The following is a 72,089-nucleotide window of genomic DNA, read 5'->3' on the forward strand; positions in this document are numbered from 1 at the left end:
ATCATACATTATTCATTCGGGGCAAGGGTCAATCTTTCTTAGCTCTCCTTGTATATGTTGACGACATCATCATAGCAGGACCGTCATCCACCCTCATTCAAGATCTCAAATCCGATATTCAACGCCGATTTAAACTTAAAGATCTCGGTGATCTTAAATATTTTCTTGGACTTGAAATCGCAAGATCATCTAAAGGAATTTTCCTATCCCAACGACATTATACACTCCAATTACTTGAAGATTCAGGTTTGCTAGCTTGCAAACCAGCAAAAGTACCCATGACAACACATGTTTCACTCACTTCTCTTGATGGAGAACCACTTACAGACATTACACAATATCGCCGTCTCATCGGACGTCTCCTATACTTAACGTTGTCCAGACCAGACATTGTGTTCGCTGTACACAAGCTCAGTCAGTTTGTGTCTAAGCCACGAACCACTCACTTACATGCAGCCCATCAAGTTCTGAGGTACCTCAAAGCTAATCCCGGTCAAGGGATAGCCTTTCCGGCAGCCTCTGTCATACAATTAAGGGCATTTTCAGATGCTGATTGGGCAAATTGCCCTGATACAAGAAAATCAACCACAGGCTTCTGTGTTTTCCTTGGTGAAGCATTAATCTCATGGAAATCTAAAAAGCAAGTGACGATTTCCAGGATAGTGCCGCGCGGTCCAACCTCTGGGTCACTGCATCCACTACAAGACAGACGTGGACCTAAAATGTCCCGGACCACCGAAGCCCTCCCGACCCGTCGGCCACTGTGTACTCTCGGTGTCCATGCGTCCACAAGACAGGGCTGAGCGGCCCCAAGATATAGCTTATCTCGAAAGAGATACAGCTCAACAGCAAAGGCTATCTCGAAGGAGATACGGCTCAACATGAAATGCAACGTGCAGTAATAAACGTGACATAATAGCATGCATCATATGACATATATCAATGCACCACATAATCATGCAACACATATATGAATGTATACTCAACCAGGATATCTCGGATAGTACTTTCGTACCTCTATCACAGCAATCCTAATCCACTGGAACAACCAGACAACAGGTCTAATCCAAGCCTATTCATCAAGTGAAAACCATCACTAAACTTATCTACCAGACTTAACTAGATAATCCTGAGATAAATACTGATAAAATTCCAAACCTTCGTCCGTCGCTAGCCCGCTGATGCCGCTAGCTCCCAACTAGAGCACAGCTCTGCTACAAGACCAGCAGCTCCCCGCTAGTGCCCAAATCTCGGAACACGACTAGAACCTGTCAGAAACGACTGAAATGCTATGGGATTCTCTGAATTGGCGAGTCAAAATGAGGAAATCCGACCACTATTTATAGGCCATGTTCGGATCCTCCGAACACCACTTCGGAACGTCCGAACGCTACGTGTCCACTGGCTCTTGACAGCTCATGATCGGATCCTCCGATCATACACTTCGGACCGTCCGAACATGCACGTGTCCAGCTGCTCTTGACACCTCATGATCGGATCCACCGAACCTACACTTCGGAACGTCCGAAGTACTTTGAGGCCTCGATCTCAGTCGTTCAAGAAATCTGGTTCGTCTTCTTCTGGATCTAGATCTCGATCTAGCGGTGTTTTCCGCTTTGGTAAGAAGAAGGAGTCTTGTGCGCATTGTGGGAAGAACCATCCATCGGAGCAATGCCGAGTAGCCGCAGGAGCTTGTTATCAGTGCGGAGAGATGGGGCATATTAAGAAGAATTGTCCTCAGTTGCGAGGTGGAGCAGGATCTGGTTCTGGATCTCAGGCGACTGTTCAGCAGAGGAGGCAGGGTCAGGCAGTGGGTAGTTCGAATCTTCGACCTCGTGCCCAAGGTCAAGTTTTTGCGTTGAACCAGGATCAGGCTGCAGACGAGACCGAGAGAGTCATAGCAGGTACTTTTTGTTTATGCGGTATTCCTGCTTTTGTTCTTATAGATACCGGAGCATCTCATTCATTCATTTCTGCACGATTCGTTAAACGTCATAAGTTACCGTATGTTTCTCTAGACGTCATTCTTTCTGTTTCTACCCCGATGGGTCATTCGGTTTTAGCCAAGCGTCTAGTAATGGGTTGTCCTTTAGATTTTGAGGGTAACGAGTTGACTGCGAATCTTATGATTCTAGAGATGGAAGATTTTGATTGTATTTTGGGTATAGACATTTTGACTACCTACCGAGCTACTGTGGATTGTTACCAGAAGCTTGTTCAGTTTCGTACGACTGAGAGCTCTAGTTGGTTTTTCTATGGTGAGGGAGCGCGACCTCCGATGCCAGTAGTATCTGCTCTGAAAGCCTGTCGTGCTTTAGAGGCGGGCGGGGAAGGCTACCTCATCTATGCAATTGATACGTCCACAGGTAGTGTTGGTATAGAGGATATTCCAGTGGTTTGTGAATTTCCTGATGTATTTCCAGAAGAGATTCCTGGTTTTCCTCCGGTTAGAGAGGTGGAGTTTGGCATTGAGTTAATGCCAGGGACTGCACCGATTTCTCGTGCCCCCTATCGTCTGGCTCCGTCAGAGATGAGAGAGCTGAAGCAGCAATTGCAGGATCTTCTTGATAAGGGTTATATTCGCCCGAGTGTTTCGCCTTGGGGAGCTCCAGTCTTGTTTGTCAAGAAGAAGGATGGATCGATGCGGTTGTGCATTGATTATCGCCAGCTGAATCGGGTGACGATCAAAAACAAGTACCCATTACCCCGTATTGATGACTTGTTCGATCAGCTTCAGGGTACTTCTGTTTACTCCAAGATCGACTTGCGATCAGGTTATCATCAGATGAGAGTCAGAGATGATGATATTTCCAAGACTGCATTTCGTACTCGTTATGGGCATTACGAGTTTCTAGTTATGCCATTCGGATTGACGAATGCGCCAGCAGTGTTCATGAATCTGATGAACCGAGTCTTCCGAGATTTTCTGGATCAGTTTGTGGTGGTTTTCATTGACGATATCTTGATCTATTCTCATAGTGTGGAAGAGCATGTCCGGCACTTGAGGATTGTGTTGCAGATTCTTCGCGAGAAGCAATTGTATGCTAAGCTGAGTAAGTGCGAGTTCTGGATTGATCGTGTAGTATTCCTTGGTCATGTGATTTCCAAGGAAGGAATTTCTGTGGATCCCAGCAAGATTGAGGCAGTGCTAAATTGGTCACGACCTACGACGGTGGCTGAGATCCGTAGTTTTCTAGGTCTAGCAGGGTATTATCGTCGCTTCATCGTGAATTTCTCCCAGGTAGCTAGACCTTTGACGCAACTTACTCGGAAGGATGTTCCATTTGAGTGGTCATCTGAGTGCGAAGATAGTTTCAGAGAGCTTCGTCGACTTCTGACTTCTGCACCTGTTTTGGCGTTACCGTCAGGATCTGATGGTTTCAGTGTTTACACCGATGCCTCTTCTCAAGGCTTAGGGTGTGTGTTGACGCAAAACGGTCATGTGATTGCTTATGCTTCCAGACAGCTGAAATCTCACGAGGAGAAGTATCCTACTCATGATCTAGAGTTGGCAGCTATTGTGTTCGCGCTGAAGATTTGGCGTCATTACTTGTACGGGGTTCAGTTTGAAATCTTTACTGATCATAAGAGTCTGAAATATCTGTTCACTCAGGCTGAGTTGAACATGAGGCAACGTCGTTGGATGGATTTGCTGAAAGATTATGACTGCGAGATCAAGTACCATCCAGGATCTGCAAATCTCACAGCTGATGCTCTTAGTCGCAAAGTGAGAGTTTCTGCACTTCAGATCAGTGCTATGATTAGTACTATTCAGGATTGTTGTTCGTTGGGATTTAATTTCAAACATCGGAAAGGTATGGAGAGCATTCGTGTTGCTACCATTTTATCTGAGCCAGCCTTGTTCGCTCGGATTCGAGATGCTCAGATGTCTGATCTCAAGACTCAGAGATTAGCTCGGTTAGCGGGTGGAGATAGCGGTTTCCATTATCAGTCTAATGGTCTTCTGTGTTTGTCTAATCGAGTTGTAGTACCAGAAGATGATAATTTGAGGGAGGAGATCTTATCTCATGCTCATCGAAGTAAGTTGAGTATTCATCCAGGAAGTAATAAGATGTATAAAGACTTGAGGACACGATTTTGGTGGAAAGGGATGAAGCGCAGTGTTTATCAGTTTGTTTCCAAGTGTCTTGTTTGTCAACAGGTTAAGGCAGAGCACCGTCGACCTGGAGGATTATTGTTGAATCTACCTATTCCTGAATGGAAGTGGGAGCATATCGCGATGGATTTCATTACTCACTTGCCATTATCGTCGAGGAATAGTGACGCTATTTGGGTAGTGGTGGATCGACTCACCAAGTCTGCTCATTTTCTGTAAGATAAACAAAACCGAGGACGTGAGCGATAAGAACGCCCAGTACAAAAGTATGAGTATACAGACCTATATGAAATGCACATGCTATGATCATGATACCGGGGTAGTCAAGAAACAGGAATCACAAAAGGATCTCAACAATGCTCAGTCTAGAGGCGCCAAGTGGATAGTGCCGCGCGGTCCAACCTCTGGGTCACTGCATCCACTACAAGACAGACGTGGACCTAAAATGTCCCGGACCACCGAAGCCCTCCCGACCCGTCGGCCACTGTGTACTCTCGGTGTCCATGCGTCCACAAGACAGGGCTGAGCGGCCCCAAGATATAGCTTATCTCGAAAGAGATACAGCTCAACAGCAAAGGCTATCTCGAAGGAGATACGGCTCAACATGAAATGCAACGTGCAGTAATAAACGTGACATAATAGCATGCATCATATGACATATATCAATGCACCACATAATCATGCAACACATATATGAATGTATACTCAACCAGGATATCTCGGATAGTACTTTCGTACCTCTATCACAGCAATCCTAATCCACTGGAACAACCAGACAACAGGTCTAATCCAAGCCTATTCATCAAGTGAAAACCATCACTAAACTTATCTACCAGACTTAACTAGATAATCCTGAGATAAATACTGATAAAATTCCAAACCTTCGTCCGTCGCTAGCCCGCTGATGCCGCTAGCTCCCAACTAGAGCACAGCTCTGCTACAAGACCAGCAGCTCCCCGCTAGTGCCCAAATCTCGGAACACGACTAGAACCTGTCAGAAACGACTGAAATGCTATGGGATTCTCTGAATTGGCGAGTCAAAATGAGGAAATCCGACCACTATTTATAGGCCATGTTCGGATCCTCCGAACACCACTTCGGAACGTCCGAACGCTACGTGTCCACTGGCTCTTGACAGCTCATGATCGGATCCTCCGATCATACACTTCGGACCGTCCGAACATGCACGTGTCCAGCTGCTCTTGACACCTCATGATCGGATCCACCGAACCTACACTTCGGAACGTCCGAACTCCCACGTGTCGATCAACTCTTGACACCTAATGATCGGATCCACCGAACTCACTTCGGACCTTCCGAACTCTTCGGTGCTTCCGAACCATCTTCGGACCTTCCGATCATGATTAATCACCATTAATCCGTTAATTACCCAATTCGGCATTCGGGCTACTACATTCTCCCCCCCTTAAAAGATTTCGTCCTCGAAATCAGGCTTAGAGAATGAACAAAACGAAATAACAACATCGCTATTATATCTCAATTGTTGTTGAATACAACTGATATCTCGATTACAATTGAAAAACACAAACATATACAAAGCAAAACTCAAAAGAGCTCTGGATGTTCTGAACGCATACGACTCTCTAACTCCCAAGTGGCTTCTTCAGTGCCTCTGCGCTGCCACTGTACTAAGACAAGAGGAATGATCTTATTCCGCAACACCTTGTCTTTGCGATCGAGAATCTGAACTGGTCGCTCCACGTAAGACAAATCTGATTCAAGTTGAACTTCAGAGGGATGCAAGATGTGAGACTCATCTGCTACGTATCGTCTCAACAAAGATACGTGGAACACATCATGAATACCGGACAAATACGGAGGTAATGCTAACCTGTAAGCTAAATCTCCCACACATTCTAGAATCTCAAAAGGACCAATGAATCTCGGAGATAGCTTACCCTTGAGACCAAATCTCAAAATCCTGCGAAAAGGCGAAACTCGGAGAAACACTTTCTCACCTGGCTGAAAACAAAGAGGTCGCCGCTTGGTGTTCGCATAACTAGCCTGTCGATCCTGGGCAATCTTAATCCTCTTCTTGATTACTGCAACTTTATCAATAGCCTGCTGGACTAACTCCGGTCCCTCAACATGTCGTTCACCAACTTCGTCCCAGAATAAAGGAGTACGACAACGTCGCCCATACAACGCCTCAAATGGTGCCATACCAATACTACGATGGTAGCTGTTGTTGTACGCGAACTCAATCAAAGGCAAATGATCCTGCCAAGCGGTTCCGAAATCCATAACACAGGCTCGCAACATATCCTCAAGCGTACGGATAGTCCTCTCTGACTGACCGTCAGTCTCCGGATGATAAGCAGTACTCAGACTCAGTGTAGTACCCAAAACTGACTGGAAACTACCCCAAAACCGTGAGGTAAAACGAGGATCTCTGTCACTGACAATACTGACAGGCACTCCATGCAAACGTACAATCTCCTGAATGTACAATCGAGCCATACGATCGAAAGTGAAATCCCGGTTATAAGACAGAAAATGAGCAGACTTGGTGAGTCGATCCACCACTACCCAAATAGCGTCACTATTCCTCGACGATAATGGCAAGTGAGTAATGAAATCCATCGCGATATGCTCCCACTTCCATTCAGGAATAGGTAGATTCAACAATAATCCTCCAGGTCGACGGTGCTCTGCCTTAACCTGTTGACAAACAAGACACTTGGAAACAATTGTATGCTAAGCTGAGTAAGTGCGAGTTCTGGATTGATCGTGTAGTATTCCTTGGTCATGTGATTTCCAAGGAAGGAATTTCTGTGGATCCCAGCAAGATTGAGGCAGTGCTAAATTGGTCACGACCTACGACGGTGGCTGAGATCCGTAGTTTTCTAGGTCTAGCAGGGTATTATCGTCGCTTCATCGTGAATTTCTCCCAGGTAGCTAGACCTTTGACGCAACTTACTCGGAAGGATGTTCCATTTGAGTGGTCATCTGAGTGCGAAGATAGTTTCAGAGAGCTTCGTCGACTTCTGACTTCTGCACCTGTTTTGGCGTTACCGTCAGGATCTGATGGTTTCAGTGTTTACACCGATGCCTCTTCTCAAGGCTTAGGGTGTGTGTTGACGCAAAACGGTCATGTGATTGCTTATGCTTCCAGACAGCTGAAATCTCACGAGGAGAAGTATCCTACTCATGATCTAGAGTTGGCAGCTATTGTGTTCGCGCTGAAGATTTGGCGTCATTACTTGTACGGGGTTAAGTTTGAAATCTTTACTGATCATAAGAGTCTGAAATATCTGTTCACTCAGGCTGAGTTGAACATGAGGCAACGTCGTTGGATGGATTTGCTGAAAGATTATGACTGCGAGATCAAGTACCATCCAGGATCTGCAAATCTCACAGCTGATGCTCTTAGTCGCAAAGTGAGAGTTTCTGCACTTCAGATCAGTGCTATGATTAGTACTATTCAGGATTGTTGTTCGTTGGGATTTAATTTCAAACATCGGAAAGGTATGGAGAGCATTCGTGTTGCTACCATTTTATCTGAGCCAGCCTTGTTCGCTCGGATTCGAGATGCTCAGATGTCTGATCTCAAGACTCAGAGATTAGCTCGGTTAGCGGGTGGAGATAGCGGTTTCCATTATCAGTCTAATGGTCTTCTGTGTTTGTCTAATCGAGTTGTAGTACCAGAAGATGATAATTTGAGGGAGGAGATCTTATCTCATGCTCATCGAAGTAAGTTGAGTATTCATCCAGGAAGTAATAAGATGTATAAAGACTTGAGGACACGATTTTGGTGGAAAGGGATGAAGCGCAGTGTTTATCAGTTTGTTTCCAAGTGTCTTGTTTGTCAACAGGTTAAGGCAGAGCACCGTCGACCTGGAGGATTATTGTTGAATCTACCTATTCCTGAATGGAAGTGGGAGCATATCGCGATGGATTTCATTACTCACTTGCCATTATCGTCGAGGAATAGTGACGCTATTTGGGTAGTGGTGGATCGACTCACCAAGTCTGCTCATTTTCTGTCTTATAACCGGGATTTCACTTTCGATCGTATGGCTCGATTGTACATTCAGGAGATTGTACGTTTGCATGGAGTGCCTGTCAGTATTGTCAGTGACAGAGATCCTCGTTTTACCTCACGGTTTTGGGGTAGTTTCCAGTCAGTTTTGGGTACTACACTGAGTCTGAGTACTGCTTATCATCCGGAGACTGACGGTCAGTCAGAGAGGACTATCCGTACGCTTGAGGATATGTTGCGAGCCCGAATGCCGAATTGGGTAATTAACGGATTAATGGTGATTAATCATGATCGGAAGGTCCGAAGATGGTTCGGAAGCACCGAAGAGTTCGGAAGGTCCGAAGTGAGTTCGGTGGATCCGATCATGAGGTGTCAAGAGCAGCTGGACACGTGCATGTTCGGACGGTCCGAAGTGTATGATCGGAGGATCCGATCATGAGCTGTCAAGAGCCAGTGGACACGTAGCGTTCGGACGTTCCGAAGTGGTGTTCGGAGGATCCGAACATGGCCTATAAATAGTGGTCGGATTTCCTCATTTTGACTCGCCAATTCAGAGAATCCCATAGCATTTCAGTCGTTTCTGACAGGTTCTAGTCGTGTTCCGAGATTTGGGCACTAGCGGGGAGCTGCTGGTCTTGTAGCAGAGCTGTGCTCTAGTTGGGAGCTAGCGGCATCAGCGGGCTAGCGACGGACGAAGGTTTGGAATTTTATCAGTATTTATCTCAGGATTATCTAGTTAAGTCTGGTAGATAAGTTTAGTGATGGTTTTCACTTGATGAATAGGCTTGGATTAGACCTGTTGTCTGGTTGTTCCAGTGGATTAGGATTGCTGTGATAGAGGTACGAAAGTACTATCCGAGATATCCTGGTTGAGTATACATTCATATATGTGTTGCATGATTATGTGGTGCATTGATATATGTCATATGATGCATGCTATTATGTCACGTTTATTACTGCACGTTGCATTTCATGTTGAGCCGTATCTCCTTCGAGATAGCCTTTGCTGTTGAGCTGTATCTCTTTCGAGATAAGCTATATCTTGGGGCCGCTCAGCCCTGTCTTGTGGACGCATGGACACCGAGAGTACACAGTGGCCGACGGGTCGGGAGGGCTTCGGTGGTCCGGGACATTTTAGGTCCACGTCTGTCTTGTAGTGGATGCAGTGACCCAGAGGTTGGACCGCGCGGCACTATCCACTTGGCGCCTCTAGACTGAGCATTGTTGAGATCCTTTTGTGATTCCTGTTTCTTGACTACCCCGGTATCATGATCATAGCATGTGCATTTCATATAGGTCTGTATACTCATACTTTTGTACTGGGCGTTCTTATCGCTCACGTCCTCGGTTTTGTTTATCTTGGACACCCCATTCTCTCGGGGCAGGTCTCAGGTTGGATGGTTCCGGAGGAGCAGGAGGAGGACGTTGAGTAGCCGGTTGGTTTAGTTTCGGTATCATTTGATTCGATATGGTTGTACCAGATATTCTTTACCTTATTTTGAGTTGTTCTAGAGTTCGTTTGGGTTGTATAACTATCATTTGTTAGTTGTTTCCGCTATTATCTCTGATTAGTAATTATTAAGTTAATTGCATGCTTAGTTTTCAATTAGTAGGTGATTCTGGAACGGGTCACTACATTTATGGTATCAGAGCATGCGTATGATTTTGGGATATAGATTCTGTTTTGGGATTTCCGTTGACCATTTTCCCTATTCTATCTTGTAGCGATGGCTGACCATTTTGATGACGGGAGTAGTCAGGGGAGTGTAGGTCGATGGGGTGACCAGGATGATCATAGGCGTCATCATGAGCATCGTCATCGTCGGGATGGTCCTAGGCGTTTCGATATGCATCGTTTCATGCAGATGGGGCCTAAGCCTTTAGTTGGCGGTGAGACTCCCGATGATGCGGAGGATTGGTTAGAGCGCATGGAGAGTTGTTTCCGCGCATTCCAGTGCACCGATGAGCAGAAGATGGAGACCCTTAGTTTTCTTCTTGAGGGCCGTGCTCGCAGGTGGTGGCGATCGACTTCTGCGCCGATAGTTCAGTCTCAGGGTAGAGCGACTTGGGCCGATTTCCGTGCAGCGTTCATGCAGCTGTACTTTCCTCCAGCCCTTCGCCAGGCCAAGACGATTGAGCTCTTGAACCTGAAGCAGGGGAGTATGTCTGTTGATGAGTATCAGCAGAAATTCTTTGAGTTATTACCCTTCGCTCCTCATATCAGTGGCAGTTCTGAGGCCAAGTATGATCATTTCCTCCAGGGCCTTAATCAGGAGATCTTTGATCGAGTCACTGTCTGTGATAATCCTACTTCGTACGATGGGTTGGTGAACCGGTGTCGTCAAGCAGAGATCAGTCTCCAGCGTGGTAAGGCTATTCTTTCTTCTAGACCTCCGAGTACTTTGAGGCCTCGATCTCAGTCGTTCAAGAAATCTGGTTCGTCTTCTTCTGGATCTAGATCTCGATCTAGCGGTGTTTTCCGCTTTGGTAAGAAGAAGGAGTCTTGTGCGCATTGTGGGAAGAACCATCCATCGGAGCAATGCCGAGTAGCCGCAGGAGCTTGTTATCAGTGCGGAGAGATGGGGCATATTAAGAAGAATTGTCCTCAGTTGCGAGGTGGAGCAGGATCTGGTTCTGGATCTCAGGCGACTGTTCAGCAGAGGAGGCAGGGTCAGGCAGTGGGTAGTTCGAATCTTCGACCTCGTGCCCAAGGTCAAGTTTTTGCGTTGAACCAGGATCAGGCTGCAGACGAGACCGAGAGAGTCATAGCAGGTACTTTTTGTTTATGCGGTATTCCTGCTTTTGTTCTTATAGATACCGGAGCATCTCATTCATTCATTTCTGCACGATTCGTTAAACGTCATAAGTTACCGTATGTTTCTCTAGACGTCATTCTTTCTGTTTCTACCCCGATGGGTCATTCGGTTTTAGCCAAGCGTCTAGTAATGGGTTGTCCTTTAGATTTTGAGGGTAACGAGTTGACTGCGAATCTTATGATTCTAGAGATGGAAGATTTTGATTGTATTTTGGGTATAGACATTTTGACTACCTACCGAGCTACTGTGGATTGTTACCAGAAGCTTGTTCAGTTTCGTACGACTGAGAGCTCTAGTTGGTTTTTCTATGGTGAGGGAGCGCGACCTCCGATGCCAGTAGTATCTGCTCTGAAAGCCTGTCGTGCTTTAGAGGCGGGCGGGGAAGGCTACCTCATCTATGCAATTGATACGTCCACAGGTAGTGTTGGTATAGAGGATATTCCAGTGGTTTGTGAATTTCCTGATGTATTTCCAGAAGAGATTCCTGGTTTTCCTCCGGTTAGAGAGGTGGAGTTTGGCATTGAGTTAATGCCAGGGACTGCACCGATTTCTCGTGCCCCCTATCGTCTGGCTCCGTCAGAGATGAGAGAGCTGAAGCAGCAATTGCAGGATCTTCTTGATAAGGGTTATATTCGCCCGAGTGTTTCGCCTTGGGGAGCTCCAGTCTTGTTTGTCAAGAAGAAGGATGGATCGATGCGGTTGTGCATTGATTATCGCCAGCTGAATCGGGTGACGATCAAAAACAAGTACCCATTACCCCGTATTGATGACTTGTTCGATCAGCTTCAGGGTACTTCTGTTTACTCCAAGATCGACTTGCGATCAGGTTATCATCAGATGAGAGTCAGAGATGATGATATTTCCAAGACTGCATTTCGTACTCGTTATGGGCATTACGAGTTTCTAGTTATGCCATTCGGATTGACGAATGCGCCAGCGGTGTTCATGAATCTGATGAACCGAGTCTTCCGAGATTTTCTGGATCAGTTTGTGGTGGTTTTCATTGACGATATCTTGATCTATTCTCATAGTGTGGAAGAGCATGTCCGGCACTTGAGGATTGTGTTGCAGATTCTTCGCGAGAAGCAATTGTATGCTAAGCTGAGTAAGTGCGAGTTCTGGATTGATCGTGTAGTATTCCTTGGTCATGTGATTTCCAAGGAAGGAATTTCTGTGGATCCCAGCAAGATTGAGGCAGTGCTAAATTGGTCACGACCTACGACGGTGGCTGAGATCCGTAGTTTTCTAGGTCTAGCAGGGTATTATCGTCGCTTCATCGTGAATTTCTCCCAGGTAGCTAGACCTTTGACGCAACTTACTCGGAAGGATGTTCCATTTGAGTGGTCATCTGAGTGCGAAGATAGTTTCAGAGAGCTTCGTCGACTTCTGACTTCTGCACCTGTTTTGGCGTTACCGTCAGGATCTGATGGTTTCAGTGTTTACACCGATGCCTCTTCTCAAGGCTTAGGGTGTGTGTTGACGCAAAACGGTCATGTGATTGCTTATGCTTCCAGACAGCTGAAATCTCACGAGGAGAAGTATCCTACTCATGATCTAGAGTTGGCAGCTATTGTGTTCGCGCTGAAGATTTGGCGTCATTACTTGTACGGGGTTAAGTTTGAAATCTTTACTGATCATAAGAGTCTGAAATATCTGTTCACTCAGGCTGAGTTGAACATGAGGCAACGTCGTTGGATGGATTTGCTGAAAGATTATGACTGCGAGATCAAGTACCATCCAGGATCTGCAAATCTCACAGCTGATGCTCTTAGTCGCAAAGTGAGAGTTTCTGCACTTCAGATCAGTGCTATGATTAGTACTATTCAGGATTGTTGTTCGTTGGGATTTAATTTCAAACATCGGAAAGGTATGGAGAGCATTCGTGTTGCTACCATTTTATCTGAGCCAGCCTTGTTCGCTCGGATTCGAGATGCTCAGATGTCTGATCTCAAGACTCAGAGATTAGCTCGGTTAGCGGGTGGAGATAGCGGTTTCCATTATCAGTCTAATGGTCTTCTGTGTTTGTCTAATCGAGTTGTAGTACCAGAAGATGATAATTTGAGGGAGGAGATCTTATCTCATGCTCATCGAAGTAAGTTGAGTATTCATCCAGGAAGTAATAAGATGTATAAAGACTTGAGGACACGATTTTGGTGGAAAGGGATGAAGCGCAGTGTTTATCAGTTTGTTTCCAAGTGTCTTGTTTGTCAACAGGTTAAGGCAGAGCACCGTCGACCTGGAGGATTATTGTTGAATCTACCTATTCCTGAATGGAAGTGGGAGCATATCGCGATGGATTTCATTACTCACTTGCCATTATCGTCGAGGAATAGTGACGCTATTTGGGTAGTGGTGGATCGACTCACCAAGTCTGCTCATTTTCTGTCTTATAACCGGGATTTCACTTTCGATCGTATGGCTCGATTGTACATTCAGGAGATTGTACGTTTGCATGGAGTGCCTGTCAGTATTGTCAGTGACAGAGATCCTCGTTTTACCTCACGGTTTTGGGGTAGTTTCCAGTCAGTTTTGGGTACTACACTGAGTCTGAGTACTGCTTATCATCCGGAGACTGACGGTCAGTCAGAGAGGACTATCCGTACGCTTGAGGATATGTTGCGAGCCTGTGTTATGGATTTCGGAACCGCTTGGCAGGATCATTTGCCTTTGATTGAGTTCGCGTACAACAACAGCTACCATCGTAGTATTGGTATGGCACCATTTGAGGCGTTGTATGGGCGACGTTGTCGTACTCCTTTATTCTGGGACGAAGTTGGTGAACGACATGTTGAGGGACCGGAGTTAGTCCAGCAGGCTATTGATAAAGTTGCAGTAATCAAGAAGAGGATTAAGATTGCCCAGGATCGACAGGCTAGTTATGCGAACACCAAGCGGCGACCTCTTTGTTTTCAGCCAGGTGAGAAAGTGTTTCTCCGAGTTTCGCCTTTTCGCAGGATTTTGAGATTTGGTCTCAAGGGTAAGCTATCTCCGAGATTCATTGGTCCTTTTGAGATTCTAGAATGTGTGGGAGATTTAGCTTACAGGTTAGCATTACCTCCGTATTTGTCCGGTATTCATGATGTGTTCCACGTATCTTTGTTGAGACGATACGTAGCAGATGAGTCTCACATCTTGCATCCCTCTGAAGTTCAACTTGAATCAGATTTGTCTTACGTGGAGCGACCAGTTCAGATTCTCGATCGCAAAGACAAGGTGTTGCGGAATAAGATCATTCCTCTTGTCTTAGTACAGTGGCAGCGCAGAGGCACTGAAGAAGCCACTTGGGAGTTAGAGAGTCGTATGCGTTCAGAACATCCAGAGCTCTTTTGAGTTTTGCTTTGTATATGTTTGTGTTTTTCAATTGTAATCGAGATATCAGTTGTATTCAACAACAATTGAGATATAATAGCGATGTTGTTATTTCGTTTTGTTCATTCTCTAAGCCTGATTTCGAGGACGAAATCTTTTAAGGGGGGGAGAATGTAGTAGCCCGAATGCCGAATTGGGTAATTAACGGATTAATGGTGATTAATCATGATCGGAAGGTCCGAAGATGGTTCGGAAGCACCGAAGAGTTCGGAAGGTCCGAAGTGAGTTCGGTGGATCCGATCATGAGGTGTCAAGAGCAGCTGGACACGTGCATGTTCGGACGGTCCGAAGTGTATGATCGGAGGATCCGATCATGAGCTGTCAAGAGCCAGTGGACACGTAGCGTTCGGACGTTCCGAAGTGGTGTTCGGAGGATCCGAACATGGCCTATAAATAGTGGTCGGATTTCCTCATTTTGACTCGCCAATTCAGAGAATCCCATAGCATTTCAGTCGTTTCTGACAGGTTCTAGTCGTGTTCCGAGATTTGGGCACTAGCGGGGAGCTGCTGGTCTTGTAGCAGAGCTGTGCTCTAGTTGGGAGCTAGCGGCATCAGCGGGCTAGCGACGGACGAAGGTTTGGAATTTTATCAGTATTTATCTCAGGATTATCTAGTTAAGTCTGGTAGATAAGTTTAGTGATGGTTTTCACTTGATGAATAGGCTTGGATTAGACCTGTTGTCTGGTTGTTCCAGTGGATTAGGATTGCTGTGATAGAGGTACGAAAGTACTATCCGAGATATCCTGGTTGAGTATACATTCATATATGTGTTGCATGATTATGTGGTGCATTGATATATGTCATATGATGCATGCTATTATGTCACGTTTATTACTGCACGTTGCATTTCATGTTGAGCCGTATCTCCTTCGAGATAGCCTTTGCTGTTGAGCTGTATCTCTTTCGAGATAAGCTATATCTTGGGGCCGCTCAGCCCTGTCTTGTGGACGCATGGACACCGAGAGTACACAGTGGCCGACGGGTCGGGAGGGCTTCGGTGGTCCGGGACATTTTAGGTCCACGTCTGTCTTGTAGTGGATGCAGTGACCCAGAGGTTGGACCGCGCGGCACTATCCACTTGGCGCCTCTAGACTGAGCATTGTTGAGATCCTTTTGTGATTCCTGTTTCTTGACTACCCCGGTATCATGATCATAGCATGTGCATTTCATATAGGTCTGTATACTCATACTTTTGTACTGGGCGTTCTTATCGCTCACGTCCTCGGTTTTGTTTATCTTGGACACCCCATTCTCTCGGGGCAGGTCTCAGGTTGGATGGTTCCGGAGGAGCAGGAGGAGGACGTTGAGTAGCCGGTTGGTTTAGTTTCGGTATCATTTGATTCGATATGGTTGTACCAGATATTCTTTACCTTATTTTGAGTTGTTCTAGAGTTCGTTTGGGTTGTATAACTATCATTTGTTAGTTGTTTCCGCTATTATCTCTGATTAGTAATTATTAAGTTAATTGCATGCTTAGTTTTCAATTAGTAGGTGATTCTGGAACGGGTCACTACATCCACAGAAGCAGAGTACAGAGCTTTGGCCACTACAACAAGTGAAGTACTGTGGCTTACTCAATTACTAAAGGATCTTCACATCACTATATCAGCACCAGCAACCATCTTTTGTGATAATCGATCCGCCATTCACCTTGCCAACAATCCTATGTTCCACGAACGCACCAAGCATATTGAGATTGATTGTCACTTCATTCGTGACAAAATCAAAGACGGCTCCATCAAACTTCTACCTATTCGTTCACAGCTCCAGCTTGCGGACATGTTCACCAAGCCTCTCTCCTTGCCTACTCTTTCCCATTTAATGTCCAAGATGTCTGTACAAAACATTTACAGTCCATCTTGAGGGGCGGCTATTAGAGTCAGTTAACATTTTGTTAATCAGTAGCTACACTGGTAGTTAGATGGTCGGTAGTTACACTGGTAGTTAGATAGCTTACTTGAATGTAAACACAGAACATATAAGAACAAGAGAAGAAATGAAAATATTCAGTTTTTCCGCTATTCATTCACCAACTGCAATAGCTTGTGAGTTTCTCTAAGTCTTTCAACTTAATTTTCTGGGAAAATGTATTTTTTTTAAAAAAAAAAAATAATTCAAAGATGAATCTCACATTTGGGATTTTATACTGTTAACGATTTTGAAATTATTCTTCAAATGTTTCGATATATTTGAATCTTAAAGGTAAATTATAAAATGAGTATACGAAGTATTCGAGCATAAGAATAAATTCCTAATTGAAATGAAAGTAAAACTAAATATTATATACTAAAAAAAATATTTAAGTTTGAATTACCAGACACCAACGTTATTTTATGTAATTGATTATTAATATTAGTAAGTAATAAGTTATTAAAATTATTGATGTAATATAATGAATATATTCAATTTTAGATATTTATATAAAATTTTATTATATCAAAAAATGATTATATCAATTGAGATATAATGTTTAAATAAGAATAATAATTTTCTATCGTTAAATTGACTTTATTTTATGTTTATCCTTGTTTTTTTGGTAGTTTAACGAATAGTCGCCCCTCCAACAAGAAAAGGTATAAAATGGAAGCTTCTAGAAATGTTATTAATCAAAAAAAATTATTTAAAAATTAATATAATATTTTGTTTATCAAAATTTTAAATAATAAATAAATATTTTTCAAAAATCAAAATTTTTGTCATTTATTAGATAAATAAATTTTTATTAAAAATTTTAATTATTTTTTAAAACATGTTAAAAATATATATATTGAAATTATAATTAAGATACATAATAATAAGTAGTAAAAGATTTATATGCGTTGTATGTATTATTTTTATTTTTAATTTGATCAAATAATACTAAACAATAACACGAAATTATTTTCAATATAAAAGATTTATTCGATTTAAAAAGGAAGTTTTGTTTAGATTTTTTCTATGTAAAATATGGAGTGACTTGATTAGGTTTTGAGTAGGGTAACAAGAGTAATTATGAAATTAAATATTTTGATGTCTTACTCTAAAGGTCTCAAACTTAATAATATAGATAATATCAATTTACAGACAATCAATATATCAAAATTAATGACGAAACTCTTTTAAAATTTGGAAAATATAATATTATATAAAAAATTATATTTTATTTAATATGATAGGAGAGTAGTGATAACTAAATAATTAAAAATAACACAAAAATTAAAATCATGATCGAAATTAAATAAAATAATATAATTAATATAAATATTTAGGTAGTTTCTATTTTCATGATACGTCAAATTCAAATTCCAAATACTTACTATAAATGTGATATACAATGGATCCAAAGATCTGAAAATGCAATTTACCAGGAAGGCCGACCACGATTTCTGGGAACTGTCGAATCAAAATTGGAAACGTTTTTAAAAATCAAACACGTCTTTTCGTTGCAATTCCAAAACTCGAACGGGAACATGGAACCGTAGCAACCTTATATAAATTAGTCCAAAATTTTAAGATTTTGTACTATACATATGCACCGTACGTAAATTATGTAATTAAATTATTTCATCTATAAATACCCCTTAGTGTTAATTTTTAAAATAAAAACAAAAAATATAATAACCTTTTATAATATAATTGTTGAACAAATTAGTTTAAGTGCTTCATATATTGTTTCATTATATTCTTTTTATCCATTAAAAATTAAAATAATAATTTTTTCAACGGGAAATTTGGCTTCAGTCCCCAGCCGCCTTTTTTCTTTGTTTTCAGTCCCTAGGTACTTTTTTAGTACCACATTTCCACATGAAGTGTACCACATTTCCACATGAAGTGTACCACATTTTGTATGAAATAGTACCACAATTTTGTGGGTAGGGAGTGAATGCAAAGAAATATTATGATTGGGGATTTTTAAATAACTTCCCCTTTTTTCAAATGCCTTTACTAACGGTATCGTTTTTCTTCTTACTATCGTTCATATTTTTGTGGGTGAATGATGAGTTCCCTTCTTAGCTATAAATCTTGTAACAAATTATTTATCTCGATTAATTTACAAGTTTTTCAAAAAAAAAAAAAACCTTAAAAAATTATAAATTTTTGTTCGAATAGGTTCAAACCGTTACCGAGTTTGTCCAAGTAAAAAATTTTCTTTGTCCACCATATATTATTAATTAGTGAATTTCCCGAGGAACTCAAAATATAAATTTATTACAGTATCCTCCAATAGTGTTAAACGTCATGGAATAATAATGCGAGAAGCATAGTTTGAAATTATAAAGATAATAATTATTGAAAATAATCTAATATAAAAATAAAAAATAAAAAATGGTTGTTAATATAATATTTGATTGATTAAAGTTGAGCTAAAATAATAAATTATTATTCTGATTTTTTTAGTAATTAATAAAATGGTAATAATATTATTTATTAAGAGTAATATTGTAATTTAAATTCAATTATTTGATTAATGTAAGATAAATAATTAATGATTTGATTGATATAAAATATATAATTAGTAGATATATAAATAATATGATCAAGTAAACATTTGATTGAATACGATTAATTATCAATTTCAGAGTAAGTTTTTTGTTAGACAGACAGTCAACTTTGCTCATATTTATAATAAAAAAAGTAATGCATAAAAATAAAAAAAATTCATAAGTGGCTGAATAGAATATTTGTCTTATGAAATTGATTCTTGAGACCGTCTCACATAGGGATATATTCGAGTGAAGCCGAGCCGAACTCTTGAATGTTTGAGCTTGGTTCATTTATAATCGAGCCGAGCTCGAGCTTTATTTAACGAATATATGCATGGCTCACGAGCTTATTCAAACCTTTATCGAGCCTAAATAAGCTTAATAAATATGAATTATACATTTAAATTTTCATTAAATTAATTAAAAAATAAATTATATATTTAAAGAAAAATTTATTATTCTTATTAAAATTTGTAAATTTATTATAATAAATAAATTTAATATATTTTTTTATGTATTTCATAAATAATATGCAAAATCAATAAATCAAAACTATTATTTTTCATTTAAAAGATTATTCATGAACTTACCAACGAACATGTTCACGAGCTTACGAGCCGAATACTATAAAGCTTGAGTTTAGCTTGTTTATCTTAACGAGCCTCATTAAATGAGCTCAAACGAGCTTTTATCGAATCGAGCTTCGAATAGCTCACAAACGATTTGGTTCGTTTACATCTCTACTCTCATAAGTGTTTTTGTGTAAATTAATAATGTACAACTTCAAAAGTACTTGTCTTGGCATGTTTTATATTACACGGTAATTTCTATTAAATTAACGATAAAATAAAATTAAAAATTTCCGCGGCATTGTGAAATCGGATGGAAACTTGTAGGAGACATCAAAGAAAGATCGTGGTCCTAAAGTCAATTCCACGCTTCAAACATGGAAATTTAATTTAATTTAATTTAATATGTTAGGTAGCTAGCAAAGTACCACGTTTTTTTTATGTCTCATTTTTAATCAAATGTTGCAATAATCGAGTGTACAAATAAATATAACCAAATTTCAAGTTGATTTCATGGGATAATGAAATTATATTTTACGGATAATTAATAACAGAATTATTTTAGATCTTTTGGGATTGGACAAATTTGCTCTTCTTTAAAAGCTCAGATAATACCTAGAGCTTTAGTATTTGAAAAATCTCCAACTTTGTCAAATTTAACAAGTGTCGAATTGTTTTTGAATAAAAAAACTTTCAATTACTCTCAATTTGTTGACATCTAACATGGATGTTACAACTTGCTTTAAAACAAAGTTATTGGTTAAGTGACTATTCTCTAGATAATTTTTGGTGTGATTTAGTCGTTATCTTATATGGAAGAAAGATCTCACGCAGTGTTTGAATTGATAAAGCTTATCAACATTTTTTCGGTCGAAGAGTTTGTGAAAAGAGTGAGTCTCATGTGAGACCGTCTCACGGATCATAATCTGCGAGACGGGTCAACTCTACCAATATTCACGATAAAAAGTAATACTCTTAGCATAAAAAATGATACTTTTTCATGAGTGACCCAAATAAAAGATCCGTCTCACAAATAATACTCATGAGACCGTCTCACACAAATTTTTGCCTCGTGCAAATTAGAGTGATTTGTAGAATATTGCTTTTAATTTCTTTTCATGATTGTATATCGAAAAGTAGCGACCGCGAGTTACATCATCAAAAAAAATCTCACATTTAAGTCGAGATCTCGAGTTTGAATTTTAATTAGTTGTATTAAACATTGTCATGCACTTGCAATTTGTAAACATATTTATATAAACTTAACCTTGTCAAATACAATATTTTCTTTTCATTATTAGAAGAATATTTATATACCCTTTAATACATTTTTATCAAATAAAAGTAATATATTCATTCAAAGTAAAAATTTGTGTGAGATAGTTTCACGGATCAAATTTGTGAGACGGATCTTTTATTTGAGTCATTCATTAAAAAATATAATTTTTATGTTAAAAATATTACTTTTTATTGTAAATATAAATAGAGTTGACTCGTCTCACGAATTAATATTTGTAAAACGATGTCACATGAGACCCATAATTCATTCAATCACCATTTTTGCCGGCCGTCTCACTCCTTCCCTCCTATAAATAAACTGACTATCTTCTCTGAAAATCCTCCGTGTCTCATCAAACTCTCCATCGCCAACACTCAGAGTGCTTTCAATTCCAAATACGCAAATACCCAAAACCCATATTCCGAATTCTGTGAAATTTCCCATTTTCAGTAGTAATTTTTCTCCATTTCCATGGATTCTTCCTTGAACTCAGTCCTTGGCTCGGTTTCCCTTTTTGATTGTCTTCTTTTTGGTATATATTTGAACAACTTACTCAAGTTCATTTGTGATTACTGGTCGATGGAAAAATGTCGAATGTGACTCTGTTTTTCATGATTTTATAAGTTATTCTTGGAGGAAATTTAAATGTTTGTTTTCTATTTTTGTGACAAGATTTGGATGATACCCTGTATTCTTCCCACACTGGAATTGGAAAAGCTCTGAAACAAAACGTTCAAGGTTTTATAATGTTTTTGGTGTAAGCTTCAAAAAATTTAATTTTTCATGAAAAATAGCTGCAAAAAATATGAATTTCTTCAATGATTTCATATCTAAATCTGGGTTTTGCAGATTTTCTTGTGGAGAAATGCGGATTCCCAGAATCTGAAGCGGTGAATGTTAACAGAGAGTTCTTCAGAACTTATGGAAGCTCACTGGCTGGCCTCCGAGTATTTAAGCTCAAATTCTTGATGTTGATTTATTCAGTTTTTTCGATTAATCAAATAATTTAGTTTTATTTTTCTATTTCTTTGCAGGCTTCGGGTTATGATATTAATCCAGATGAATATCACAGGTAACAGAAGGAATCATTTCTGGACTTGTAATAAATTTGAAATAAACTAGGTTGTATTTTATATATTTATTATTTATAATTAAATAATAAATAAAATTTTAAATTCATACATTAATTATTTATATATTAATTACACAAAATAAAATGAATTTTATGTTTAACATAAAATACTCAGTAAAAATATAAATGATGTATTTGAAATGTATGTTGTTATTTTTCTAAAGATTTATAGATCGAAATACAATTTTAAAGTGTATCTGTATTTATATTTTTTATTGGAGTGATTCTCATGTGAGATCGTCTCACGGATCCTAATATGTGAGATGAGTCAGCCTTACTCATATTCACAATAAAAAGTAATATTCTTAGCATAAAAAATAATACTTTTCATGGATGACCCAAATAAGAGATCGTCTCACAAATACGACCTGTAACACTGTCTCACACAAATTTTTGTCATTTACTGTTAATTTGTCTTATCAGCTACGTACACGGAAGATTGCCATATGATTCGATCAAACCGAACATTCTACTTCGTAACATTCTTGAAACGATCAAACAGCGAAAGATGGTGAGTAATCTTTTTTTTAAGCTGTCAAAAATCATGACTTAGCAAAATTTAATTAAAACCCGAAAATATTTTGCAGATTTTCACGAATTCGGACAGAGCTCATGCGATGAATGCTCTGGATCGCTTAGGAATAAGGGATTGCTTCGAAAAGATCATATGTTTCGAAACGATGAATCCAGATATATCGACATCTAGGCGTCCTGAGGAATTCCCAGTGCTGCTGAAGCCTTCAATGCAGGCTTTCAGGATCGCCATTGATGCAGCGGGGATTGAACCACGGCGAATGGTATACAGAAGATGCGTTTGATATTTTTGTGATGTTTAAAGGGATTTTGTTCAAATTTTTTACCTATTTTTATTTTTTCTGGTAATTTTTTCAGTTGTTTTTTGATGACAATGTGAAGAATGTTGCTGCTGGCAAGGCTATGGGTTTTAGTACTGTTTTGGTGAGTTTATAAGAATTTTTTCCCTTAGATGGATTAAATTTGGCCATGTGTTATGTGTAGAAAATAACACAATTATTTTTTTTTTATTTTTAAAATGGAAATGTTACCAATTTGGTGTACGTCCCACTTGATCCATGAGTCTCCTCGTGATTCCGGTTTCGTGTTTTTAATTCAAATTTGCCAAAAAAAATGCGGGGACAAGGGAATGGTTTGGTCATATTGTTTTTTTTTTTGTTGAAATTAATTCATGAACAGTATTCATCTTTATATTCGTTGTTGATGTGACATTTATCTATTGAACGTGACTGAAGCATATTAAATTTTACATCCACAATACGAGTAAAGTAACGGTGAGCAGTAGCTGAACTAGAAATATGGCTCTACCCAAACTAGAATTTTAAACTCTAAAATATTTTAATATTTTAAATTGATCAACTCGGTCTAATATCGTATTAATCAAAAACTATACAAAATTTCATATAATTTTTTTTTTTTAAAAAATGGGCCATCCAAGCACTGTGGCTTTGTCACTGTCGATGGATATAGAAATGTTAACAACTGGTGGGTAATATATCAAAACTATATATATTATTTTGTGTTTGTGACATGGCAAACATTTTTGTGAGACGGTCTCACGTGTCATATTTTGTGAGATGAATCTCTTATTTGGGTCATCCATGAAAAAATATTACTTTTATTGTGAATATCGGATAAAGATTCGTGAGACCGTCTCACAAAGACGTACTCTTGTAACATTACATATAAGTTATATATAAAATGTTGATTTGATTTGTTGGATTGGGAAGTGACTTTCTTATAAATAGTGTGTAAAAACAATGTGATAGAACCTAAAAATATCTGAGGATATTTTAAGCCAGGAAAAAAAGTTTCACCATCGATACCAAATTAATTACTCTTTTATAATAGAGTATTCATGTCCATTTTTTTGTGTTTGTGTAACTTTGAATATTGGGAATTTTTTTTTTTATGGACACATTACAAAATCCCATTCTGATTTTTATTTATGACAAAAACTTGTGTGAGACGGTCTACGGGTCGTATTTGTGAGACGATTCTCTTATTTGGGTCACCTATTAAAAAGTATTACTTTTTATGCTAAGAGTATTATTTTTTATTATGAATATGGATAAAGTTGACCCGTCTCACAAATTATGATCCGTGAGACGGTCTCACAAGAGACTTACTCTTTATTTATTTATTATTTAATAGGTTGGACAAGCAATAAAGAGCAAAGAAGCGGATTATGCGTTGGAAACAATAACCAATATGGTTAAACTGATTCCTGAAATATGGCAAAAAGAAGAGAGTGACAAAAGGATTGTGCCGACTAGAAGCGAAATGGACTTGGTTGTGGGGGCATAATAGTATTTGCATACATGTTGTCCGTGGACATGGTCCCTTGTTTCTCTGTACAATTTGTACATATATAATAAAGTTGGTAAGTGTGTATTTGTCCATGGTGACATTGTGTTTGCACATAATAAACAAATTCACTTGTAATTGTTTTAACTTATCGTAGTCACATGTGTTGTTTGTTTCTCGCCTCGTTTCGGGTTTTCCTCGTTTCAGGTTTCCCTGCATTTGATGATATTTAGATATAAGACAACTCAAGATGGCCAAATGAAAAATCAATTTATGCGAATATGCAATTGATAGCGGGGTGGACGATCCGATAGAAGTAGGCCGTTTCGACATGTATATCGATGTATATGCATTCAAAAAGCCAAAAAAATAAAAAGAAATCAATTTTATAATATTAAAAAAAGTAAAATTTATGTAGATACCCACGAACCGTTAATTTTTCAAAACTTTATATAATCTTTAGTCTAAAAACTTGTTTCATGAAAAAGGCTTTCACTTACACTATATAACACCACATTTTTAGTTACTTTTTGAGTAAATAAGTCTTCGGAGTGGGAATCTGAATTAAGATAAGCACCGTCACTTTTGTCATCTTTCTTACATTATAAAAATCGATTTTGAAGACCATATTTGGTCACAAATATTGTTAATATGTCAAAAAATATTGTTCCAAATTATAATATATTATAAATACATTGTAATTATTTATATTCAGGTGTGAATGATTATTCTTTTTCAAGACATAACATTCCAATAACTAAATATTTAAATCTTGGCGTGTTGCTTATTTTGTAGGAAATATATTGTAATTATTTATATATAGGTGTGACCAATGGCGGAGCCACATGTATAAATACACAGGCTTTAGCCCGGGTAATCTATTTTTTGGATTAACATGATATTAGCCGAGATAGATGAATTTAAAATATTAAAAGATTTTAAAGTTTAAAATTCTAACTCGTACAGAGCCATATTCATGATTCCACCACTGGGTGTGACTGGTGATTCTTTCTCAAGACATAACGTTCCAATCACTAAATATTTAAATTGTGACGTGGTGCTTGTTTATGTAGGAAAATGTGACACAATAGTTTGAGTTAATTAAACATGCATGAGTGATAACAATATTGTGATGAGTAACTTCATAAGAATTTCTCGTACGTCAAACTGCTGATGTTGCTCCGTTTGATCTGGCGGGCCGTAAAAAAGTTATGTCTGATCTTAACAGATAATATTGTCTATGCTAGAGACAACGCCAATGGTAGGTAAAAGTAAGACTAATATCTAAAACATATGAAATTGCACTAGCAGATAGACATCCACTTCCTCATACTTATGGGCAACAGCTCAACCCATTAGCACCGAAGTAGGTGCACTCTGCGCTACCACGAGTATAAGAAATTAAAGTTGCGTATTGTTTAACAGTTGTAGCTTTTAACCTAGCAATAAGCGTTTGATCATAACAATTGGTATCAGAATGAGTGCATGTGTTCAATTATTCTTCTTGGGGGAAATGTTAAGTTAAACTTGCATGAGTGCAAATAATACTAGGATGAGTGATCTCTTGGGAAGTTCTTGTGTGTCAAGCTGTTGACGTTGTGTTGTTGGATCTGGTTGACTAGATGGACAGTAAAAGAGTGACCCTAGATTTTAACGGTAATATTGTCTCTCTTGAAAACATGACTGACAGGAAGAAATGATAATATTGATCTCTAAAAGATATGAAACGGCATCACCAGATACACATGCATCTCCTCGGACTCATGAGACTAACAGATTGAGCCATTAGTATCTAATTATGTGCATTCTATACTTTCACAAATATAACAAAATAAAGTGTCTTGATAAACATTTATCACTAAGTTCAATATTTATAACTTTTAACCTAACGATAAATGTTTGATCCTAATACAACATATTTTATTATATCGACAAACGATGTCTTCAAGTTTTGTGTTCCAATCTCTAATAAATTAATACGTGTGAAACCTCCTTTCTAATTGGATATGCAAGATCTCTATGTCAATGGCCGTGTCACTTTAATAAAATTAATTGGATATGCAAGATCTCTACGTCAATAGTTATGTCACTTTAATAAAATTAATTCAATAAAAATATAACAAGAATATATTTTGATTCAAAATTGACATCTATTTATAATTTAAATTGGACGAACTAGGATATAAATAATTAATTTATTTTTATTGATTGTGTAGTTAAAATATAGGATCGAATACTTGTCGTTTTACCAAAAACTATAGCTGGTGGTAATCGTGTAACATACCGTACTTTTAAACATACTAAATTTGAGGAAAATATAAAATTTTCTTAAATAAAAAATTATCATTCAAAATGCCACATAATAAAAATGCTTGAACAAATATTTGAAATTGTAAACAACTTGCAACAAGTACTTGTTTAAAACATCATTTAGTAAATTCCTTAAAAATCAGAGTAAATGAAACAACATGCATAAAAATCCTTAAAACTAAGGACGGTCCTCGAGTTAGTCCATTGCGCAGTCCGAGTTAGCTCACTGATCACCACCTCTCGTCTCCTCATACTCATCCTCACCTGCATCGATTAAGTCTAGTGAGTCTAAAGACTCAACATGTATAAACTGAGAATAACAAGTAACATATAATAAAACCATATGCATTTTAAAGTAGCACATACGTAACTTAACTTTGAACATACTTACATAAACATACTTACATAAGCATAGGCATGCCATCATTTCATAAACATTTTCTTAAACGTACTTGCATCATGCATACTTAAACATACATAGGCATCATCATTTTGCGTAGAGATATGTTTCAAAGCAAGTGGCCTGTAATACAAATGCTCCTGATCAGACTAAACCATAGTACTGGACTGGCAGGGATATCCACTACCACATACATAAGATCTCCGTTCATAATTTATCGGGTGATTGGCCCCTGGTCATACTTTATCGCTTTCCAATCTTGATCAAAACTCAGTCATACTTTATCGGGGTAGAGAGTTCATCGGTCACGTTCACTGACTTCCAAACACGTTCATAATTTGGTCACAAGACAATTAGAATACCTAAAAAATATAAAATATTTTCTTTGCACGTCGAACATACTAATACATTATGCATGTCTGCCCAAGACAAAATTTAAAAAAATTTCCTCAGAATGCATTGGTGCTCGGGCGGCACCGCTCGAGAACTTTGAAAACCGACACAATTGAGCAGTCACACGAGAATGATCATAACTCACTCATATCTTGTCCAAAAATTACGAATTTACTGTCAAATCGAAGATATCGAAAAGTACTACGTTTTATATGTTGAAAGTTTTTCAAGAAAATCGACCGAAAATTCACAGGATTCGAAATGACCGCATATTCGATTTTTGAGATCTAAAAAAATCGTTTAAACATCACAGTTTGAGCCGTCACACGAAAATAATCATAACTCACTCGTTTCTTATCCAAAAATTACGAATTTACTATCAAATCGAAGGTATAAAAAAGTACTACGTCGGAGTGGGCTAACCCGAGGACCGCCTTAATTTTAAGGATTTTTATGCATGTTGATTCATTTACTCTGATTTTTAAGTAATTTACTTTATGATATTTTAAACAAGTACTTGTTGCAAGTTGTTTACAATTTCAAATATTTGTTCAAGCATTTTTTATTATGTGGCATTTTGAATGATAATTTCTTATTTAAGAAAATGTTTTAATTTCGCATATTTTAAGTATGTTTAAAAGTACGGTACATTATAAATGGTGTAACTCAAATCTTTTAAACCGCAAAGCAGCTCAAGCACCACGGTTCGATCATTCTATTAAGTTCAGACAATTTTGCACCAAACAATTTCTCTCTCAATATTGCACTCATTGCAATCAATGAGAATCGAACTCGTGACTTAGTCACTGATACCAATTGTAGGATCGAGCATTTCCCGATTTTTATATATGTGAAAAATATTAAAATACATCAAATTTGGCATCCCATTGACTTCTCATATGATCTATGACACAGTGTAGTTGTGTCTGATTTATTTTATTTTTTTGAGTGTTTTTTTTTCCTGAAATGGTGGGAGAAATAGAGGATCGGATACCTAGAAAACAGATGAGGAGCTCATCGGTAATTCTAATAGTCGGATGACATCATGGTTCGCCGGAACGGCCGTTCCGGAACTGGAACGGTGACCGCCGTTCCAAAATTTCAGGGCAAATTGGTGAGTGTTTTGTAGCGCTGTTCTTCGACTTTTTAGCGGCGATTTAACGGCCATGCGGAACGGAACGGCCTTGCGGAACGTGAAATCCGAATTTTCAACTTTCACAAACTCTTGCTGCAATTAATCCTAACAGTGAAAATGATCCATCATTTTACGTTGATTCTGGGGCTACTGCGTATATGACAAATGATGCAGGTAAATTGTCATCCTTAAGATCTTATATGGGCAATGACATGATTTTTGTTGGTGATGGAAATGCCTTACCAATCTCTCATGTGGGTGATGCACATGTTTCTACCAAAGAAGGGAAGCTTAATTAAATGATGTACTTGTCGTTCACACAGTTAAAAAATAATCTGATATCTGTTGGAAAATTTGCATCAGATAATTATTGCACCTTTGAATTCACATCTTCTGATTTTATTGTTAAGGATCGAAACCAAAGGATAATTGCGAAGGGGCATAAAAGGGGACAGTTATATGCCTTGGATGAAGTTTTTCATGAAGCTTTGAGCGCAATAAGGAAAGGAGGTTCATCATCTACACTATGGCATCAACGATTAGGACATCCTAATTCAAAGTTACTATCTTTGTTAAAGGAGAAAAATGTCATTGATGTTTCTCATTGGATAGCTAAACCAAATGTATGCATTAGCTGTCAAATGGGAAAAAGTTGTAGACTCCCCTTTAAAACCAATAATAAGATCTCAAAGTTTCCCATTCAAAAATTACATTGTGATCCTTGGGGGCCAGCTCCTATAGCCTCAAATCAAGGTTTTCGATATTATGCGATTTTTGTTGATGACTTGAGCAGATTTACATGGTTATATCCATTAAAAAGGAAAACAGACTTTCTTGATTGCTTCATCAAATTTCAGAAACTTGTGGAGAATCAATTCGATCAAAGAATCAAAATTTTTCAATGTGATGGGGGAGGAGACTTCAATTCAAATATTTTTATCGATCATATTCAGAAGTGTGGAATCGAGTTGCATGTTTCTTGTCCTGGAACTCCCCAACAGAACGGTGTAGCGGAACGAAAACATCGACATATAGTTGAGACCGGACTTACGATGTTATTCCATGCAGATTTACCTTTATCTTTGTGGGTTGAAGTTTTCCTTACCGGTGTATATTTGATTAATCGTCTACCATCTTCAGTTTTGCAGAATCAAAGCCCTTATCACAAGCTTTATAACAGACATCCAGATTATAATGGTTTGCGGGTACTGGGATGCTTGTGTTTTCCTTCCTTGAGACATCAAGGTGGTTCGAAGTTTGTCAAGAAAACATACCCATGTGTTTTCATTGGATACAGTCCAATACACAAAGGGTATCGATGCCTAGAGCCAAAATCAAAACGAGTATACATTTCACGACATGTCATCTTTGATGAAGAAGCCTTCCCCTTCAAACCAACACAGTTGGTCCAAAAATCTCAAAAGTTTTCCTTGTCAGAATTTCCGAACTTGGATGAGTCGATTGACACGTTGGAAAAATTCTCAAATGAAGAAAAATCAGAAAAGGATAGTCCTCAATCCTTAATTGTTCCTAATTTTATGAACTGTTGTGACAATATCTCAAATGCAGATGTCGATGCTTCCTCATCAAATTCATTAACTACAGAAACTCATGACCCCTCTACACAATCACAAATTTTGCAGAATGACTATGAGCATGCTGAAAAAACTACGACCGAGCCCATGACGGAGTCATCATCCGAACAACCACGAGATATGGAATCTCAATCACCTCTCACTGAACATTCTGAAGAAAGTTCTCAAACCATCTCTCGGCCTATGAGACAACGCAAAACACCTTCATATTTGCAAGACTATGCAATTATTGCCACAAAAGACTCTCTTCCATCAGAACCAAACAGCCTCAAAGAAGCCTTAAAAGATCAACATTGGACAAGTGCTATGCAAGATGAACTTGATGCTCTCAAGTCAAATGGTACGTGGGACTTGGTTCCTAGTACCTTTGGAGTCAACATTGTTGGCTCAAAGTGGATCTATCGGATTAGAACAAAACAGGACAGAACAATTGATCGTTTCAAAGCCCGTTTAGTTGCAAAAGGCTTCACACAAGTCTCGGGTGTCGACTATGACGAAACATTCAGTCCAGTAGTTCGCCCGACCACCATACGGTTGGTGATTGCTCTTTCCTTGTCATTCAAATGGCAGATGAGGCAACTCGATGTTAAAAATGCCTTCCTGCATGGAAATCTTAAGGAAATTGTTTACATGGAACAACCACCAGGATTCATCGATTCCACAAAGAAAAATCATGTTTTCTTGCTTAAGAAGTCAATCTATGGATTGAAGCATGCACCTCGTGCTTGGTTTGACAGACTTTCTCAATATCTGCTTCAACTTGGCTTTTATTGTAGCAAATCTGATGCTTCGCTTTTTGTCTATCGTGCTAATGATATTATCACTATTATTCTCATATATGTAGATGATGTAATCCTTACAGGAAATAATGATGCATTTCTTCAAGGATTAGTTGATAAGTTGGGGCAAGAATTTGCTATCAAGGACCTCGGATTACTACATTATTTTCTTGGTGTTGAAGTGAATTTTTTTCCACGTGGTGTGTTCTTGTCACAGCAAAAGTATACTCATGACTTGCTTCACAAAACACAGATGCTTGAAAGTGTTGCCTTCTCTACACCCATTACGATAAAAGACAAAGCGCAGCCATCAGATTCAGAGCTTGTTAATGCGACTGATTTTCGAAGCATAGTCGGTGCACTACAATACCTCACCTTCACAAGGCCAGATATAATTTATGCAGTCAATAAGGTTGCTCAGTTTCTCAGCAGTCCTACACTAATTCATTTAAAGGCGGTAAAGCGTATTTTGAGGTACCTAAACGGTACACGAAACCTTGGTGTTCGATATATATCTCAGAGTCCTACAACCCTCTATGCCTTTAGTGATGCAGATTGGGCTGGTTGTCTAACCACCCGAAGAAGTACTACAGGATTCTGTACATTTTTGGTGCAAACTGCATATCTTGGTGTTCAAATAAACAAACTACTGTGTCCCGTTCTAGTTCTGAAGTTGAATACCGATCCATGGCCTCCACAACAGCAGAAATAACTTGGTTGACATTCCTTCTTCGAGACATTGGGATTAAATTATCACAACCACCACAACTGTTTTGTGACAGCATTAGTGCACTCCATATGTCAGTTAATCCGATGTTTCATGCACGATCAAAACACATTGAACTTGACTATCATTTTGTACGGGAGAAAGTTGCAATGGGCTATCTTGTCACACGATATATTCCGTCCTCGTCTCAGCCCGCTGATATCTTTACAAAACCATTACATAAGAATGATTTCCAAAGGTTCAGAAACAATCTTGGTGTTTGTACTCCTTCACACACCAGATTGAGGGGGCATGTTAAGGATAATTACGAAAATCAAGAGATGATTATCATCAATAAAGGCGTATATGAAGGAAAAAATCAGTACACTCAAATCAAGGGTTATCATTCACAGTAATTGATGTAATTAGAGTATGTTCAATTAGTTTAGGACCTTCCCTTTTACTACAACTTTCACTTGTATTTATACAGTGTAAAACTATAGTAAAGTCAAGAAAACTTCGGTCCACTTATTCTCACAACTTTCAATATCTTGTCATGATTTGCCAGAATCTGGCGCGAAATCTGAGGACGGGGTGCCGGCGGTCATGTTGGGTTAGGGTGTTCGGTTATCTGGAGGCATAGTAGATCTTCAGTTTTCAAATCGCCTGGCAATGTGCCCCGGACTAGTTCTAAAGCCGGAGACTCTAGCTTCCGGTCCAAGCTGCCACCGAATATTTCGCAAGCGACAAAAGATATGGCCAAATTTTACATGTGCAATAGTAACGAGTTCATGAAAGATTGTGTTAGCTCATTTTTTGTATGAAAGTTACAAATCAAGCATGTCTAAGAAATTTTACTTGTCGAAGCATATAATCATAATTGACAACAAAGACAGACAGTAAATTTAATACAGTCCATGTTGATCTTCAAGAAGAGCCACACAAAAGTTACAGGAGAACAAAAACTTGATTCATTTCAATTCACATGATTACAAATGGCAGATATTTCAGAGCTCACAAGTCAAACACTTGCTTCCCAGTGAATTTGACCTCAAACTGGCTAGTGTTCTTCCCAATGGGTCTCATGTTCAGCCCGACTCCGGAACGGCCCGGGTTCACCTTCTCCGGGTAGACCCCATCCTTCGGGTGCAAATACTGCACCTCACCGTTGGGGAAAACCCTGTAAAACTGATACTTGATCTTGTACTTGGATCTCAGATATGTCCCCAGCGCCAGACACTGCTCCTTACGCGCCAGTTTCAGCAAGTTCGGGCCCTGTCGCATGATGGCGGCGCCGCCAGTCGGCATTTCAAATATCTGTTCCTTGGGGGAATCCCAGGTGATGACGTAGAATTCCTCCACCTGGGCTTTGCGAAGGAGCCCACCGGTGCTGCCGCCGAAGATGGGAGACGGCGTGTTGGGGTCTAGTGTTGGTGGGGTGAAGCCTGCCGGAGCTTCCTCAGCCATAGCCTTGATGGGGCCGTTTGACACGGAAGAGGCGCCCTTCACAGGCTTAGGAAGTGAAAATTGTGCGAGCGACTGTTTCCATGGCGCCACAACACGGTCGGTGGACTTGGCGGCGGATAGGGTGGGGGTTAAGAGAGAAGTTTGGGTTGCCATAGCCATGGAGCTTGTTGAAATTGAGAGAGGATTTTGATAGTAAAATTATCGTGTGTTGAAAACGGGCGGAACATTGATAAGACAACAAGAGCGTGTGTGGAGGGAGATTTCAGTATAGGATAAGGGGATATGGCGAGACCAATTAGAACGTGTGATGTAGATACGCACTACCCATTACCTAAGCAGGTAAAAACATTTTTTTAATCATCATGTGCATAGAGATATGTTTTTTGATCTAATGATTACTATTAGAGTAGGTTTTATGTGAGACCGTTTCACGGACCCTAATTTGTATTCACGATAAAAAATAATACTCTTAGTATAAAAGTAATACGTGTTCATGGATGACCTAAATAAGACATCTGTCTTACAAATACGACCCGTGAGACCGTCTCACACAAATTTTTATCTTATTTACTATTAAAAAAGGTCTAGATCATATTTTTATTAATAAATACTTTAGAAAAAATAAAAGCTCAAATTGTCTTGTATGAAGTGTTTGTAATCCTTTGGAGTGTATCTTATATGTTCAATTTGCAAGTGATATTTGTACATTCAAAAATAGTGTCCTCTTAATCTATGGTTACATTAATTAGATATTCATTATATATTTAATCGATCGAGTAATTGTAACATGATCCAAAATGCGATAACGCGAGTTTAGTACACTATGAGTATGACAATTGGATTCTCATATGACCAAACGTGGCATATTTCACAATAAGAGGAAAAAGAGTATAACATCATGCGGAAAACGATTATCCTTTATTTCCTCACTATATATTACAGACGCACTATTTAAAACTTTCCAATTATTTTATTGAAAAGACGCCACAAAACACTCTACAATCCCACGTACTCGGCCAGCACCACGAGACTTCAGATTGAAATACTGTTTGGAATCCCTCTAACAGCAAGCCCACTGAGGCCACTCTCCCCGGATGTGTTCGGATACAACAATGTGTAAGGCATTTTAATCGGACCGGTTCGATTCCTGAACCTTGTATCTTTGTTCCTTTCAATAATGTTAGCTTCAATTCTCTCCAATGCGGCCCCGAATCGCTCAAACGCATCCAATGCTCCTTTATCTGCCGTCCAATTGAGGGTGTCCCTCTGCCCGAGATACACTTCATCTGTGGAATGCCTGGATAATATTTCGATCAAAGAAACACCAAGAAGTGTTTGGAATTGGGCTGTTATGGTTTTCAAGAATGCCAGGTCTGGGTTCTTCTCGAGCTCGGTATACTCAGGTGTATCTGGTTTAGGGCAAGAAACGCCGGCTTACTGTGGGGCGGTTCGGAAGGAAGCCAGCATAGGGATACTGTCCAAAATTTACAGCAGCGTGAAGAGCAGAAGCAATCCACATGATTGTTGTGCATGCTTGAATGAGATCATCTTGTGTCTCCATTTTAGACCACCAGGTTTCGTGTTTTAAGTCTCCATGTCCCTCTGTACGAATTTCATACCACCAGGATTGAAGCTCGGTGTCACTTTTTATCGTATCGTCTGTGGGATAATAGAAACAACAGTATTCTTTGACCCATGCTTCAATTGCAAACCAGATTTCTAAGCCGTCAACAGCAAATGGATAGTCCTCAATAACAAGCTTTAGGCCGTTCGGTTGGCTCGAATCTTCAACTGCCATTCCTCTGCAATGAAGCAAATAAGATTAAACATTAGCGTTCCTTCAATATGTTTATTCGAGCACTAGATATTGTACTGTAAAGATAGAAATCAAATAAAGATAACTTGTCCTATACAACCTTTTGAGGAGATCTCGAGGGAGTGCTTGCTCTGTGAAGTTCCAGTTTTTATAAACCTGGGCAGACATTTCGAGAGCATATCTTCCGGGGAAGACGGTTCTTTCAAGTACCCCATCTGCGTTGACGAGAAATTGTCGAGCCAAGGCGTTTATATGCATCGTATCACGAAAATGAGGGGTCAGAAGCTTGTATATTGGGTGAAGCAAACTCAACTGTCTGCTCGTTGCTATTATGAATGGCTCAATCACTGCATGTGTTCTCAACCTGCATTAACAAATCCGACATCATTTTGACACACTGAGATAACACACAAAAATTCTTAAATCGTGCCAAATCTAACAATTTTTGCTCATTCACGTACAGCACAAAATACAACAAACACATTCGGGAAATTATCAAAACTTTATGGAGCATATCCAGTCGAGCACTACATGATCTAAAGAAAACTGCGAAAGGCCGTCTTTGTAAGAATTGCAGTAATATTGGTGCAACTCAAATTTTTTAAACTATTCAACAACCCGAATAAGACACTTCGATCAAACTGCCTATCTGGCTGCCTCACACTATAGCAATGTTATCCAGAATCTTTTGCAACAAATGTAAGAATATATACCAGTGGCATACGAGCTGATGGAAGCCTGAATCGTTGACTGCAACATAAGCCTTGGCCAATTGCCAAAATGACTTCTGAATTCCATCCTCATCACATGGAGTAAACACCAGACTTTCAGCCCCATGCTCGTCTCCGTCTTCGTGTGGCAAACTCAGTTCAATAGCCAGTGGCCTCAATGTGCCGTCATTTTTAAGCAGAAGAATGGTTCGACTAGCATATGTCTTTGTAGCGGTTGTATTGATCCTTCGAAGATATGGTATCAGAGCATCATGATGATCTAATATGAACAGCTTATTATTCGCCAAGGCCTGCATTCAAAATTGATAACTGATAAGAATGATCGTTTGGAGCACAAATACAGAGAAAGTTATGCAGAAAAGGAATATTTACTTCGTCTACGGTGAGTCCGTCATGTTCTTTTCAACGTCACCACGAGTTATCTTACTGTTTTGATCGCCATATACAGCGGAGTCTAGCTTGCTTGTCGGTGGAAACTCCTGTGATATTAAAATTTGGCAGCTGAAAATCAAGTATCGACTCGAAATACTAGATTTACATACAAATTACAATAGTATGTGCCTTATACCGTAAGGCGTTTGATGACAACAGGGTTCACTCCAGCTAGCATTTCTCTTCCAAATTCTTCGTCCGTTCTCCAAGCCGTTTCATCCTCTACATTTATCCAACAAAAATCCCACTTCAAAACAATGGAAAATATGCCACTTTCTTGCTAAAAGTATTAAAAAATCTACCTTTGATCACGTCAGGGACAGGGAGTTTTAGGAATCGTTCCCCATCTGAACGAAGAAGCTCCCTGAACAACTCCCAGGGAACACATTCCCTGATTTTGCTTAATGAATGACCAGCCGGAAGCTTAATCCCGCCTTCGTATAAGTTGTAAACATCTTGTAATGTATCAAACTCGTTAATAGTTTTATCGAAAATAGCTTTCATCTCAGGGACTATAACCTGACCCAGAGATTTAACCGCGTAACCGATGAAATCGGAGAATTTCACATGGCTGAACTGCTCGTCTCGTGGGACGTAAATATTTAAATTCAGGAGAAACAATCTGCTTTCCGAATTGGGATCTGGAAACACAATTCAACTTACTTTAGTTCTAGATCATGGTTATCAGTAAAAACAGAGAAAAAATTGTACAAATTTTAAAATTCACCTTTCTTATTTGGGGGGCGCCCTGTGCGTCCCCTACGAGGATACGGGTTCGCGGCCGATCCACCGAGCACAGGTCGGGCCGAATCTTTTCCTTTTTCGGGAAATCCCAAGTCGTTGTAGTAAGCATAGTCGTAAACTCTGTCCCATGTCTTTAACACACCCGACCCGTTTCCACGGAGATTTATCAGCTCTTCTTCTCTATACAAACGCAACGGTTCAGGTGTATCACTCGGCAAGTAAGTCTGTAACACATGGAAAAGATCATATTTTCTTCATTCAAAACCTCAAAATCTCATTTTTGGCAACATTTCAAACCTGGAAACTTACCTGGTTCGAGAAGAAGACGCGACTATACTTGTAACGATGTACAGGAAAAACCCAAGAATTACAGACAAAATGGACTGGACCATAACCCGGAACATCGTCTAGAGTGACGGTCCTCAGGTAAAATTCGCTGTGGTGATGGTTTTGCATAATGAAAGCGCCTGGAACTCCATCGGATTCGTCCCAGTTAAATGTCACGTTGAATTCGGCGTCATTTTTGGCAGAAAGTGAAGTTATTTTTGTCACCCAGTTCTCCACGTATGCTATTTTTCCCAGTTTCCCTCTTTTTCCATCGGCTGAAAGATTTGAACCAGAAGTTTGTTCAGATTTAAAATAAAAATAAAAAAAGAACAATGTCTAAAACCCTACAAAAACAGTACTTTAAAGAAAAGGGCTTCAAAAACAGCCAAAGTTTCTTGATTTACAAGATGAAATTCAAAATTCTACCCGGATCAAATTTTTCAGCGCTGATAAGCTGCAACGAGACACCTTTCCCGAATACTTCATGAAATCGATCGAGAATAGAAGACCCCACATCAGTTGCATCTAAGACGTTCTTCTTCATCAGAACAAGAGTGCCACGAATCTTAGTTTGCTCAATCTTGGGTGCATCCTTAATCTTCCCACACACAGATCCCAGCAGCTTCTCCAACATCTCTGAAGAATGGCAAGGCGGAAAAACACCCATTTTCAAATTAATATCTATACTTTTCAAGAAAATAAACCAAGAAAACTGCGAAAATGTGAATTACATCCCGTGTAGAGGGCGGGGTTTATATAATCGACTCAGGATTGACCAACTCCAAATGGGAATTCAATAACTCACACCCACTTGGTATTTTCCTAGAAATTCTTCCCTCGTTTAACACTTGAAATACAGTAAAACAATAAACTAAAACCCACAGATTTAAATAACTAAAAAATCCAGGAATCAATCAGTAGCTTGTATCAGTAATGTGATTATGATTGTGGGGTATCTTTATTAAAGACGGCATGTACGTACCTACGGTGATTAAAGAATCGGTTCCAACTTGCATTATAAATCTACAATTTACACTTTATTAATAATATTATTATTATTAAACGAACTCATCTATTTATCTTTACGAGGTGGGTCGATTTAATCTATATACATATATCGAAAAGTAATGATTTTTTATAAAAATAATATTTTTTTATAGATCGTCGTCTCACAAAATTGAGTAGGTCTCTTGTGAGACGTTAGTCAACTATACCGATATTCACAATAAAAATTAATATTTTTAGCATAAAAAGTAATAATTTTTCATGGATGACCCAAATGAGATATACGTCTCACAAAATATGACTCGTGAGACCGTCTCACACATATTTTTGTTAACAAAATTTATCAATAAAGATCACATACAAAATTTTTGTGTCATTTATATAATAATTTAAAAACAGAGCGATTTGGGCAACGCGACTGGGTAGATATTTCAGTAAGTTGTGCAAATATTCTCTTACGGCTGCTCGTGCAAAAGGATACGATGAACTGGGTGGATTTTATCACCAGGTAGGCGCCAACGTTTGATTACCTGCACATTTGTGCGGTTCGACACTTGACCAAACATTATGGTTACATGGGATTATCCAGTGTAACATGGAATCCGACATGGCCATGCTACACTCATTTCACAATTGGATTGATGTTGGTTTTGTTTTCTTGAAGGGGTTGAGAACAAATAAACAAAAAATAAAAATTAAACCATCGATCATATGACAATATATACGGATTTTATAACAGTAGATCTATTGTTAAATGGTTTCACGAATTTTTATCTGTGGATATTCGCGAGACGAGTCAATCTCGTTCATATTTACAATAATAAGTCGTACTTTTGCATAAAAAGTAATATTTTTTCATGGTGACATAAAATAAGATATCGATCTCACAAAATTGACACGTGAGATCGTATCACAAAAATTTTTGTGATTTTTTAAATTTATAGAATAAAACGAGATTGAAGGTTGAAGTACTAATAATTTTTTATAACTAATGAAGAGAAAAAGAAAATGCAATAAAAATACACAAAATAGTAATTGCAATCCGATATATGTAAGAATTAAAAATTATATGATAGAAACAAGAAAAAATATATATGGTTTTAGATTTGAAAATTTAAAAGAATTCGGGACCGAAATTTTAAAATTATAATTTAAAATATTGGATTTAAAAAATAAGATTGCTAAATTATACCAAAATCTGTTATACATGTTCGGGTACTCAAAAATCATATATTAGTGTCAGATATGAAACATTTAACAATCAAATATCATATATCAATATCAGATTTTCAATGTTTTGACCGAATTTTCATCCGAAAAAAGACGATCATTAATACCAAAATTTGTTACATATGTTTGGGTACTCGAAAATCATATATTTGAAATATTTAGTACTCAAATATCATATATTAATAGTATTTTTTCAAGTTTTCTTTAGAATTTTCATCCGAAAAGACGTGTCATTAAAATTAAAATTTCTTATACACGTTTGGGTATTCAAAAATTATATATTTATGTCAAATCTAAAATATTTAGTTCTAAAATATCATATATTTATTCCAGATTTTCAATATTTTTTATGTAAGTCTTCCGAAAAGTTACATGAATCAAGGGAGTGCAAAAAAAATATTTTGTATCAGTCAAATACTACAAAAAACAATCGATTTGACAGATACTAAAAACACATTTTTGTTGGATTATGTGTGTGTCTATATATATATATATATATATATATATATATATATATATAGACACACACACATAATCCAACAAAAACACACACACACACACACACACACACACATATATATATATATATATATATATATATATATATATAAATCATATATATATATATATATATATATATATATATATATAAATCAAGGGATCGAGGGTTTGTCTGACGTCCGAAAAAAATATGATATAGATGAACTTATATTATGTTACACTTTATGGAAGTATAAAAATGATTGGTCAAGAGGTTCTCTCTCACGTATGCCCGTGCAGGGGGCTGCAAATCATGGACACGATTTGAACTGGAAAATGCTTGATTTGTGTACAAGCGTATGACCACGATTTGAATGCGTCAAATTTCAGACCGATCAAGAAAAAATCACCTAACTAGTTTATGCCATCTTTTGCTATTTTTTTTATCGGAAGAGACCTTTCACATTCCTTGAGACATTCCACATGCTCTATATGCCTAGTTGTTGGTTCTTCGGTTGCCCTATTAATGGCAACCTTTGGTACTTCTATAGCTGTCTTGATGGCAACATTTGGTTTTTCATATGACTATTATCAATATGTATAAATAAAGAATGTGTAAGGCCAAAAAACACACTGAAAAATCCACTTGCTCTCACATTCCTGCACTCTGCTTTTGCTTGCTGCACTTCTATTCCTTCGTTTTCCAGTAATTCGGTTTGGTTTTGTTTTTCCTTAAACGATGCTCGTATTGTAAAAGTACACTTATGTCGGTTACTGCTTTATCTTCACGATTTTAATTCTAAGATTTTTTTATTAGCATTTTCGCCAACACATTTAACTATTGAGATGATTATTTATTGATTAATTGCTCATTTTCTATTTGAATTATCACTATTAGAATAATGATTTTTTAAAAAAAAAAATTTATATGTACGTAAAATTAAATTATTATTGAAGAATTGCACATATACGCAAATTTTGGAACGATGTTTTTTATGTTTGGCTTAAATCAAATATCGATGTTACGGGATGAGAGACGACTAAACTCAAGGATCAATGAACCAAGGAAAGGATTGCATTAAATTAATATTAATAATAAAGTCAATGTTTTTAATAAAGTCTAGGGTGACAAGATTGGAGATATTTTTATGTAAAATATGTAGTTGTTCGAAGTAGTTACAAATAATTTTCACGAGCTGCTAAATGAGCAGCCCGGCCCGGCTAAGGCTCCATCGAAACTCTGATTCAACTCAACTCATGATAAGTTTGTTAATTAGACACGACAATTCGTCAACCAATTTTTTTTAAAAAAAATATTGGCTAAATATACTTACATACACAAATATAATTTATATATAAACAAAATTTGTCAAATTTTATCAAACAACAACCATATATAAATTATTATCAATAATATAAATATTTTAAAATCCGTCAATTATATATATAATTTTTAATAATATACATATTTCAAAGTCCATTAAGTACACATAAATTATTATAATTAATATACAACTTTCAAAACTCATCCATACATAAACCATTTTAAATAATACAATTCTTCCAAAAATGTTAATTAATATTAGAAGTAATATTAAAAAAACTTATTTTTTTTAAAAATGACGGGCCAACCCACTCTGACTTGCAACCCGAACGAGTTGGCCCGTTTTGACCTTCATTCAACCCACCCGTTTACTACAACGGAGCTGACCAGCCTAACATATTTGACCCGTTTTTACAGTTTTATCCACGAGGTGTGCAATATTTTTTATCTCATATAATTGGTTCCAAAATTGTAAAATAATTTAAACTTGAAATGTCATATTTTTACACCATGAATTTCTCCCGTTTAACTCTAAATTCTTGAATATGATGATGATAATTAACAAAAACTTATGTGAGACGGTCTCACGTGTTGTATTTTGTGATATAGATTTTTTATTTGGGTCATCCATGAAAGAGTATTATTTTTTATTGTGAATATCAGTAGAGTTGACCCGTCTTACAGAAAAAGATTCGTGAGACCATCTCACAAAAAACCTACTCACTATTATATCTAAAAAGACATTTAAACTTGGAAGACCGAGCGTTAAATAAATAAAATTAAGTAAAAACAATTATTGTACGACAAAGAAACTTTAAAATATTAACGTTTTTTAGAACATAAAACGTATAAAAAATCTAACTTTGATTTTTAAAAAAATTAACAATAGTTTAATGGGAAACTGAATTTTAAGAGCCTAGGTATGGATAAATTAGTCACGCTGCATTTTTTACTATTTCAATAGGAACGAAACGTGCCTCATTATGTATCATTAATTTTATAAATATAAATTAATTTTACATAGATTTTTAAAAAAATGATACTTAACTAAATATTTTTTAAATATACAATTTATATTAAAAAATCAATAAAAAATTTGAAATATATATTTAATTTTAATTTTTAATAGGGCCAAATGAACATTTTAATTTCTGGTCAATTTATGTATTTATTTATTTTGGTTATAATAATAATCGATCTTTAATTTATGTCAGATATTTGTCTCTCTCAAAGACGTAGCATGATATTAATTTCCCCTAAAAAAATTCGTGCGTGAATGCATCAGTTCCCACCGACCGTAGTTTCACACCAAGTTTATTTTATTTTGACTTAAAACTTACTATTCTGCACATTAAATATAGTTATGACAAGTGTTGAATTGACTCGTCTCACAAATAAAAATTCGTGAGACCGTCTCACAAAAGACCTACTCAGTAAACAATATGAATCGTAATGTATCAAGCGATTAATATCTTTGTAAAATTCATTTTTTTTAATCAGTACGTACTAAGGTGTAAGAATTGAGTTTCCAAATAATTAGATTGTATTACGGATTTTTTTTAAAAAAAATGTAAGCAAAATAAATTATTATGTAATTTCAAAAGGGCATATAAAATTGGTATGATTAATAATAAATTAATGAAAAAAAAATTGGTATTTTCTCAATAAATGATAGAAATTTTATTCAATCGACTCATTATCTATTACATCCCAAATTAGGCAAAAACTTGTGTGAACGGTTTCACGGGTCGTATTTTGTGAGACATATATCTTATTTTGGTCATCCATGAAAAAATATTATCTTTTATGTTAAGAATATTACTTTTTATTGTGAATGTCGGTAGGGTTGACTTATCTCACGGATAAAGATTCGTGAGACCGTTTCACAAGAAACGTATTCCCGAAATTAACATTGGAGCGGTACGTTGTCTCTCGACCAGACATTGAAAGTGATCCTATCTATAAGCATTCCATGTAATATCCAATTAATTAACGTTTGGTTGGCTATATATGAATTATTGGATTGCAGAAAATTGTTGCTTTTACTATTTGATGATTGAAAATGTGTTAATAAAATTTAGTATGTTGACGGGTAGAACCCACCCATTAATTTCGAGTAATGGTGGGTACAGTACGGGATATCGTACCGAAAATTTCATACCGATATTTTCGATACGGTACCGTATACCGTATCGAAAATATCGGTATGAAATTTTTCTATACCGATACCGGAAATTCGGTATACCGCACATTCGATATACCGAATTTTCGGTATGAAAAAGTTCATATCGGTACCGTATCGACATCGAAAATTTTGTGGGTTCCGAAAAAATTTTCGGTAAACCGACATTTTTTCGGTATACCGAACTTAAATTTTAAAAAAAATAATTATAAAAAATATATAAAAAAATATTCCGTACCGATACCGATACCGAAAATTTCGGTATAGTCATACCGTATCGAAATTTTCGGTATACCGATTTTTCGGTAAGTTCGGTATTTTTTGGGTACAGTATTTCGGTAATTTGGTATATTTTTTCACCCCTAATTCCGAGTATAGGTTTATGTTAAATCTTTGAAAATTGAAACGGGTTGGGTCTTGCTTTCTACTAAACCCGACCCAAACCCCAGTAACGTGTATATTATGATAAATTTGATGATATAAAATGAATTTGTTATTCGACCCAAATAAATATCCGTCAGCTTGTAGTATTGATATAGAAAAAAATCAAATAAAACATACATGACAAATATTTCGTGCTGACTGAAAATGAGTTCAACTATACCCAATTTATGAAAATTATCCATGCATCCTTCCGGCGGTTTATTTCATCCTACCTATGCGGGCATTGCCCCCATGGTAGGATGGATGGTCAAGATTTGTCCATGCATATGTAGGACCCACTTTTTTTTTGAAATTATATGTTTTGCAAGATCTTGACCATCCATCTTCTCATAGAGACAATGCCCACATAGGTAGGATCTCATTAACCCCTTCCTGCCAGCTATTTGAACTATTTAATTTGAATTTAAGATTAAAAATTATAGTGAAATTAAATCGGTCGTTGAGGAATTGTCGTTGTCCAATTAAAAACTTTCAATTATTTTCAATTGTTTTTTCCATGTGGGGACAGATCACGATAATTATCAAGTCAACAGTCGATTTTAATAACACGTGGTCATCGTGATTGGACATAAATGGATATTGTCAGATTTTTGTATGTCCCCGTTTCCGGATCAGTCTCATGTGAGATCGTATTACGGATCTTAATATGTGAGACGGATCAACCCTACTCATATTCACAATAAAAGTAATACTCTTAGCATAAAAAATAATAATTTTTCATGGATGACTCAAATAAAAGATTCGTCTCACAAATATGACCCGTGACACTATCTCACATAAATTTTTGTCTTTTCTCTCCATGTTTCCTTTTATAATTTCGATTATATTAACGGATAGTTATTGGATTATTTATGTTTAAAAGAATATATATATAATATAATTGTAATTACAAGAGAAATATAATATAATATATATATATATATATATATATATATATATATATATATATATATGTTGTACAGAGCATTTGGTTACATCTTATAGTAATACCAAACTCTAATCTGTTAAACCGTATAACAGTCCAAATATTATGTTTCGATTGTTATTACTAGAATTGAAAGTTTGTCGTTTTACCAAATATTAAGTCGATAATAATATTGCAACTTAAATTTTAGATAGTACATCAATCTAAAAGCCATGTTTCGATTACTACACAACAACAAGGGCATTTATTGACCCAAGAGTATAATACCAAATTCAGCATTTAAAGAAATAATTAAAGATATTGAAAAATATGAATGAATGGGTCCAATTTTGTTGGTTGTAATTAAAAAAATGGTTGGGATAATTGATCCTTTTTTTTTCCCGTGAAAGCTGCCTCGTGAATAATTGATGGTTAAAAAAATTCAATCATTGTTCTAAAATTGTCTTTTAAATATTCAAAATTTATTCTCAAAATATAATAACATTTTCTTTCACCAGGCCATTACCATATGGAATAGAGTAGGTCTATTATGAGATTGTCTCACGAATCTTTATTTATGAGACGGACGGGTCAATCCTACTGATATTCACAATAAAATTTAATATTCTTAACATAAAAAGTAATACTTTTTCATGGATAACCTAAATAAGATATTCGTCTCACAAAATAAGACTCGTGAGACCGTCTCACACAAGTTTTTCCTTATGTTAATATTATTAAATTCCTTGTATTCAAAATATAGTGTAGGACTGATGGTTCGATTTCATTCCTTTTATTCAAAAATGAGAATCATTAAAACGAAATACCAAGCACGATCATGTTTCCAACGTGTAAAACACATGACATCACAATATTTAATATGAAATGAAATATAAAAAAAAAATAATGTAATTATGCATTGTGAATCTTATCAAAATATCTGTACACACTACACAAGGCACGACAAATTATATACTAGGTCAGCAAATATTAAATTTTTTCTTACAAATTTATCGAATAATACAACATGTCTTGATAACGTTAGATATACCAGATTTGAAAATGAAATATAAAATAAATGCACTCATGCATTGTCAATCTTATCAAAATATATACACACAAATTATAAATGTTTAAATGCAACGGTATTGTGATCAAGATATATGTGGGTTTTCATCCTTGATTTCACATTTTAAAAAAAAAATTTACACTTTAATTCAATTGTGACAATTAGATTTATCATGAGATGATTTCAACAAGATAGATTGAACTTTACACATATGAGATGTCAAAAAATATTTGTTTTTTTAAAATAATTAAGCTTAATATGTGATCACATTGTTTTATGTTAAGGACATGATTGGAAGTAACTTATATTTATAGAGATAACATTTTTTATATTATATATTTTGTGTTGGAAAAAATCTATATAACCACAAAATCCATCATGTTAAATAATAAAGAATAATACTGTAAAATTTAGCAGAAGTGTACATGAAACCTTAATTCTTATGTCATCATGTTAAATATATTTTGTGTTGGAAAAAATCTATATAACCACAAAATCCATCATGTTAAACCTTAAAGAATAATACTGTAAAATTTAGCAGAAGTGTACCTGAAACCTTAATTCTTTGAGAAAATCCTTTAGTTGTTTTCTATAATGGTGGTAGAGAACAGGAAATCAATCACTTTAAGTTTTGGGCTTGACCTTAACGTACAACTTGCATCACATAATAATTTACATATAAGTTTATATAATTGAAATTGACCCAACAATATCTCACGTGGGCTGCACATATAACCTTATAATTACGCTTTATGGAATAGCCTTGCGAGCTTAAAATTTTTGTCATTACCGAAATATAACTATAACAAACCTGGTCCATCAACATATAATCAAAACAATTTTAACTACACATAAGGTAACTCGGCCAATCAATTGTTATATATGCTAACACAACTCAATGAAATGGATTATGAAGTGGATGTGTAACATGAAAATTTCATACAATGTGATCATGACATGAATATCTCTATCTGATCCTCTTTAAATCTTATTGAGATCAAATTGTAACCATAAACAGAGTGTGAATGAACTGAAATTTATTTATTCAAAAATAACTTTAAATAATTGTAATTGAGAATGTCACAACTGAAAAGAATTTAAAATGATAAACTCTGACTAAAACTGATTTTCTCAATTGTCATAACACGCATACGAGCAATATGCTCATGAAAAATTTTGGGTGATAGTTTCTTAGTAAGCAGATCTGCAACAAGGTAGTTTGTACCGATATACTCAATAAACAATTGACCACTTTAAATTCTTTCTTTATCAACCAGTAACTTGATGTCAATGTATTTTGATTTCGTCAAGCTTATGTTGTCATTAAAATACTTAAATGCTCATTTATTCTCACAATGTAATCTTAGTTGTCTTTCAATACCATCAACAAAGTTCACTCCCATGACAAAATTTCGCAGTCATATTCAATGATTGGATGCCTCATAATACGCTACAAACCTAGTTATCATGACGGAAAAAGATATAAGAGATTGTTTAGTACTCTACCAAGAAATGGAATATCCAGTGAGGAGATAGATGTAGCTTGACGTAGTTTTCACTGTTTTGGCATCAAGAAAAATTGTAGCCAGTATACCCAATGATATCAAGCTGATCCAACCTCCGATATATGAGCACGTAATCTTTTGTTTTCTGTAGGTACCATAAAAATCTTTTGACCTTTTTTCAGTATTCCACTCCTATATTACTCATATATCTACCCAACATTCTTGTCACATACAAAATATCTGGATGTATACAAACATTAACATATGTCAGACTCCCTGCTAGAGATGCATAGAGAATCTTTTGCATTTATTTTTTTCTCAAAATCATTCTTGGGCACTGTATGATACTAAATTTGTCTCTCTTAACCACATTGGTAACTGTTGGTTTACAATCTTTCATTCCATATCGTTTGAGAACTTTCTCGATATATCATTTCTATGATAATCGAAGAATATCTCGAGAGTGATCCCGAGGTATCAAGATATCCAGTACAAAATATGCATTATCAATATCTTTCATCTCAAAATTCTTAACTAGAAATCTTCGTGTCATACAACAGCTTTATAGTTACTAGTGAGTTGGATGTAATCAATATATAAAACCACAAAATATGCTTGCTCCAACTGAACTTATGATACACAATCATCAATAAAACTTATCTCAAAACCAAACGAGAAGACCACTCGATAAAATTTGAAATAACATTGTCAAAATGTCTGCTTGAGTCCATAGATAAATTTCTTGATTTTGCAAACAATATTATTTGAGTATCGAACACAAAATTTTCTTGTTGATATAAATCTTTCCATCAATGTCATCATTAAGAAACACGTTTTTATATCCATATAATAAAGCTCAAGATTGAAATGTGCTAACAAGCCATTATAACCTTAAAGAGTTTTTCCAAAAGAACCCTGAGAGAGTATCTTTAGAATCAATGATTTCTTTCCCTGTAAGGTCATTAGTGACAAGACAAGCTTTAAATTTTTTCATATTGTCTTCTGAATCCCTTTTGGTTTAAATATCCATTTGCAAGAAATGATCTTTCCAGCTTTAGGCAATGGGACAAGATCTCAAGTGCCATTGTCTTTATGGACTTTATCTCTGATCTTTTAGAGTATCCAATAAAATAACAACCGAACATCATTGACTCTAGTTAATTTTCTTTAGGCTTATAAGGTCTTACCTCAGTTGGACATCCCCAAACATGCAAATGTTTAAGATTGGACATTTTACATATCCAAAGTTCATAATAGGTTTTGGTTTCTACTTTAGTTGGAACCCTGTTAAAGATATATATTGTGGTCTTTAGTGCCTTTCCACACAGTAATTCTAATAAGGTAGAATGACTAATCATACTACTTACCATGTCCATAAATGTACATCTTTTCTCGGGAAATGGCCCACCCAGCTCACCCAATTTTCCCGATCAGTATCGTTGGCGCTGTCAATGGGAACCCGATTTATAGTTGTATATATGGTTTCCACTGGAAAGTCACCACAAAGTAATCACTCTGAAAAATATGCCACTAATTAGCCATCTCCTGGGTAATCCGCCCCCTAATAACCCGCAACAAACCATCAATATTGCTCCCGAAAAACTACCCAACTGGATCGCGACGTCTATTCAAGAGGCCATTCTCGGGAAATTACCCCGATACAAGAATCCCTTGTGAGAGCATAGGGAGTTCGAGGACGAATCCCGTCATCAGGACTGGTAGAGAAAGGATGATGAAAACTCTCGGGCTGGCTCCAAGGACTTACCATGGCTGAGGAATTATAAAAGCTGGGAAGAAGGTGAAAAACCTGTAAGGACATGTCAGGTCTTCTCATACTGCCCAGGCTATGTCAATGGGATGTCTCTTCTCCACCCAGATAGTGAATGAACCCCTTATTATTCACTAAAAGTTACCTAAGATCAGGGGCTATGATGGGAATACTGATAAAGAAGAGCACCTAACTTGATTTTTAAACACGGATATGTTGCATTGCCACAAAGATTGAATCAAATGCAATGTTTTTGACCTTGCTGGTATACTCAGCGCAACAATGGTTCGAGAAGCTTAAACCTCGAAGAATCAATTCTTTCGAAGATTTCAAGAGTCATTTTTTGCTAGCAGCGAGAAAATAATAACACTGCTTTCAGTCTATTTCAAGCAAAGCATACTGGAGAGGAATTCTTGCGGGAATTTATCCGTCGGTTTATCAAAGCTACCCTAGAGGTACCATCTTGTGCCTGCGAGACAAAAACTACATCCTTCACACAATGTCTCTCTGAGAAGGGGATTTATTCTGGATCTTGCTAAAAAAACTATCTTGAGATTTTGAAGATATGTTATCCCAAGTAGGAAAGTATATCCACATGGAGGAGGCCCAGAGACAAAAAAAAAGTGACCTTAAAAAAAAAGAGGAGACAAGGTAGGCAAGGCAGAGGACGAAGTACAGAAAGGAAATCTTCTGGGCGTTTTTCTCAACATATGCCTTTGAATGTTTCCCAAAATCAGGAAGTGCAACTTTTGTGATGAGGGCAACCCTCACGCGCCTCACAGGACCAGAGGATGATCATCAAATTCTGCACATACCATCAATAATGTGCTCATGATACTAGTGAATGCAGGAAATTGAAGAGGGCTCATTTTTTTGCTGGGCTCGACTGAAGATGTTAATAAAAAGGTCCCCAGGACAGTGCTACCGAGGAAACGGAGCCCGAGAAGAAAAGTTCCGGGAAGGCTCCTCTACCCTAGGCATGACTAAAGTGATTTCGATCAGATCTACAAATGGATATTCTAACTAAGCTCGGAAGGCTTGGAGCCGACAATAAAACTTGGGAGTGGACAATGCAACCCGGGGAGAGGGCCAGTGATCAGCTTTGGTCCCCGAGATCTACATGGCATCAACATAACTTACAATGATGTATGGGTCATCCAATCCAAAATTGCCAACTATGATGTGAGGTGGGTGTTTGTTGACTCCGAGAGTTCTGTCTATGTTATATTCCGGAAGCTCTCAACCAAATAGATTTGAAGGGCCATAAATTTGAACCAGTGGAGATTGCCCTCTTTGGCTTTGATGGTCACATTGTGTACCCAAAAGATAGATAATGCTTCCTTTGATAGTCAGATCTCAGGACTTGTGGAAAATAGTCACGACAACATTCATGGTGGTCAATGCACCATCCTCATATAAGATTATTTTGGAAAGGCCAGACATGAATGCCATTATGGTTGTCGTCTCGATTTACTATCATAAAATTAAATTCCTCGTGATAAGTAGGGTAGAAGAAGTCTTGGGAGATCAACTATCCTCTCGAAAATGTTATGCTGATACAGTTTGGGTGGAAAACAAAAAAAAAAGATTGAAGGAGATGATAGAAGGCCAGGGAAGGGAGAGGTGCATTCGATTGGAGAAGTGAAGGCAGTGATGGAAGAAGAACATGAAGAAGTAGATAGAGTCCTCGGGCATCCTTGGAAAACAACCAAGGTTGTACAAGATCTTGAACCATATACTCGGGCCGACTTGCTGACTTTTTTAAAGAAGAATGTTGATATCTTTGCTTGTTCTTTTTAAGAGTTGGTCGGAATCCCAGCTCATGTTGCTGAGCATAAACTAAACATCATCCTGAGTTTCTGACCAATAAGGCAGAGGAAGAGACACTTCGATCCCAAGTAAAACATGTTCATAGATGAACATGAGCAAGAATAACTGAAGGCCAGCTAATCCGAGAAGTCCAGTTCCATACTTGGCTCTCGAATGTGGTCCTGGTCTCTAGACCACGGGAAAATAAAAAATGTGTGGACTTTAGGTACTTACAAAGCTTACCCCCAACGATTGCTATCCTTTACCTTGAGTTGATCAATTGGTGGATTCAACTTCGAGATATGAGTTGATCTGTTTCATGGACACTTATCAAATATATGTATAATTAGCATACCAATTATACCGAAATGTTTCGGTACACCGAAGTTTCGATATGAATCGATATATACTGTTTTATTTTGGCATATATAAAAAAATTTCAAATTTTATAGCATTAGCATAATGAAAATTTCGGTATCTATACTATACAATCAAAAATTTCAATAAATTTTATAATTTACGATACAACAACCACAATATATTAAAAATTCAATATTTTTTTTCTATCCTTGATATGCACGGACAAAACTCCTAAATAAATAAATAAAAGGAATGGTTAAGAAACTGATCTTTTGCCGCCGATTGGACCGTCCGTACGCTGCTTATTCGAACTCTCAAGATTAACTCGTAGTAAATTTTTTTAAAAGTTTTTATTTAATTTTTTTTTCCTGATTCAACGAGTTGACATAATAATAATAATAATAATAATAATAATAATAATAATAATAATAATAATAATAATAATAATAATAATAATAATAATAATAATAGTTAGTTCGATTGAAAATCGCTTTGGACTGGGCAGATTCCAAATTCGCCATTTTTGTCAAATACAAAATAAAATAATAAAAATATGATAATTATTGTAATATAATTGATACTTAGCTAAATATTTTTTAAATATAAAAATTTATATTTAAAAAATGAATAAAAACTTAAAATATATATTTAATTTTATCTTGTAATAGGGGACAGATGAACATTTTAATTTCTGATCAATTTATTTATTTATTTTGGTGATAATTATTGATCGCCTTAACTTATGTCAGATACTCTGCTTTCTCATTTACGTAATTAATATGATATTAATTTTCCCAAAAAAGTCGTGCGTGAATGCATCAGTTCCCACCTACTGTGTTTCACACTAAGTTTATTTTATTTTGGAGTGGGTCTCAAACCGTATCACGGATTCTAATCTGCACGGATCATAATCTGTGAGACGGATCAACTCTACCCATATTCACAATAAAAAATAATATTTTTTCATGGATGACTCAAATAAGAGATCCGTCTCACAAATACGACCCGTGAGACCGTCTCACACAAATTTTTACTTTTATTTGACTTTCGATTATTATTCTGCACATTAAATATAACTATCCCAAGTGTTCGATTGAATTAACTCCCTCTATTTACGATGCTCAAATTCATTATATTATATTAAGTATAACAATGAGAAATTTCATTACGTAAAAAAAAAACTAATTATCCCAATAAAATATTGTCTTAAAATAAACAATACGAGTTGTAATGTATCAAGCGACTAATATCTTTGTAAAATTCATTTTTTTTATTAGTACGTACTAAGGTGTAAGAATTAAGTTTCTAAATAATATGATTATAATATTAAGGTTTTTTTAAAAAAAAAATCAAGCAAAATAAATTATTTTTTAATTCAAACCGGTATGGCATATAAAATTGGTATGATTAATAATAAATTAATGGAAAAATTATTATTTTTTTGATAGAAATTTTATTCAATCAACTCATTATCTATATATTACATCCAAATTTAACATTGGAGGGGTACGTTCGTTCTCTCGACTAGCATAGAAACAGTGATTCTAATTATAAACATTAAATTTAATATCCAATTAATTAACATTTGGTGAGATTTATATGAACTATTGGATATTGCACATAATTGTTGCCTTTAGTATTTGATTGAAAGTGTATGTTTATAGAGTTGAGCATCTGATAGACCTGACAGAATTGACGGAAAGAACCTGTTAATCCCGGGTTTATGTTTAGATGAGACATGAAGGGTTAGAGTCCTTCAAAATTGAAACCGGTTGGGTCTCGCTTTCTTTAAACTCGATCCAAACCCTAATCAACGTGTATATTATAATAATTTGAAAGTATAGAATGAATTTGTTATTCGACTAATTAATATAATTATCCTTGAGCTAGTAGTATTGATATAAAAATAATCGAATAAAATATACATGACATATATTTCATACTAACTGAGAATGAGTTCAACTATACCCAATTTGTGAAAATTGTTCATGCATCCTTCCAGCCAGCTTTTTGAACTATTAATATGATTTTAAGATTAAAAATTATGGTAAAATTAAATCGGCCGTTGTTCCAATTAAAATCTTTCAATGGTTTTTTCCATGTGGGGACAGATCACAATAATTATCAATTCAACTGTCCATTTTATTAACACGTTTTCATCGTGATTGAATATTTAAATTCTATTATTTTGGAGTGCCATTTGTGTGAGAGTAGGTCTCATATGAGAATGTTTCACGAATCATTATCTGTGACACGAGTTAACCTTACCGATATTCACAATAAAAAGTAATAATCTTAGCATAAAAAGTAATATTTTTCAATGGATGACCCAAATAAGATATATGTATCACAAAATACAATCTGTTAGACCGTCTCATACAAGTTTTTGATTTTATGTGAACGAAGCAAAGGGGAATTTTGAAGTTGAAACATCCAATTTTCGTTCTAATAAGGTTTTAGATTTCTATGTTTTCTCACTTCTCCGTCATATTTCTTTTTATTATTACGATTATATTAACGGGTAGTTATTGGATTTAATTTTTCACGTTTAAAAGAATATATGATACGTAAGACCGATCGCTTAATTATGGTTGGAAGTAATTATACAACTCAAATATTTTAAATAATACAGCAATCCAAGCGCTATATTTCGATTGTTATCCAATGATAGGTGTGGTTTTTACGTTTTTTATTGCATTAGTTTACATGTGTTTGCTTTGTGCATGCGTATATTTCATTGACATTTTGTTCGTTTTAGAGTAAGCATATGCATTTTATCATTTTTCACTTGTGTGTGACAAATTTGCAGGTAACATGACCGGAAAACCGAAATTGGAGCAAAGTGTGCGAACCAAGAAAAAATCTTATAGAAAGACTGGCACCCGAGCGGTAGAATTTCACCGCTCGGGCGCGAGAGGTGATCCGAGCAGCAAATCTCCATAGAGGTTGGCGCTCGGGCGGTAATATTCTACCGCCCGGGCGCAAGAAATGCTTTCCGAGAAGAAAACTTACAGAAGACTCGGTCGGCGCTCGGGCGGTAATTTTCTACCGTCCCAGCGCGACTGCCGCATTCCTCAAGCAATTTACAGAAGGTGTTGTGCTCGAGCGATAATTTTTTACCGCCCGAGCGCCATCTATTTTTGGAAAAAGTTCTTTGCCGATTCCTTACCTTATTCTGGGGATGTGGATAATATGGAAGGGGATTTTGGACGTTTAGGAGCATTGAGACGTTATTGGAGAGCCGCCACAAGCTTTGGAGAGGACTTTTGCGCTTGGAGTTGTAGATTCGAAGATTTCGGGCATCGTTCTTCGCATTTTCGTCACGACTAGTATTTCTAATCTAGTTTTTATCATCCAAACATTGTTTTGTTTATTTTAAATATGAATTCGAGTAGCTAACTCTACATATTTGTTGGGATTTAAGGGGATCCTACCCCAAACTTTGCTTTAATTAATTTATATTTCGATTGTTGCGTTATTTTTGAATGTGCTAATGTTTTTCATTGTGTTGTTAGAGTGTAGCTAACTTTAACAACGTTTTTATATTGCGAGTGAGTTCGAGAGAATAACTTGTAATAAGAACGAGTAGTATAATCCGTGGATCTACAATTTACATAGACATACAAAATTGGATACGCACCGATAGGGGTGAGTATTTGGTTAATTCGGTTACCAACCAAACCGAATTAGCCATAACCGAACCGAAATATTTAGTCATAACCGAACCGACCGAATTAATTTTCATAACCGATGAAAACCGAGCCGAATTAAAATCGGTTAATTCGGTCGGTGACTGAATTTAACCGATTAGTTTAAAAAAATTGTGATTTAACTTTAATTATATATGTAATTTTTTTAACACTACTTACACAAATGCATAAAAACATATAATCACACACATTACAAATGTATAAGTTTTATTTGAACACAATTAATACATATTATATCGATTTTAAAATTAAAAATTAAAATATTTATAAAAATTGATAAATAAAAAATTATTAAATAATAATATTTATTATATCAGTTAATTCGTTTAACCAATTTCAAAATTTTGAAAACCGTAACCGAACCGAATTGACTGATATAACCGAATTTTTTAATTTGAAAACCGAATTTCCGAAACAACCGAACCGAATTTCTGAATTGGCTCGGTTCGGTTGGTTAATTCGGTTTAACCGAAATCTTGCTCACCCTACGCGCCGATAGTCATAGTCCGGTAGGACGAAAACTAGGGGATTTCATAGACCGATATGCGATCAACTCTTGATAAATAATTAAAGACATTTAATTACTTCACTGGTAGAATTAGTTTGACATAACTCGAGAGTGTGTGTTCAATTGAATAGGAAATCTTATCGGAAGCATATAATCATTATCGAACGAATTACTTAATTAACGAGGGGTAGGTGAACCGATATTCCCAACAAATTAATGTCTCATTGAATTTTTAATCAACTATTTTAGATATTAGATTTTATTAATCAATTCTTGAATAATTTTATTTGCATGTTTATTTGAGCATAGTGGTAATAATCAGTCAATCAATTTTTCGTTGCTAAAGATTTAGTTAGAAATAACAATTGTCAAATACAGTCTTCGGTGGAACGATACTCGTACTCACGTACATTATACTATTACTTGACATCGTGCACTTGCGATTAAATTTTGAGCATACAAAATCATATTTTAATTAAGAATTCCACAGTGCAAGTTTTGCTCGATCATCCAGCATGAACAATTATTGACCAAACAATCTCTCTAGTAATAATTACACTAATTTAATATGATCGAACACTAACTGCTTTACCAAATCGTGAAAGATATAGTTGGTGGTATATTTTATTACTACCCAACAAGCTTAATTATTGGCCCAACAGTCTGATGGTTTTTTATGAAGATTATGTACTCAAATGTAACAAGTAAGCAAGATGAGTAAATGCAGTAAAGAGAATAACACGACAATTTTTTCGATGTTCGGAGACTCATGCCCCTACATCCCCATTCCTTTCACTTAGGATAGTTTCAATAAAAGACTTTGATTTTACAAATATTTGTAACAACCCACTTCAACCTTAGAACTTATTATCTATATAAGTCGAAACTCATAGTTAACTCAAACGGCTGAGACACATAGTCTAACAACCAACACAATACTAACAAAGTAAAGAACCAAATATTGAGACTCAAACTATCGAACAATTCTTCAAACATTGTCGATGTCGAGTGGTTTGACAGAAGCTCTTAGTGAGCCTTGAAGTTCAGATAAATGTTCTTTGATCTGTCAGCTATTGAGCAGTAGAGATTATGTGGAGATTAAGAGTGCTTAGAAGAAATTTTAAAGAATGCAAGCTTGAATGTGCGTTCTTGTGAATTTCGGTGACTTCTACTCTTCTTGGCATCTTTTATTTATAGTACCTTTATAATTTTACTGTTATTCAATAACTTGTACTAATTCCCGACAATATGGACATGTCACCATCAGTAGTTGCAAATATCATTTAATGCTCATTAATATCCTTCTTCTTTTGCGACTTTAAGTCCATACTTTACCAAAAAACTATCATCCTGCAGATCTTTTTTGTCATTAGAGAGCTGTTATGATCTTTTTTAAATATTTATATTTTAAGCTTTCGTATGTACTGTTGACATTGCAATATCCTTCTGAGAAATTTCAAATATGATAGTTTGCAATGTTGTTGATAATCGAAGGTTTAAAATGTGTGCACTGCTTTGAAAGCTTTCAATCGGTCAACTAGAATAAGTGCAACAGTTGGGTGGTTATGCATTTTGAGGCTGGTTGAATGTAAGTTTAAGATCAGTTGAATGAGTATCTTCTGAATCTTAAGAGAGACGAGAGACGGTCGAGTACCTGTAATACACGCAAAAAGGCAACTTATACTAATACAATGAGTTATTGTTTGTTATCACCAAAACTAAGGTTTCAAATAATTTCTATCTTTTTGTTGATGACAAAACATATGCCTCAAGATATCAAATGCTTGTAAATGAATTAATTTCATTGAGATAATGAATTTCATTGATACAAAGAATGAGAAGACAGTAAATTCTACGACACCTACGTGCAAAAAAAAATACATGTACTACCTTCTAAACTAGGAACTTCAACATCCCCTGATCCACCATCTCTCTTTTGATAATTTCTATTCTTCTTCTCCTGTTGGGCTCTTCTTCTAAATTCATACTACATTCGTCCGGCCTCCTCCTCTTCTCTGTTTTTCTTCCCCATTTTTGGCATCATCCTCAGGACATTTTTTTAAAATTTCCTGAATCTGAATGTCAAGGTTTTCTCGATGATTATCAATACGAGCCCCAAGTATTTGTTCAGTTGTGTTAGCTGACATGATAAGGTGATTATGGCATCGTTGGTGTGTTTCTTGGAGGATTTGAACTCAATCATGCAGAGTTTGATGTCCTTTGAAAGATCATATACATTCCGCGTGATTTCTTGGCGAATATTAGAGATACCAAAATCAAAAGCGAGAAAACAAGCATCAAAGTCAACCATGAGGCTGCGAACATTTTCAAAATGGAAAGTGATCACTGACAAAGGAGCATCGCTTAAAATCTAATCAATGTTTTGAAATGGTTCAACTTCGTTAGTATCAGTTGAATATGACTGTCCGTCTTCATTATGATGGACTATTTCCACATGTTCCATTTCATTGGCTTCACAGGTGCCTTCACGACCGAGAAGAATGGTAGAAGTTTCTTTAGGAATGTTGTCTCGAGCAGTGGAGAAAAAAGAGCAGGAGATTCAACAACAATCTTCTGAAAGGATATGGATTGAAGAGCTACATCTTCAAAAACAATATCAGGAAATGCACTCTTTGGACAAGTATCTCGAACAGTATCCATGGGATGAACATGTCACCGAAGAGATCAAAATTCGTCATAGGTGCATCATATCATCCACTGAAATCAAAGGGATCTCAGGTAGTGATGTCTTCATCCTAGCATTGATGGAAAGACCTATTACATGGTTAATATGAGGGGGAGAAGATGAATGTACCTGAGATTTTGGCCGCACGCCAGTTGGATTGGTGTCAGTGGTCATGATGGGATCAGCAGTGACAATTGGCCACCCACCAAATTTTCAGTAGAGGGACCATGTAGTCTTTGTCTCTTTTGACAGGTTAAATATAAAAGGATTTGAGAAATCTAACTCATCTCTTTTGCCTTTCTCTTCTTCTTCCCCATCTATTTCTCATTCTTCCATGGCCATATCCTTGAGCATGTGTTCCGCCTCGCTAGTATAGACCTCAAGGATTTTTTTCAAGAGACATCTTGGGCATCTCAAACTCCATTAGATGATCTAGAATCTTGGAGGAGATAGGGAGAACATCGAGCTCTAGTTGTGAGATAACTGCAGCATCGTCCGGAATTGTACGGCAGATGGCATCAAAATTGTTCTGCCTCTAAATAATAATCAGCCACAAAAGACACGCCCTAATTACGAGGTAAAAAAAGGTTGTTGACTAAGAGAGACTTCAATCTCATCTGTCTCATCCCAATCCAACACCTGGAATCCCAGATTGGCTAGCTTCTCCAACAGATCTTATTCCAGAATGGTTTGAAGAATACTGAAGTGCGTTGTTCAAACCATCTGTCGAACAACTTCATTTTCTTTGCCATCGTCTTCGTTATTAGTGACAAAATCAAAATGACATATGTCTGAACACAGTAGGAATTTGTGAGGATATTTGCATTTTCCGCTTACCCTTGTCCGTAGGGTTCACTGGAGGAGCAGAACAAATAGTTGAAGGATAGAAATTTTTAGAAATGCGAATGCCAGCCACCGGTCGAGTGTGCTGGACTAGTGGGACCGCTTCTGGCCGAGTCACTTCAAACACTAATTTTAGCTTATTTTTCTTGGGCTCTTTATCACCTTTTTACTGCTTTGGCTCAGCCTCGGACCGTTTGGATGCAGCAATTGGGGTCCTTGGCTTGGTGAACACCTTCTTAAGTGGGACGTTCTCATGATTGTCTTCTTCATCAATGTCAAAATACACAATCTTCTTCTTTACATGTGCCTTAACCGGTGCTTTATTCTTCTTTCGAGCCTCTTGCTTAGCATCTTTAACCAACTTGACTTTTGGTGAAGCAACAGTAGAATAATTTCTCTTCGAGAAATCTGCACAACGGCGGCCTCATTGAACCACTTCTTGGGATGTAACGCTTCAGTGATTCAAAATGTAACCTTCAGAAATCCAAGAATATACCAAATACGTAGGGAAAAATCTTTCGATTGACTCTTGCCTTTTGTCATCTCACATAGGGTTCTGAAAAAAATGTCAGACCAGTTGACATCGATATTCGATGTAATAACCGAGTGATCTTATCGTAGGCCTACATCTTAGCCATCAGAGCTTTGACTACAATGGTGGTCAGGAAAAAAACTCCACCTTCAAATCATGCATGGGATTGCAGAAACTTTAGCCAAACCAGTGGTGGGATGTTCCATAGCATCTCCAAAAAACTGATGGGAAATGATGTAGTTGGTTTAACCAATGGTGTAGATTATGATTCCATGCTCTATCCTGGCAAAAGCGAAGAATTTCTTGAGCACATATAGACTCAGAATAGAGCCACAGATATGAAACTTCCTAAGACCGAAAGTTCAAGCATTTCCAAGACAAAATAAATGGAGTCATTCCGCAGAGACAAAAGAGCTTCAAAGTTGACTGGAAGGCAAGAATTCAAGATCAACATCTTCAAACTGTTGAGAAATTTCTAAAAGACGATTAAAATCACAAAGGATTTGAGAGTGCAAATTTTCAAAAAGCTTTTGAAAAATATATGTGAACGTGAAGTGTTTGAAAAAAAAGATGATGTATATATATGATTTGATGGGACACTCACAACAAAACACATGTTGGTATGGTTGTGGATTTGAATTTTGAAATTTGAAAAAAAAAAAGAAACGGCGTCGAGATATTTTTACGAGATAAACGCGTGTAAAAGCTGTCAGTAATATTTTAAATTAAGACGAATATTAAACGCTTTTTCCCTGAAATAAATTATAATAATGAAGATATTAAGTGCAAGCGGTCGGATACAGTCGCATCTTCCAGATGTCATTCAAACATTTGATTGAAAACTTATGTACCGACTGAACAATTGTTTTCTCAAGCTTGCATTTTTTTACTTCATTATAATGCAATGAAATGTCGAGGATTATTCCCTATGAACGTATGCACTAATATAATCTTCCAAACCAAGAATATTTCTAAAGTAAAAAACTCAGCGTCCAGTTGCAGTTTGGTAATAATATATGTTGTCTGTTTATCGACAGAGATGTATTCCAGTCGAATCTCATTTTTCATTAAATGACTTCAATGAATTGATGTCTTATATCAATATGTTTTGTTTTGGAATGCTTCACGAGATTGTATGTTATGACAATATCGTTTGTGTTGTTAGAGAAGATGAGAGCTTCATTAGACCAGATACCATATTCTCTAAGCTTTTGTTGAATACACAACTTCTAGCTGAAAGATATTATGCTTCAGTGGCTGAAGTGGCTATGTATGTCTCTTTCTTACTGAACCAAGAGATCAGTCTATCTCCAAGAAATTGACATGATCCACTGATACTTTTCTTGTCAATCTTGCAGCCTGCATAATTTGCATCAGAATATCCAATAGTGATTTCTTGTGAGCAGTTTGAAATCTAGCACAAAGACAGACTGCAAATACAATATCTGGTCGGCTAGTGGTTAGATAGAACAGAGATCCTATGAGGCCGCAATACATTGTTACCTCGACCAAAATTTTTCCTTCATCTTTATCTAATTTGATTGATGCACTCATGATGGTTGATGCAACCGAATAATTGTCCATTCCAAAATTCTTGATGAGATCTTTAATATACTTGGATTGGTTAATGAAAATGACTATTTCGAGCTATTTAACTAATAATCCAAAGAAAAATGTAAGCTCGCCTTTCATACTCATCTCGAATTTCTCATGCAAGGGCTTAGTTAACTTCTCACATAGTTTGGGTTAATGGAACCAAATATAATATCATCAACATAAATTTGCTCTATCAATATATTTTCTATGTTGGTGAATTTTACAAAGTTTATCAAGCGTTCATGTCACAAAATCGTGATTAGAAAAGGTAGCCACCTCATCAATGACCAAGGGATCCGGACTGGACATTTTTCTGGATATAAATAAAATCTTAGTAGACTTACTGAGGGAAGTTACACTGGGTCCGAGCATGATATATTCTCTGGTCGGGAGCGAGGTAAGCATTTTGGCAGAGTAACGACGGGAAATTAAGGTGATAAATGAAAAAAAAAACGGAATAAATATTTATAGGTGATGGCAGATGACCAGGATCGGATGATCGAACATGATCAGACATTGTAGAATTGCATGGGAAGTTGAACAATTTCATTGAGAATTGCAACAGACGTGAAAATTCTGGGTCGTCCATGTGTGTATTGGAGGTTAATGGATAAAAGTGTCTCAGATTGTGTTTTATGTCACGGGGGTCGTGATCATGGTTTTGCAATCCAACGGTTTGGATGAACTCGAACAAACTCAAATTTGAAGGAAGCACAATGCGCTTAATTCGGGTCGAATCAGAGGAGCAAATATTTGATCTAAAATTCATACTCTTTTTAGACAAAAAAGATTAGGGTATTATTGGTACCCCCATAATTATCACCCCGACCCCAACTTTTGGTTGTCCGACCCGATGGGCATCGCGACCCATTAGCTAAAACAAAAGCCCATATTGAATCCAATTGAAACTAACGTAGGAACCCAATAATCCATTGGAAGTCTATTTTGCGACCCGTTGCACCTGAGTGACATATCACAATACGCCCTGATTTGCTGAGCATGTTTTGGTGGATCAGTAAAATTATGGAGCACTGACCTAAAGGTGATATATCCAACTTCGACCACTAATACCCGACCTTATCACCTCGGCTCGGGAGTATTACTTCGAGAGTCTGTCGAGCAGTTTAATTCGGATCATCTATCTTCCGACCCGAGCTCATACAATTATGACAGTAAATAAAGTCCTATACATATTAGACTCTGGAATAAATCTTCAATGATAAGGAAAGAATCCTAAGAAAGTCTGGGTCTACCATTCAAATCCATAAAACTCACGAAAGATAAAATAAGATCAACACAAATCTGATATCCAAGGCAATTTGGCACACTATAATTCTTACCATACAAGGTACTCGGTTTCAACTCTATAAATACTAGGTATTTTATGCGGTTCTATTCACTTATTGTTTTACACGCACAATATTATATTTGCAATCTTAAGTTTGCTATATGGGCTGACTTAAGCGTAAGAGGGATACACCAGAAATAGTTCTAGTGCCCCCTAATGTTTGTTCTTCCTCTCTGGATCCAGCTCCGGTTATAATCGGCTTGGTCATACGCCAATCATTCATCTTTTGATCTAGACATCTATACTCGAATTACAGCAGATCGAAAAGAACGTGGAATTATTTGGCTCACCAAACTGAACCCGAGGTACGTGACATCTTTGACATCATCAGATTCTAAAAAAAACCCACCGACTAATCCAGGTTTGTTTCTTTATGGACCAACTAAAACTGGTTAACCAAAAAACTAAAACCAAATTTTCAAATGGTACACGGGTTTCTCGATTCAACCACCGGTTCGATCTTTTTTAAAATATGGTTCACTTGAAAGTGAACACAACAAAACACACTCCATGGCCTTAGAAATAGTAATTGGAATTCTTCTTTATTTTATTTTTATTAGGGATGATAACGATGCGGTCTGAGCGTTTTTTTGTTGTTGATAAAATTCAAATCAAATTACTATGTACAGTTCAATTTGATATATATTTTGTGACTACAGGTTTTTTTTATGTGAAATAGATTCGTGGTTTTGAACGGTGTCAGCGGTTAGACAATTTTTTTTAATAAATTGAGTGACAACCAAGTAAAACAAAAAATAAATTATTAGTACAATAGAAAAAAAATTAAACTGATATAAAAATAGTAAATAAACTTAGAATGTTATTTAAATAGAAAATATAGTCTAAATTATATTTTAAAAAAATAAAGTTATACACACAATTACACAATTTTTATTTTTTTTTCAATTCTTCAACTTTTTCTTATTATATATTTTTTTACTTTGTAGCATTAATATTATCATTGATATTAGATATACTAATGTCTAATGCAAACCAACTTGAATTTAAAATAAATTATGTAGGGAATATGCATGCTTGTATCTTTTTTCATTGATGTCATATATACTAGAATATAGTAAAATATTCTACATTTATTATTGTTTTTTATCTTATAGAAATGAGTAGATCTCTTGTGAGACGGTCTTACGAATCTTTGTCTGTGAGACGGATTATCGTACCGATATTCACAATAAAAAGTAATACTCTTAGCATAAAATGTAGTATTTTTTCATGAATGACCTAAATAAGAGATCCGTCTCAAAAAATACGACTCGTGAGACCGTCTCACACAAGTTTTTTCTTATAGAATTAGAGTGGAATTAGGAATTGTGATTGGTATATTTTTGAAATTTACCTATTCAAATTTGGGGGGAAAAATGGCAACCCTAAAATTGGAGCATGTTGCGTCATAAAGCATGTGAAATCTTCTATTTAAAACTTGGGTAAAATTATATTAGAGTTGCAGTAAAAATATTTCCAAACATAATGAAATTAAGTTTTGTTTACTAATTTCTTTAGGTTAATTATAAATCGAGTAATATAAAACTATTTTACTACTAAAAAAACAAACTTATAAAAAAATATTATCTAAACAACATAAGAGAATTAACCCGGGCCCATTCTATCCATATGGGCTTTATATGGACCAATAATAAACAAATTGGGCTTTAGAAGAAAATAAATAGGTTTGTTTTCAGGAGGCCCAATCAATTTTCACCCTGATGCAACTTGAGTTTCAATTGCCCAATTACGATAGAATTGATGGACATTCTTAATCTTAACCTTAATCTTGAAGTTTTGAAGTATTTTGAAGTTTGAAACCATAAAGAACAAGCGTGCGCAATCAATCGAACTGTTACGCGGCGAACTGATGTAATTGCACGCTCATCGAAATTAATTTCGCCTACAAACGATCGATTCATGCATTAACCCTCAGATCTCTCGGAAAAATTAGATCTTTTGTTGTTTGATTCACTCACAATCAAGATTTCTTCCATCCCTTTTCGTCCGCAATCCAACGGTCTTGGATTCGTTGATACATTTCAGCGAACATTTGCACACCTCGGAAAATTGCGCTTGCGAGATGGTTTGTGAAGGAGCATAAAAAATGGGATCCAAGAAAAAGTCCAAGTCCCATAAGAATTCACGCGATAGAGGCGTGCTGATCTCTGGTGAGTTTTTTTATTTGTTATTGGGATTTAGTACTTAAACTTGATTTGGAATTTCCTTTTGTGAAAGGTGGGTTTGTGTTATGAGATGCGGGGAAATGAAAAGGGTTGTTTCGTTTGTATGTTTTGATGTTCTGGGTGTGATTGTTAATCTGAAATTTCAAGCTTATGTTTATTGGATTTGATTTCGAAGGAGAATGATTTTTGTTGCAGAGCTAACTTTTTATTAATTGTTTAGGTTTTTTGCCAGTTTATTGGTTAGCATAGTGTGTTTTACTTATTTCATGAGCATAAATTTGGCCTTATTAGGAGTCATTATGTTAGGGATTCAAACCAACAGAATTGGAGTATTCTTTAGGAAGGTAGTTGATTTTTGTGAATATAGTATTATTGGCATGTTGGTCAATGAGATTTGAGGCATCACTGGAATCTATTTTCTTGATTTACATGGATTTTAAACACGAGTCGGTTAAAGAGTTTGATCATTTTATGTAGTAAGATTGGTTAAAACAAGCCACCATCAGTTTTACTCAAGTGCATAGATGTCAAAGATACTAAGCACACTTAGACGTACATGCCCTAGGGGCATGGGGTTGATGCATAAATCGAGGCTAAAACCTTGATGGAGTGAGGCACGCTGAATAATAATAGTATTTAAGTGTTAGATGCATGAGTTAAAAATGTATTACACAGCATTTGATATAAAATTTTTGAGCCTTGGAATATCAACAAAACAAGTATTATTTAGCATGCAAAGAATATGAATGACCATACCGTTGGATATCATTGAAAATATGCAATCTTTTCATTTGAGGTGTGCTTAAAATGCACCTTGGGTCATTAAGGTGAACCAAGATGCGTTCTTTACCTCCATGGCGTGTGCCTTATTCACTCTAGGTGCAAAGGATGGGTTTTTTGCACGCTGAGCGTAGAGGCACAACTTGCGAATTTTAAATAACGATGCAAACAATGGTTGGAGTAGCTCCTTTGGTGCTTTTCTTATGGAACTATTACTTTGTGGGTTCTTTGTTTATGTTTTTTAGAAGTGAATAGAACTGTTGCTTCTTTCTGCAGGACTTCAGATAAAACATCAAAATGATTTAGATAATTTGACTCTGACCTCACAGCCATTCAAGACACTAAAGCTTTTCACTTTGGCCGTCGTACTGTATCTCAAACGATCAGTCACATATCTTCTATCACATGGTGTATGGCTTATGCTATTGAGTACCTTACCGGTGATTTCTGGGGTACTGCTTGTGACTCTAGATGGTCCTCATGAGAAGGTGATAGATATATTTTATTTGATGGTTTTGAATAATCCAACAGTTGGACTATGTTTGAACATGGATGATATTAATTTTCTCACATTTGTTTGTGTTATCACCTTGTTAGCCATCGATACATGTTAGGATTTTCTTTAATATTCAGTGCTTCTTTAATCTAAAATGCAGCATGTTGAGGAAGTTGTGAGATATATGCGATTTGGACTATGGTGGGTGGCTCTTGGTGTTGCATCCTCCATTGGACTTGGTAAGCGAAATATCAGCTTGGTCATTCTAATTTCTTGATGCTATTGACTGATCTTCGATGAATCCTTGAAAAGAATTTATAGCTGATGAAAAGAAATCTTGAGAATGTCAATGAGGTGTTCACATTTTCTGCATTCAATCTTGTGTAAATTACTTAACCTTTTGAAATTACGATAAAGTATACTTGCTGTCCCGGGTAGCATCTTCCCCTTTTCTTAACTATTTGCTACTCTGTGTTCACATAGGATCTGGATTGCACACGTTTGTTCTGTATCTGGGGCCTCATATTGCCTTGTTCACCATAAAAGCAATGCAATGTGGCCGAATAGACATCAAAAGTGCTCCATATGATACAATACAATTAAAAAGAAGCCCATCATGGCTTGGCAAGGATTGTGCTGAATTTGGAGCCCCGATCTTTCAATCCTCAGATGGTATTGTAAGGGTTCCCCTTAGCAGTATACTACCACAGGTACAGTTGGAGGCCATTCTGTGGGGCCTTGGAACTGCTCTTGGCGAACTTCCCCCTTATTTCATTTCACGGGCCGGTAAGAGATATATTGATTGTTTTAACTGGCTTATCTGTGTTGTTGAGTAACTACCTTTATATTGAGCCAGTTTTAATGAAACTGTAGTAGCTACCTTTATATTGAGCCAGTTTTAATGAAACTGTAGTAGCGAGAACAGGAGAGTAGAGAGACAAATCTTAGGATGATATAAACTCTTTTTTGGCATGGGGGTATGGCTGACCCCCTACCTATATATATGCATGTGTGTGTGTGTATAACTGACAAAATACGAAAAGAGGAGGGGGGGCTACCAGACTAGACCAAGATCTCCTCAAAATGTTGTACATGTCTAAAACAAACATAATAATTAGGATGATATAAACATGAATTATGTTACGTCTGTTTATTTAAAGAATCTTTTATCAAAACTTTTTAGTAAGTTAATTAATGCCTGGTTTGATCATATTAGGAACCTTACATAAATCTTCTTCATGATACAGCAAGTTTATCAGGTAACGGAGTTGATGCTGTGAAAGAATTGGATTCTTCCTCAACAGCAGATGGCGGGTTTATATCTGCTCAATTAACTCAAATGAAGCGCTGGTTCTTATCACATGCTCAATATTTAAACTTTGTCACGATTTTGATTCTTGCTTCGGTCAGTGCCATTCTTCATTTTCTTGGTTCTTACATGAAAAGGATTATTTATTCACATTTTCCTTGTTATCACAAATAATTTTTAGGTACCAAATCCTTTATTTGATCTTGCCGGCATTATGTGTGGACAATTCGGAATTCCCTTCTGGGAGTTCTTTCTTGCAACAATGATAGGCAAAGCAATCATTAAGACTCACATCCAGGTCTGTAACTGACCGGAAGTTTTCAGGGTTTTATCCACATCTTGATCTGGAAATATTCTTAACATTTTATAGAATATTCTCTCACCATACATCAATTTATCCGCAGACGGTTTTTATAATTTCTGTATGCAATAATCAACTTCTTGACTGGATCGAAAACGAACTAATTTGGGTTCTTAGCCTCATACCCGGTTTCAACTCTATCTTACCCGACCTAACTGCCAAGCTTCACTCTATGAAAGCCAAGTACTTGGCCACCAAGCCTCACGTCCCTTCAAATATTGAGGTACCAAACATTTCAAGATTCATGTATCTATTGGTATATATTTCCATTCTTACAGTATATTAATTCATATATCAGGTTAAAAAGTGGGACTTTTCACTCACTTTCATCTGGAATACGGTGGTTTGGTTCATGCTAATGAACTTCTTTGTCAAGATTGTTAACGCAACTGCACAACGATATTTAAAGAAGCAGCAAGATGAGGAAATCGCTGCATTGAAGAACAAGTCATCCAAGTATTCTGATGACTCTGATAGTTCATCTAGATGAACCTCTACTTCGAAATTCTTGCATGTTTTTTTCTTACAACCTTTAGATAAGAAATACAGCTGTTAGAATTCTAGGCGTCAGCCATGCAGCTACTGCTGAAGCAGAAAGAACTGAAATTGGTGGGATTGTTTGTTGGGATGAACCTGAAAATCCAGAAAATAGTACCCAGAAAAACACATGAATTTGTAAGGCTTTATATGTGAGGAATTCGCAGAAAGAACTGAAATTGGTGGGATTGTTTGTTCTGTCCAACATCAGAGGAGACATTATTTTTTCCACTCAAGTGGAAATTGATATCATTGTTTACATTTGAAAACGAACACTTGTAGTGTTTGGCTTGTCAAGTCATTTTCTTTGTTTCCGATTATTTAGTCAAAATTATGGTTGTAAATCAAAATCTCGCAACCCATTTTTCCATGACTTTTCAATCTTCAACTCTTTTGGAAAAAGAACAAAAAAATCGTATCTGATTGAGATTATGGGCCATGACGTTACTTTTAACTAATAATCTCCTTGAAAATATTGTAGTTTAGATTAATTAATTAATTATTAATTATGGTTGATAATTGATTATTCTGGTTCAATTGCTTCAAATTCTACAGGTTTGCAGGCTAATTGCGGTCGTCGTTAGGATGAAATCAATGCTCACCATCTATGGATCCAAAGTCAAACATACAAATGACAATTTCGGGTCGATTTTTTTTCTTAAAAATCAAATTAATTGAATAAATATTTTATATATAGCAAAAACTTGTGTGAGACGGTCTCACGGATCGTATTTTGTTAGACGGGTCTCTTATTTGGGTCATCCATGAAAAATTATTACATTTTATGTTAAGAGTATTACTTTTTTTTTGTGAATATCGGTATGATTAACCTATCTCACTTACTCTTTATATAAAATGGTCCATACAAATCGAACAAGTGATTAAGAAATTATCACATTCAGGACAAAGACAAATAAAATCTTCCCATTTAGTTGGTAATAATAAAGCTTCTATAAAGGATAAATCAATTTTTTTAAATTTTAAAAAAAACATTTATTTTATTGATAAACATAAAAATTTGACTGAATCTATTCCTACAAGTTATTATTCTCTATATTTTGTTAATTTGACTAAAATTATAATTCTTCAATTTTTACACAAACAATTCATACCAGAATCATTTATCTTCAATAATTTTGACATATGCCCATTGGTCCACACACAAGTGATATGGTCTGTGGGCCCATGACACTAAAAACTTAACCCAAACATTGAAACGGGTGGGCCAACACACCATTGAATCAAAGTCCTTTTAGGTACAGTATAATATAATTTTAAATATGTCCGCAAATGAAAATGGACAATTCACGTCAGGACTTTGCAAAAGTTGCAGAATTCTTCTGGGTACTATTTTCTGGATTTTCAGGTTCATTATTTCTTTGCAAATAATCTTCTTGTCTGATTTCGACAAACATTATGGTCCCACTATTTTGCTAATATTAATTATTTCTTGACACGTAATTAATGTGACTTAAATCCATGTGTGTGTGTGTGTGATTGTCATTATTGAGATGCTATAAACAAAAGAAACAAGTTGTTCCTCTGTATTTGAAGGAAATGAATTCATACTTTATTGAATAAGCTTTGACTTTATAAATATCCTTGCAATATAGTAACTAAAAGAACGTTAAACATTACATCTGCAATATGCTCCTCTGTTCCACAGTGCAACTACTCGATGGTTCACCTATTAGCAAGCTCTTTCAAGAAATGAAAGCGTACATCAATGTGTTTGCTCCTTCCATGCATCGCAAGATTCTTTGATAACTTAATTGTGGAGTTGTTATCTCACATGACTATGGTATCTTTCTTTTGAGCATGTCCAACATGTTCAAAAACTCTTCTCATCCCTGCTGCTGTTGCTACAAACTCTGCCTCTGTGGTTGGCAATGTAACAATTAGTTGTTTCTTTGAAAGTCAAGATATGCTCCAGAATTTGAGAGGAAAACATAACCAGGAGTTCTTTTTCCGATCATCTAAGTAGCCAACATAATCAGTCTGCGTAGGCAATCAAATCATTTGAGCTCCTTTTCTAGTACATAATTCCATAATCGAAGGTGCCCTCCAGGTACCTTAATATCCTTTTGAAAGTTTGTAAATAAATTTGTGTAAGCTTGTACTCCAACAACAAGTCTCATGTATCGTACAACGAAAAATGAAAATTTCGAAGATTAAAAATTTTCACTTGTTCATTTTTGGCAACAACCATTTTTGTAAACTCTTTCACTAAAACAGACACTTTCACTATCCTCACTTAATTAATTGTTAAGTTAACTTTCAGATCTTCTATCATATGGGATCTATTTATAAACTTCTTTATAAGCAATCAGTTCGATTTCTATCAAAATACAGTCACCAAATTCAAATCTTTGAACTTGACCATCTCAACAAAAACACATAGTTTAATACTTGTATGACCCTTAGTGATTCAGGGATACAGCTATTCGTGGGTTCACAACTTCATGTGATTCAAAATAGTATTTATTCTTATTCGGGTTTACCTTAATTAGCCTCATTCTTTTCATCAACCTTTGATCAAGAATGTCAAAACTCAAGTCTGATTGTACTCATTAGATCATGGTAAGAGCATCTAGTAGCATCACACATGATTCCTTGAATATCACTGATAGTGCATGCAATAACCTTAAGTTATAGTTAGCATACAGTACGGTCCCTTCAACTCATATATCCTGATCGAATCTGCAACCATTGTATATCGAGATTTGTAAATGAATTCGATAACGATGTTATATATCTTTGAGTAACTACAGTGACATGCTATGTACAACTGAGGAAACATCTTTTCAAAATGCATATGTCTTACTCAAGCTAGATATTTCTTACATTATTAACTCATCATATCACATAAGATATCTTCACATGTGGGCAAACAGTGAATCTCCGACTACAATGCATTAGCTCTTACATATTTTGAAACTACACCAAACCTCGCTACACGATGACCTTCAATGGAGTCAGTAAATTAGTCAAAGTACAGTGCTAATACACAGAGCCTCCATGTTGTCCCGAGTCAAAAGAATAATAGTATATAATCATAACCGCGGACTGGTGTACTTGATAAGTGATAACTACTTGGACAGTTTGAGTGAAAGTTGTTCAGTGTATCATCAATAATCACTCATTTGTATGAAACCACATGAATTCCACGACAAACCAAGCACATAAATCTTACGCAAGATCATCCAATTCTTACATGTCTTTGATTCCAATTCCAAAAAAATTATTTAATTTTCATAAAGTGAAGTATGTTGAAAATATAATATTAAAATATGTATGTTGAATGTTGAATGTTGAAAATTAGGTAAAATTAGGTGTTGAATATTGAAAATTAGTGTGTGATGATGTATGTAATGAGGTAATTTATTTTGGAATATTTGTATATGAAACTCTATAAATAGAGCACTCATTTGTGAATGAAATAACAATTGAGTTGAGAGAAAAATATTATAAAGTGTGTAGTTTGATAATTTTGAGAGTTTGAGATTTTTACTTTTTACCGTAAATTTTTACTTTTTCACAACACGTTATCAGCACGAAGCTCTAAAAGTCCTACATACTTTTCCAAGCTCCAAACAGAAGAAAAAGGTAACAAAAGTAATTATATTTATTTTACTGTTATTTATTTATTGTGTATTTATTTAATATACAATATAATGTTATTATTAGAAATAATAAAAATAAATTTTTCATAAACTTGTTATAAATCCTGGGAGGATGTTAAGACGACATCCCACACTCCCGGCAAGGGATACGACAAGTATAAAAGCCTATAAGGTTTTTAAACAAAATAAATTATGACAGTCGTTATAATATTATGATATGATATATATAATTATTTAAACATGTCTAATATTATATATACCATATTATTACCATAAAATTATACAAATACATACATTTATTCTTTTATTCACCAACGGTCATAAACGGTAACAAAACGTCTAGTTTTTGCCCTATAAATATGATCTCTCAAACTCATTCAATCACCCCAACTTTCTCTTCTTCTCTAAAAATTATTCTTCATCAAATTTTCGGAGAAAAAAGAAGATGGCTTTCGCAAGATTATTTTTAATTATTTTAGTTATCATACTCACGAGTCTTGTATTTATCGGAGAATATCCTCCTCGTGTGTTTTCTTTATTTTTACGAATACTTGTACTTGTTGTTTATCCA

At 36.1% G+C, this 72,089-nt stretch overlaps 3 protein-coding genes and 1 pseudogene across 5 annotated transcripts; 2 read left to right on the forward strand and 2 right to left on the reverse strand.

The window, feature by feature from the left end:
• Nucleotides 1-20,916: 20,916 nt before the first annotated feature.
• Nucleotides 20,917-24,266, forward strand: LOC140830694 (phosphate metabolism protein 8-like). Of its 2 annotated transcripts, XM_073194123.1 has the most exons (8): nt 20,922-21,148; nt 21,289-21,354; nt 21,466-21,563; nt 21,651-21,688; nt 22,172-22,259; nt 22,336-22,545; nt 22,640-22,705; nt 23,936-24,266. In XM_073194123.1, exons 1-8 carry the CDS (start codon nt 21,088-21,090, stop codon nt 24,086-24,088), a joined length of 780 nt encoding a protein of 259 aa, XP_073050224.1. In that variant the 5' UTR covers nt 20,922-21,087; the 3' UTR covers nt 24,089-24,266. The 2 variants fall into 2 exon arrangements, with proteins under 2 accessions (XP_073050225.1, XP_073050224.1); XM_073194124.1 differs by lacking the exon at nt 22,640-22,705 and having other exon boundaries at nt 20,917-21,148.
• Nucleotides 24,267-32,306: 8,040 nt separating this feature from the next.
• Nucleotides 32,307-33,100, reverse strand: LOC140830695 (photosystem I reaction center subunit II, chloroplastic-like). Its single transcript, XM_073194125.1, has one exon. It carries the CDS (start codon nt 33,030-33,032, stop codon nt 32,421-32,423), a length of 612 nt encoding a protein of 203 aa, XP_073050226.1. The 5' UTR covers nt 33,033-33,100; the 3' UTR covers nt 32,307-32,420.
• Nucleotides 33,101-33,722: 622 nt separating this feature from the next.
• On the reverse strand, nt 33,723-37,788 carry LOC140830696 (linoleate 9S-lipoxygenase 5-like; annotated as a pseudogene).
• A 26,228-nt stretch (nt 37,789-64,016) lies between these two features.
• On the forward strand, nt 64,017-68,268 carry LOC140830697 (vacuole membrane protein KMS1-like). 2 transcript variants are annotated; one of them, XR_012117664.1, is made up of 9 exons: nt 64,017-64,397; nt 65,469-65,680; nt 65,849-65,927; nt 66,172-66,474; nt 66,936-67,093; nt 67,179-67,295; nt 67,402-67,581; nt 67,657-67,979; nt 68,039-68,268. XR_012117664.1 is itself a non-coding variant. In XM_073194127.1 (8 exons), the coding sequence occupies exons 1-8, from the start codon at nt 64,334-64,336 to the stop codon at nt 67,846-67,848; spliced, it is 1,305 nt and encodes a 434-aa protein (XP_073050228.1). In that variant the 5' UTR covers nt 64,017-64,333; the 3' UTR covers nt 67,849-68,268. The 2 variants fall into 2 exon arrangements, 1 of the variants encoding a protein (XP_073050228.1); XM_073194127.1 differs by having other exon boundaries at nt 67,657-68,268.
• The last annotated feature ends 3,821 nt before the right edge of the window (nt 68,269-72,089 follow it).

Source organism: Primulina eburnea, chromosome 4, assembly GCF_022965805.1.
Source record: "Primulina eburnea isolate SZY01 chromosome 4, ASM2296580v1, whole genome shotgun sequence".
In the NCBI taxonomy this organism is placed as follows: Eukaryota; Viridiplantae; Streptophyta; class Magnoliopsida; order Lamiales; family Gesneriaceae; genus Primulina; species Primulina eburnea.

Bases quoted from the DNA above. Each gene is read 5' to 3' on its own strand.
- LOC140830694 (XM_073194123.1), top strand. From the start codon at position 21,088: ATGGATTCTTCCTTGAACTCAGTCCTTGGCTCGGTTTCCCTTTTTGAT. The intron at 21,564-21,650 runs GTATTTAAGCTC...ATTTCTTTGCAG, and splicing joins GCTCACTGGCTGGCCTCCGA to GCTTCGGGTTATGATATTAA. The intron at 22,706-23,935 runs GTGAGTTTATAA...ATTATTTAATAG, and splicing joins TGGGTTTTAGTACTGTTTTG to GTTGGACAAGCAATAAAGAG.
- LOC140830695 (XM_073194125.1), bottom strand. From the start codon at position 33,032: ATGGCTATGGCAACCCAAACTTCTCTCTTAACCCCCACCCTATCCGCC.
- LOC140830697 (XM_073194127.1), top strand. From the start codon at position 64,334: ATGGGATCCAAGAAAAAGTCCAAGTCCCATAAGAATTCACGCGATAGA. The intron at 64,398-65,468 runs GTGAGTTTTTTT...TTCTTTCTGCAG, and splicing joins TAGAGGCGTGCTGATCTCTG to GACTTCAGATAAAACATCAA. The intron at 65,681-65,848 runs GTGATAGATATA...TCTAAAATGCAG, and splicing joins TAGATGGTCCTCATGAGAAG to CATGTTGAGGAAGTTGTGAG.